At 45.0% G+C, this 72,089-nt stretch overlaps 2 protein-coding genes across 2 annotated transcripts; both read right to left on the minus strand.

The window, feature by feature from the left end:
• Positions 1-2,964: 2,964 nt before the first annotated feature.
• On the minus strand, positions 2,965-4,113 carry LOC131290766 (hydroxyacylglutathione hydrolase, mitochondrial). Its single transcript, XM_058319941.1, has 2 exons — positions 3,976-4,113; positions 2,965-3,895 (listed from the first exon to the last, which is right to left on the minus strand). The coding sequence occupies exons 1-2, from the start codon at positions 4,037-4,039 to the stop codon at positions 3,054-3,056; spliced, it is 906 nt and encodes a 301-aa protein (XP_058175924.1). The 5' UTR covers positions 4,040-4,113; the 3' UTR covers positions 2,965-3,053.
• Positions 4,114-9,160: 5,047 nt separating this feature from the next.
• On the minus strand, positions 9,161-40,663 carry LOC131291157 (serine-rich adhesin for platelets-like). Its single transcript, XM_058320347.1, has 10 exons — positions 39,095-40,663; positions 34,987-39,055; positions 15,724-15,860; positions 15,439-15,612; positions 13,311-13,465; positions 13,070-13,217; positions 12,809-12,988; positions 12,562-12,708; positions 11,085-11,230; positions 9,161-9,251 (listed from the first exon to the last, which is right to left on the minus strand). Exons 1-10 carry the CDS (start codon positions 40,661-40,663, stop codon positions 9,161-9,163), a joined length of 6,816 nt encoding a protein of 2,271 aa, XP_058176330.1.
• Between the last annotated feature and the right edge of the window lie 31,426 nt (positions 40,664-72,089).

Raw genomic sequence — 72,089 nt, forward strand, 5'->3', positions numbered from 1 at the left:
CAAGATGTTTTATTCATCTTTGAAGTTGTACAGTGCCTCATGAAAGACCCTTTATTGACAATATTCGATCCAAATTTAGAAGGTTTTTAAAAAGGTTTAATAAATGCATAAAGCAGTAACCAAACCGTCACAGTAGTAAGCAACCTGTCTCATTGTCGTGTGACTGAATAACCTGAAGGGCATGAAACAAAGTTCTGCAGTAATTGCATTCGAATGTCTTTAAGTTTTGTGCCTCGGTGTTTCTGTTGTTTACTTTGGTGTTGATTCCTAAGCTGAATAGCTCAAGATTTTAATTACAATAAGATTCTAAAAAATATGTCAACATGTTACAATACATTATCATTTCATTTGGCAATCAAAGTTTTTTACACTTCATTTGGAGTTTGTGTAATTATTGCATTATTTTGCCCATTTTCTAAAGATTTTTCAGTTACGCTCAAAATTTATCTTTTTTTTATCTTTTTCGAAATGTATTTACAGTGGTAGAATCAAACTTTCACCGATATATAACCTTTTTCAATCATTTTGTATTGTAATGATGTTGTATTTCGATTCATTTGAAACGAGACTTTAAACTAGAAAGTATTCGGTTTCTGAGGTCCGCTGCACGCCTCCCACGATTCGTGGGAAAGGTTTAACAATCATTGCGTGACCATATGGTGGTTGTCGAAAACGAAACCAGCAAAAACTGAGTGTCACCACCGTCCGAAACAAGAGCCACCATTGTCGAGACGCGCAGCGTACACGTATCGAATCGGTAAACGTTGGTGGTTAGAAATTTAATTAAAAGAAAACATCCTCGTCCACAGGATATGGCGAACCGTGGCGAAGCGCGTTTATGGTAGTAACAGGAGAGAGTTGACGCGTCGTAAACCGAAACAAGCCAATTTTTGTTCAATTTCACGCCTTCGGAGGGTTGTCCCGACTGCATCGAGTACATCGAAACGGTTAGGTGGTGTCAAATAGCGCTTCCTTTTCGTCGTCCTCGCCCAGTCTGGTCGTAAAACTGTACTCGAGTAATTGGTTCACGTTTCCGAACCAAACTTTCCAGAGAGTGAGATCTGAATGGCTCGGTGCTGGCTTACGCCGTACCCGGTTGTCCTTAACTAGGTGGTCCCCGACCTGCTTCATACAATGGATAGCGTTTCACAAATAGACGTGGCATGCAGAAGATTGGATAAAAACATGCCAAGTTCCCATGACTTCGAAAAGTTAACCACACTTTCATAATACGATCGATTGTGTCAGCGAAGGCCAAATATGAGTTGCGTCTATGAAGATGTCCAAAATTCCTGGAATTCGAGTATATCGATCAATGCCGATCGTTGTACCAAACGGATGAGCAAAGAGGAAGCCGTGTATTCAATGCTCGTCTGTTCGGCCGACAAAGGACGCTCGCTGGTCGGGTCTCCTGGAAATCGTTAATTCCAAAACGAAGAACATCAAATCTACCGCTGGAAATGGTGAGCAGAGGTGTCCAATGCCAATGCCTCCTGTACAGAATTTACCGACTCACAAGCTTATGCTTAAGCCGACGGGCAAAGGCACAGCAGAACGAGCGCTGCACGCCCGTGGTGGTCCACAAGATGGCTGAATCGTCTTCATACCACCCTGTCGAAATGGATGCAGCCGTAAAAAAAATCGATGCACTCACGGTGGAGACCGCAACCGCCGCAGGATCTGCACGAAGAGCACCCAAAAGAAGTGCAGAAGCCTAATCTACATGCTAAATTATGCTCGGTCCGTCTGACGCTACCGCCAGTGCGCTGGTGGTCTACCCGGGCGGCCACCCGGAGATGGACTGTGCCGCCGATCCTGCGTTAAATTATGCGCAATTCGGAGCGGGCTATTAGCAGGTTAATTACGACTTGAGCGTGCAACTCGCTGGCGGTGCTTCTGATGGGCAACGGGTTGGATTCTCAGAACGCGATGGTTTGCAATGCTGCGGCACATACCGGACCGCTTCTGAAAAGTTGGTAAATCAATTTTAATATCCTGACAGCCTGAACAGTTACTTTATTACTCAGGCAGGCGCGATCCGATATCGGAGGTCATGACAAAAATGCACTGCAGCCTTCGGTTCCGTGATGACCACAAAGGTGAAGAACGGATGAAGAACAGGATCATTCCTGAGTCGAGAAGGGATGAGCATTAATGCCGGTTTTGCGAAAAACGCTTCCAAGCCGGGTGGCAAATTAGATTCCGACAAAGCAGTAGTTCTAGAAATTGACCGCCGTCGGGAGGAGGAGGAGGGGGGCCAGGCCACCTAAGAATTGAGATCGACCAGAACCTGCAGGCCCGGGACCAGAACCACCTTAGCGGCTTTTCCTTTTACTTTCCTCGCCGGCGGACAGGTTTCCCAAGCAAGCGAGCGTTGGCAATCAGCTGAAACGAGTCTAGCGAGCGAACGGCAGCACCGAAAGCCGAAGCCGTTTAACGACTCCATAAAATCGCACGCTCAGGTTCACTCTGAGCGAGAAGATCACATAATTGAACCAACCATCTTCGTTCAACTCTTTCATCTGGCGGTAGAAAAATAACTGAACTGCAAAAAAGGTTCGAGATCAAGCAGAATTTTCAAGGGCAGCTTCCAATTCCCAGGCAGCACTACGTCGATTTAGCGCGGGATCGATATGGAGGCCATAAGCCAAAAAGGTTATTTCTTCACGAAGCGAAGAACCATCTCAAGGCCTGGGAGCGTATTTATGATTAATAATATCGTTTTAGACTCAACTGTACGAATTAGAAATCGCCGCTGCTTAACATTTATACTGCCGAGCCGTCCTATACACGTTCGTTCGTTCGAGCAACGATCTTCAGTTTCGCCGTCAAGGAAAACGGTAGGTGGAGGAGGCAAGGGGCGCAGGAAACCGGCTAAACTATCCCGGGTCATTTTTCGGAAGACAAATTGATGAGTATGAAATGGGATTTAGAGTGAATTCGTGTATTTTAAAAATGCTTACACCAACATCGAATTTCATCGACGTGCTTCCAATATGGCTACAATTAAAATGCACACATGGAAAATGTGTTGTTACGGTTCGGAAGGCGGGTTAAAATTTGTCCTTCGCGGCACGCAGGGCTTGCATCGTGTCGAGGGAGTTGGTCTTGCCGACGAACGCTTGCACCGTTGGCTCACGGGCGCGCATGAATACGTTGATGCGCTTCTCCTGTCCGATGGTGGATGGCACCAGCGCCCGGCGACCTTCGAGGTCGGCTGCCTGCGTTCGTTCGAGCAGTGCCCGGGTATCCTCGTTCGACGGCTCCACCATGTTGCAGAAGCGCAGGTTCTGCAGCGCGTACTCGTGGCCACAGTAGACGTGCGTATCGTCCGGCAGGCTGGACAGCTGGCCGATCAGTGCGTCGTGCATCTGCTGCGGGGTGCCCTCGAAAAAGCGACCGCAACCGGCCAGAAAAAGTGTGTCGCCGGTGAAGACGGCCCGGTCCTGGTCCGATTCGACATAGTAGCAAATGTGGGACGTGGTGTGGCACGGCGTCGACAGGCAGCGCACCCGCAGCTGCCCGATTTCGAACGTATCGTCCTGCTTGACCCGGTGCGATAGCCGGTCGATACGGGCGTCGTCACCGCCGTACACGCGCAGCTCGCCCCAGTCCGCGTTCTCCCGGAAGCGCTGGTACAGTGCCTCGTTGCCCCCGGCATGGTCCCAGTGGTGGTGCGTCGTGAGCACCTGGTTCAGTTGGACACCTTCCTCCTTTACCACCTCCAGCACACGGTCCGGCTCGACTGGGTCCACCACGGCGGCTCGGCGCGTCGCGTTGCACACCACCAGGTACATGAAGTTATCCTTCAGCGCCGGTATCTTCTTCACCGTCATGCTCGCCATCGCGGTTGTCTGTACGCTCTGCTGTCGGCGCTGCAAACTAAAACTGGCAACTGTACCGGGGGGAGGGAAACAATGGGCGAAAAAGTCTTAGCTCAAGACTCCAAAACCAATACGGCTGTGCGGTCCTCACCGGTAAAGTAGAGTGCTGTCAGGCGCTGGGAGAGACGGTGCGGGAGCAGATTGAGCAGTGACATGGGACGCAATCGAATCAGAAAACCCAATCACACCGATTAACTCACATTAGGGAGTGTATTAGATTTGCGGAGTTATACTTCCCACTTGCCGTAAAGCAGCTATTTGAAGGACAGAGTTGTTGTGAAGCTTATGTTGAACCGAACCTTTTCGTTTACTTCGCTGTAATGAGACGCACTGGTCGTCTTGACGGCTTGATTTGACCGCGGTACTGCTGTGTCACGATGAAAAAGACTGAATGCTGATAAGAGTATCACCACTTTTTCGTTTGGTACGATGAAACTTAAATAACACTGTTATCGAAAATTGCGAGCTGCCGATAACGCTCGTGAGGCAAACAAAAATAAAGGTAAACAAACCGATTTTGACAGTTTGACAGCCGGTGTGAGATGGGAGAGCGTTTTTATAGCTGCTCGGTGAGAGGGAGTTCGTGAGAAACAATACGCCACAGGCACATATGCGAAACCCGCGGTTTTCAAAACATTCCAATATTCAAACATATGTTTTTGACAGTTGCTTGATGAAGAAAAAAGGCTTCCTACATCACGTTTACCCCCCCCGGTGAGTCAACAAGTAGTGCAAACCATCCACATCAGGTGTATGTTCAGGGTTTTATACCGATTGACCTATACCTGGTGTACTAATTTAAATCAGGACCGTTGCGGGTTCACTTAATATTATAGATAAGCACCGGCAGCATTTCAAATAGCAGCATGCGCATATTGTACTGCAAGCTATATATTGCTGTTAACTCAAGATCAGCGCAAAACCATCCTTTGAACATTTTCACCGAACTGGTAATCCCATTACGTAACTGAAGCAACATAACACGGGATTCTCTCGGTCACTTTGAAAACATGTGGTGGTCACGAGAGAGCGCCTATGAGGTGAGTTGTGTGAGGTGAGCCGAGTGAGATGGATCACGGCAATTGTTATTTTAGAAAGAAGGTTGGCTCAAAATGAGTTTTATCAATTAATGTTTGAAATAGTATCTTCAATCGAGCGAGAAATTTATGCTGCTTGCTAAGAAATTAACCATCAGGCTAACGATTGCCTGTGTTGACAATACCCAACCCACGATGGGGTGAAGCGATGTAAAGATGTGATTTTTGTGTCTGTAAAATAGCTATGATTTCTAATACGTCTGGCAGAAGGATAGACTGATTATTGCCAATGAAGCTTGAGATGCTAGTTACTTAAAAAACGACATTGGCAGTATATCATTGGCAGTATACTAACCTTTGTAGCTTCATTAGTAAATACAAGATAGTTTACCATTCATTTTTTGTAAGTATTAATACTATTCTTACCTAACTCCTGTATTCACACAACAAACTATCAAACCGAAAGTTGATATTAATCAGAAAAACTCTTGATGTGTTTGAAGTAAAATATATCTATACCTTGGAGTTGTAATATATACCGTCAATATACCTTGTTTACGCAATGGCACGCACGCACAATAGTGATTTCACCTTTTCTCACTTCCTTCTCTCACTTGAGTTTACCTGGGAGAGCGAAGCCCTAAAATAGATTCTCGTCAAGTTCATACTCACCGATGCATTCCAAAATGCATTGGGGGGTGCATGCTCTCGGAGAAATGTGCACTGATTGAATGCACCTTGCAGCGGGAAAGCCAAGGGTATGCTGACTTGTGAATCAAGCGCGGGAAAGGGCAGAGATCACACCGAACAAATTTACAATTTTACCATGTGTCGTTTCCTTTTTTTTCGTTTGATTGCTCCAATTTGCGAACAACGGATAAAGGAAAAACTACAGAACACGACGAGTAAGGTTTTATAATGTGTGATTTTTCTTTATTTTAGCATGGGTTTACGTAAGTAGTATGCGTTACAACTGAACTTCATCCGCGTGGATTCGCTTTTCTCACATAAATTATTCGTGGGGATTCGCCATATCTGGCTGCTATTGGCTGTCGCGTGTTGGGTTTTCGTACGTCGTTGGCGCTCGGTCCAACTCATAAGCAGTTCAGTTAGTATATGCTAATAGACGTGTGACATATAAATAAAAAATAAGTTACGGGGCGTTGGTATATGCTTGCTTTTCTTAACAGACGTATTCCTTAACTGCTCCCCACCAGGGATACGAGGGTCGGGCGAGTCGAATGGTCGGTGCGGCGATGGTGTTGGTTGGTTGTAAAATTTTTTTTGTTTGTTTGCTTGTGTCCATTTGACAGTTTGCCTCAAAAGTCAGACTGCATCAGAGTCTAAAACGAATCACCTCTCGATCTCGAGGACTGCTCGATGAACGGATGGACGCAAAACTGGGGAAAGAAAATGCCTGCAGCCTTCCGCGGGCCGCGCATCCCAAACGTGTGTGTGTGTGTTTCCTCTTTCACTTGCTTGCCACCCACTAGCGCGCCATTCACCCGCCGCCATTCGCATCTCTGGCATTTTGAGCGATACAAAAAAATTCTCTCACACCGAAACCGTTTTGATTTTTCGCGAAAGCTCGATCACGCAACTGGAGGTGTGAAAATGTGTCGTTGTTGTTCCACAGTGATTATGACACGTGCGTGTGTATGTAAGTGTAGCTTCAGTGCGTTCCGATTTTCGCTCCATAGCAGTTTCGGCCGGTTCCAATGCAAAATCAAGACACAAATTGGTTCGCGTGACGCTTCCTCCGCTTCTTTTTTTGCTTCCACCTGCTTGCGTTCATGCTTTTCCTCACGTCAGCGCTTCCGCTCCTCTCCACCGCTCCTGCTCCTCGCTGAGCCTTTTCCGGCCTTCCGGCCGGCGGTACATTTGCTCCGTGTGGTTAGCTTCCTCTGCATCCCTATTACGTTCCTTCAAATCCAAAAACAAAACTTCTCTTTCTTTTCCTCTCTCTCTCGCTCTCTCTCCCTCTCCTTCTCACTGTTTCTACCGTCGTGTGTGGCGTCGGGGTGGCAGGCAAGCATCCCAGCCACCGCCACCGGTGCAGAGCAAGTCCATTCGACGGCACAATTCTTCTCTAAAGTAGTAGCTTCTTAACATCTAGTATCTTCACAACATACGAAAATCGGGTGGGGGGAAACGGGGGAGGGGGGGGGGGGGCGGGAAAATCTTTGGGAAAATATGCAGTTAGCAGTAACTGGTTTTCTTTTCGGTAGGTGGGCTGTTCTGTGGGGTAGGGTGGGGTGGAGGAGGGCTGGGAACGAGGGTGTCACGGAGGACAACGAATTTCGCCTTCCAACCCCAGGCTAGGGTGGTGGAGGGAGGTGGGGGGGGGGGGGGAGAGGGGGAGGTATTAGCGGGGTGGCTTTTTCAGCGGGCGGCGAATGCGAAAAACAAAACAAGCGGCCAAGCGTCCCGGCGCGTTCCCTTCTCTGCCGCGCGCCGCTGGGAAATTCGTTTCCACCGTTTTCGCCAAATTGTCTACAGCCTCTTTGTGTGTTTCTGTGTGCCTGTGTGTGTGCATGTTAGTGTGGTCGGGTGTTTGGGTGTGTTCCCTTCGCACTTGCGGTTCGGTTTCAAAGGTGCCGGTGGAGGTTATAGGTTGCTACAGCGTAGCTGGTAAAGGCGCGTGTTTTCGAAGCTGATTTTCTTAACACAAAATACAAATTACAAAAAAAAAAGGTAGAAAAAATAAGAGAAGACAAAGAGAAGGATTAATAAGTAGCCTGGGCACGGAGGACAGAATCCTGGTATCAAATACGAAGGACATACTAACGGGACGGGGCTGAGAGTGAACAACAAAAGGAAAGAAAACCAATGTGGATGGCCAAACACGAATGAAGGGAAACCCCAGAGAGCAACGATGGACGGTGGGCCGTTTTGGGGTGGAATCAGAGATCAACACACCAAAAACAACCGACACCCGTCGAACATTCTGTGATGGTCCGGAGTCGAGCAGTGAGTCAGTTCAGTTGAATGCTGGATGAACTTCTTCGAGGAAACAGGAAGAAACACACAAAGTAAATAGTCAAAATAGGTAATAGTCATCTATCAAGTTACAAGGAAGCTTTTCAGGTTGTTTTCCGATCATGGCGATGTGGTTGTGATAGACGTGCGTGGTCAGCGTCACTCAGAGTTTTGAAAATTCGGGATGAAGTTCCCAAGGAGAGATGTTCGATTGAAGCGGAAAGAAAATGAAAGTCGTTGGCATGGTAGGAAAAAGGAGTGATAAAATAACAAAGTTACGAATGAAAAATGCGAGGAGGCTAGGAAAAATACCAAAAATAAAAAGAAATAGATAAAGGGGAAGGAAGTGGGACAGTGGGATGGAAGTGGGATTTTTGTTTTGGCGGGAAGTCGTTCCGTCACCCTAAACGGTTTTTCGTTTCAGCTTTGCAGCGCTCAGTTTGTACTCAGTCCGGTCGTTTGGTGGGCATTCCTGGTCCGTTAGGGAGTTGAGGAGTTTCCCTCTTTTCCTCTCTTTCGTTCTCCCTTTCTCTTTCTAACTCGTTTGTTTGTTTGCAAGTTCAAATGCTGTCCATCAGTCAGAAGTTATTTAAAAATGAAAAGAGTCCAAAGGTTGCTCCCTTAAATGGAAAATCCCCCAATACTCGTGGGCAGCAAAAGTTGGTTCAAAAGCCGACTACTTTGATGGCCAAAACAAAAAAGAAAACATCGAACCAAAACCATCGGTTCTCTACCGCATCTGCTTCAGCCGGGTTTAGAATATTTTATTGAAATTACGTAAGATTAATTGCAGCAGGGTAAAAAAGGAAAAGTTGTTTGATCGAATTAAAAAATGTACTAAATCATTTCCTCGCTCCGCACTCTCTCTCTTTACTAAAAAAAAAAAATCGGTACAAAAAAGAAAAGAAAACGGCCCATCTGAAAAGACGATAACTTGATCGTCGATATACTAAACAAACATAACAAAAACAAAATATTACAGCTCCTAAGCAAAAGGCATCTTTCTTAAACACGAACAGGACTCCGCAAAACTCAATCACATGTCGGGACGCGAGTTTCCCGAGTTAAAACAAGACAAAAAAAAAATAATAAAACAAACAACTGTAGAATGGAAAAGTGCACTTCGCACCATCGCGGGACGATGGGCGCAAGCTTGCTCGTATACGTCTTGGTGCAGTTTCGTTTTGCTCCATTTGCTCGGACCCTTTTTCCCCGCGGAGAGCTTTTCCCCCGGGGTCTCCAGGGAAGCCGGGAAACTCATCAGAATATGTTGTACGTAACCTTAATATCACCGCACTGGGGACAGAAGTACATTTTCTTCTGCCTCTTCTTCTGCTTCTCGCGTATTTTCCTGCGCACGCGTGGCAGAAAGATGGTACAATTTTCAATACCAATAGAAAAAAAAAAACAAACCCCCATTTTCATACACGCACGCCGTTTTTCCCCCCCATTCGTCCCCGTGGGGAAGGGGGAAAAGGGGAAGGTGCGCAGTTTTGGGGGCGCAGGTTTGCGCGAACGGAAGCGAAGCGGGACGGGGTGGGTGGGTGGGGGAAGGAATTCCCGGTTGTGAGGGTGGAGGGGGGGGGGGGGTTGTGAAATCCAAATCGGTTGCATTTTTAATTCGTTTCCAGTTTCATTATCGGCGCCCCGGTACCGTTGTTGGCCGAAGGGTCGAGGGGGGGGGGGGGGGGGGGATTTCAGAGGAAGGTGGGTTTGGAGGGTTGGGGTGGTGTTTTTATTTTTTTTATTTTTGCAAAAGGTTTCATCGAAGGAATGTTTAGGTGGTGGAGGGTGGTTGGGGAGGTTGAGGGGGTGGTTTTTGAGGAAGGATGGCATAGAGAAAGAAGAGAGAAGAAAAATAAAGAAAAAGAAAAAAAGATACATTAACGTTAATGCTCCGCTTTCAGCCGCGCGCATATGTTTGCTTCTGCCGCGGAGAAGAATGTGTTTGGTTTGGTTTTGTTTTGGTTTTTCTTTTCAAATGGAAAGCTTAAGTGATGCTGTACGATCGTAAAAAAAAAACCAAGACTCGTTGGTGATAGGGGTTTTCCAATGTCCACTCTACCGACCGAACTCCGAGCCTGGGGGGCTGATCTGCAGCTGGTGAAGCCAATGGATGAGCAAACAAGTCATGAGAATGGGATCCCTCGTGGAGTTCCTTTCACTGCAGATGTGTGAGTTACGGAGCGGAACCGGAAATTGTTCATGATTGTAGAAAGGGGTTTACAAATGAAGTAGGACAAGATTCCTTGCGGAAGCGAAAAGAGGAAGTAGAGTGTTTAGTAGGTGATGAAAGGAATGGGCGGGATGGATAAAGGGTGGCGGTGGAAGTATACACACACAGGATACGGATTTGACCAAAACTAGTAGACAAACGTTCTTCACACACTCACAATGAGGGCGGACGGGGGAGGGTGGGGCAGGGGTGGGGTTCTTCTCCATTCGAGTTCTAAGGTGCGCAAATATAGGGGAAAACCACAAAACCAGCTCGAGATCGGGGGGGTCTGCACAACTCCCTACCAACGACGACAGTATGGCGCTAGTACCTATATGCATGAAGATGAGCCTATAATTACCGCCCTGAACAGTCGAGCGCTGCTGCGGGTGTGCTCTAGAGACCTGCTACCTGCTCGGGCGAGAGTCAACGCAGCGACAAAAAGCGATTGGATATAGCACGCACACACGCACACGCACACACAAATGACACAAATGGTGATCTATTCGCAGGTGGCGACCACAGCCGCGCAACGAAGGCGCCCCCCACGCAGCGTCAAGGACTAACAAACGGATGGGACAAGACAAGACGACAAGACAAGAGATAAGTTAAGGAGTGTGTATAGAGAAAACCACATAGAGATAGCAAATGCCTCACAAGTTCCAGACTTCTGGGTAGGATATAGGGTGGGGGAGGAGGGGGGGGGGGGGGGGGTTGAGGAGGACGACGACTAGGGAGCAGGTTCCTTAGTTCCGATGGAGAGCAACATTTCAGAATCAGATAAAGTAAAATTAAATACTATCGATAAATGTAAGTTTGTTACGCCTAGAGGGAAGGAGGAGGAGGAGGACGAGGAGGAACGAAAACATAGTTGGGGAGGGTGTGGGGGATAGCTAATGACGGAAGATAGTGGCGGCTTTTTTTGGTTTTTTTTGGGGGGGGTGGGTGAGAGAGCTTTGGGATATTCACGTTAGCGTATTGTTCGGGTTGGTGTAGGTGAAGCCCTCGAACTGGGCCTGGTCCATCGAGGCGAGGATGTTGCGATCGATGGGCGTCAGCCGCGCTCGCTCCCGAGTAAACTGCTTGTCGAAATACTGCGTATCGAGTGGATGCCGCTTTTATTTTGGGGGGAAGAAAAAAAGAGGGGAAAGAAAGAGAATACAGATAGATAGATAGTTTGAAGGGGGTTTGTGACACGAACAGGATCAAACAGCGGCGCAAAGGCAATTTTGGGGACTAGGCTAGGCACACGGGGTTTGTTGTTTACACACTTGGCAAGTGCAGAGCTCGTCGAAAACGTTCGGCACGACACCTCACTCGCGTGACAGCCGAACAAGGCTTCATTTGGGCACAGAATTGACAGATATGAGTGGTTTCATCAACGAGAATAAAGAGTCGCTAGACTCCTCTGAGCGGTCTCCAAAGTAGAGGAAGGCTTTACTCGTCGAGAAAGACTTGATATGCTTAGATTGACAATAATTAGAAGGTTTTGACATTTGCAGAATAAAGATGTAATAGAAATGCAACATATAGGTCTAGTTATAGTTCTAGATAAAGACACCTGTCCTAAGCAATGCAACGACCTCAATCCAACGTAGGAGGTCTGAATCTTATAAGGTGGCAGAATAAAGAAGTAGTAGAATAACAGCAACTGATATAGAAGTCAGTCGGGATCTGGATCTTGTAGGTCTAGATATAGTTCTAGATCAAGACACCTATCCCAAGCAGGTCGTCAGCAATGCAACGACCTCTATGCAACGTCTCCTCCATGGGAGGTCTGACACATATAGTGGTAGAATAAAGAAGTAGTTGAAGTGCAACGGAAATAGAAGTAAGTTGAGACCCGGATCATGAAGGTCTAGATCAAGACACCTATCCAAAGTAGGTCATTAGTATTCCGATGAGTTCAATGCAAAATCTCGCCCAATCATGGGAGTTCAAAATACATCAGCTAAAGCTAGTTTGCATTCGCAACTAAACTTTGATGGCTCACAATGCTAATCATTTAAATGGTGATCATGTACGCAATAGGTCCAACTCCTCAATACGTCAACTGCGTAAGATTTCAGCAGATTTGTCTGACAGAACCCAACGAACGCTATAGGCGATCCCAGTTTAGTTGTGTTTATCTGAGGATACCGTTGCCTTTGAGCACTTAGTTGAGGGGAGCTTGTTATCCAAAACATGCTGCTATCACCAGCTGTGTGTGCTGCGCCGCACGTCATGACGGGCATGTCCGTCTCCCGTCGACGGATGTTAATTGGCGTAGAATGTTCATGAACTTCAACTTGTTACTTCAGATATACCTCAAAACACAAACTCCCTCATTATTCGACAAAGTTCGCCCACAGTAGGGGAGGGTGTAAACAGTAGCCTACACTTGCCGACGATGTAAACTGCGAGCAGCGGGATGGCAAAAACAAAAAACAAAAGCAAAAGCACTTACCACTTGCGGCTTGAACGGTGGCTCGATGGCTCGTCTCTCCAGTTTGTCCCAGATAATACTATTGAAGAATGGGTGATACTTGATGTCGCTCTCCTCGTCCATGGTGTTGAGGACGCCCAGGCGTATCGAGGCGTCCTTTTCCAGCAGCTAGCGTACGGAAATAGGGATAGCAAAGTGAAAAAGGGTACGGATGAGAGCCACGCCGTTGTTGATCCTAGGGAAGGTGGCTAAGGGATGGTATATTTACCGATTGCAGCAACCGCAGCGCCTCCTTGGAGAGATAGTGCGGGAACCACGGAATTTCGTTGCAGATCGACCAGAACAGCTCGTCCTCGTCGCAGCCGCTGAACGGTGACTGGCCGACGAGCATCTCGTACACTAGCACTCCGAACGACCACCAGTCGACAGCTTGGTTGTATTTTTGACCCTACGCCGCCGGGGAAGAGGAGAGAATCCGGAGGATCAACAAGAGAACCAATGGACGGGAGGTTCTGGGCCTTGCTACTACCTTTATAATTTCAGGTGCCATGTAATCAGGTGTACCACAGAAGCTGTCCGCTAGCTTGTCCAGATAGATTTCCAGCTTGCACATGCCGAAATCTGCTATTCGCACGTGCCCGTCGTAGTCGAGCAGAACGTTGTCCAGCTTAAGATCACTGCACGATGATAGGAGCGGAACGGAAAAGAAACAACGATTGGTGATGGACAGCTCGCTAGTCAGTCAGTTCTCCAGGTACGACGGGTCTTACCGGTAGACGATGCCCTTTCGGTGCAAAAACTTCAAACCCGACACAATTTCGGCGGCGTAGAACCGGGCTCGCGCCTCCGGGAACCGGCCGCTCTGTTGTATGTGAAACATCAGATCACCACCGTTCAGGTACTCCATAACAAAAAACAAATGACTCTGCGATTTAGAGGAGGGCGAAGAAAAGAAAGTAGAGTGAAAAGGAACGAAATCAGAAAAAGGTATCGGTAAGGTCATCAATCGAAGCTCATCTATCGACGTTTATTTTAACTCTATGAAACGAGATATCAATCTCTGGAAGTGAGACACCGACCGCGTCGTTCGATGGAGGAGAAGATTTAGCGGCGAAAGAGGTGCACGCGACGTTGTGGAATACCATACGGATCCCCGACATCGGGGACCTCATCACTAGCGTCGCCAGAAAGGTTAGGACACCCGAGTTTGCTGATGGGATTCTATTTTTATTGCGACGTTTGCCACCCGACGAGGCTCGCACGAAGGATTATAAACCACGGCTTCAAAATGCCAATTTTATGGCGATCTTGTTTCCGTCTGCTTTCCACCTCGCTCTGCTCTTCTGTACGCGATCCTTTCGTTTTGCTGAAGCGAACATCATGCCTTGAGTGACACGAACCGTCCGATTAAAAAGTGGAAAGCGTGAGTGTGAGTGCTTAGTCGGCGCCGCGGCGAGCCTTAGATGTAAACATAACCTTTAATTTCCCGAGGGGCAGCGGGCAAATTTGCAAATGAATCAAGGATCAAAGCTCTCATAAACCGATAATGGTGCCGCCTTGGGACGCGGTTTAATGGGTGGCGGGACAAGTTTATGTGCCCTCTGCTTCCTAAGCTAGGCCCAAGGGTATATAGTCTGGTGGGTTTTCTCATCTGATTCGGGTACGAGTAAGATGAATTAATTGAGAGGAGTTTCTTCTAAAATTAGCTTAGCTGTTACGGAATTAATATTTTTTCAGAATCACAAGGTATAGTATACCTATTATTTTATAGTTATCTGATAAATCAAATAAACAAACATATTCAATTATTAAAAAAGAGAGTCTCGGCCAAGTAATAAATAAGAGCAGTGCATATGCTCATATGCTGCGAAACGCATATCAATTTACACTGTAACTGTTCCTTTACAAAACGTCAAGTTTTCCAAAAACTTGACTTCACAAATGAGAACTTATAAACTTTTCATAGTTTGATTTCGTTTTATGTCCCACTGGCTGTGCGAGTCTCGTTACTATAGATGTTACTTAACCCTTTCACGACCAACAGAAATATTTTTCCCATCTACAAAACTCGTTACTGTTTGTTGAACTATTATCAAAACGATACGTTTGAAACGAAACGTCAAAGAAAACATTTTGTCAAAGGCGGCAAATGTCTTTCTGAACAAATAAACAATACGAACAGTCGCTTCCACAAAATTGAAAGTAAATTATTAAATAATAATTTAAATAAATTAAAAAGAAAAGCGTCAAAAAGTAGTTATAAACTACACTATATAGTAACAGAAAATAAAAGAAAAATCTTCAAAAAGAACAAGTTAGTTGAAAAATAATAGGTCAACTGGACCGGTTCAAAGCGTTGTTTTACGCAAATATCCCATCAGACTAATCATATTGGATGCTTATAAAAGCCCTTGTTTTTGTTTACAGAAATGTTTGACACATTCCATGAAAGAAAATCGAAACCCCCCCCCCCCCAATGTTGTTGCATTTTATGGTTCGCATTATCGCATCACCAACCTGTTCTCGAACCATCCTGCCGTGCTCGAGAAAAAGTTAAAAAGGCGAAAAGGTGCATACGATGCACAACGCCCTACAACAAGCAGCCAAATATCGGTCAATGGGTTCGGGTACTGGTTTAAGAATAGAACCGCATCCCTTTTCCACGCATCCCGGATGGTTCCCGGTTCGGGGTTCTATTTCGGGTGGGGAACATTCCTGCCGGTAGCTGGTTGGCCCCCCCTGAAAGCCGGGGGGGGGGGGGGGGGGGGGTGGGAGGGCGGCTCTAAAAATAAAGTGCCCCGGTGGCTCCGAGTTCCCGGTGGGAGGGTGCGACTTCCTTGTTCCCGCGACGACGAGTCGGTTGATGAACCGTCGCCAAAGTGGAGTGGGTCAACTTACATCGGTTTGAAAGGTGCAGAAGAGGTGGCACAGGAACGGGTGCTTGGTACCGAGTGCCAGCACCTTGCGCTCGATCAGCGTGCAGTCGACGTCGTCGTCCTCCAGCACCACGTCCTTCTTCAGACACTTGATCGCGTAGTAGTAGTCGGAGTTTTTCAACTCAGCCAAAAATACCTTGTTTACCAAATAAAAATGTGTCAAATGAGATCAATTAAATTAAGATTTCCTATACACAAGAGAACAGGAAGCAAGACGATGCTGGAAACGTCTCACATTCTCACTTACCTTTCCAAAACTTCCCTTGCCTAAAACAGTCAAAAAGTGGAAGTCGTCAACGTTGTACTTCCTAAAGCGCGGAATCACCGTGGCCGGTGCTGTCAGTTTGCCCGTCTTCTGGAACTGGGCGTACGTATATGACGTTTCTAAAAGGGGGGAAAAGCGAGAGAAAGAGAAAGGGAGGAAATAACGTACATTAGAGGTTATTCGACTTTGGTGGGAAACTATCTAGATAAGGGCCGCCCCTCTGGAAAGGGATGTCTATAAAGCCGGAAGTCGAGCACGAATTGAACGAATCTGGCATCGGAAGAGGGGGGGGTTGAATTTCAAGCAGTGGTTTAAAGGAAGTGGTGTATTTTGGAACTTCCGAAAACTACTTCATAGCTAATATAACCCGTTGACATGCTTGTATGCTTGCTAAAGCAACCTTGTTTTTTTTTGAAGAGACAAAATGCTCAAAAGTTTGCTTCAACCTGGTGGAAAGTAAGGTAAGATTGGGAAATATGCACCATTTGCGTGAAAAAAGTCAATTTCTCTCTTATCCTCACGTAGCATATCGAAAATTTTCATCTCACCACGTCAAAAGTTATTAAATAAATCTATTTAAAACCTTTTTATGTTTTTCAATCATCTGTGATTTTAAGCTGAGGGGAAACATTTTATGAAATAATGATCAATTTGTGTCCTGTACCAAATGAAAATGACTTATTATCATATGATTCAATATAAGATGTCAAAAATTAAGAATTTATGAGTTATGGATGTAAAAATGTTTAACCTTGAGTTGATTCAGTTTCAGTGACAATTTTTGTAAGTTTGGAAAGCTTGATTGTTTAGTATAACATTAACCAACAAACATAATAGAAATATCGTGAATCAATTTCTCGTTTTACTACTTAAACAACGCATTGAGAGTTGATTGTAGACCTGCTTTATCCTGTTTTCTCAAAGTTACATTTTCAAATAAAGCTTTGAAATTCACAAAAACATGATGTGTCTAAAAGACACGCTAACGAAATCAATAATAATTCCATTAGGTAATATATTTTAAATTGCTTTGTGACATGCCGGTTCATTAAGCCTAACCGGTGCGTTTTGCCCCAGCTTCCCCACAAGGGGGGAACAAATCCATAAAAGTGTGTACCCAAGCAAACACTCACATGATTGCGTAGATCGTTAAATCGGTTGGTAAAACTACCCCTAATCACTTTGTCTAAGTGATGTCCTTAGCATAAACGTTACTGAACAGAACGGCATTGAAGCAATAAATTTAACGCGTGTAGGCGAGACTACCATCCCGCATCATGCACTATTCTCTAATATCCCTAATGAAATCGAGGGGAATAATTTCTAGTAATCTAACTATTAGAAAACATTCTAAGCTCGAACAAACCAGCGTCATCATGGAAGGTTATTAAGGATGCCATTTAAAGTAAAGTATAAAGCATCAAAGAAGTGAATAAACATCGGAGTTTGGATGTTGTTCAATTCCGAGCACATTTTTTGCAGTGTTTTCAAAATCAAAGGGTTTGATATGACGTTTGAATTAAAATAAACAAAACTAGAGAAATTAAACGACTTTCATGCAAAAACGGAAAACGCTAAAAACTTTCTGTTGAAAGAAAAATAAAGAGTAGCATTTCTTTTAAATTTAGAACAAATACAGTTGTCAAGTATCATTTAGCTTGAATCCGCCATGACCAAAACATTAAACCAACCACGTTTGATTGTTTATCGTGGACCACGTGACCAAAGATTATTTAAAGAAAGATGGCGACAAGTGGTAAAAACGCCTGGTACTTTATGTTGCTTTTGATGCTTGTTAAAATATATTCACGTTACACGATTGGTTTTGGCGACTATGGCTTAAATTTCGGCCAAGGACCGTAAGGCCGATTTACTCGACCGTCGGAATATTTTTTAAAAGTACTTAAAAGATGTAACTTTACAATAAAATTTACTTCATTCAATTAGCTTGGTTGACCTTTTTCTTACCACCGATGAAAATTTGTCTATTTTTTTAAATACAAACGTTAAATTCTTGAATTCTAAGAACGTAAAACCATTCATTAACACGTTGTCTACCGTGTCACCCAAAAGTGGGTCACAGCAGAAATCAGTTCTAAAAACTGTTTGACCTATAAAGGAATGGAAATGCAACATAAAAAAAACTATAGTAATATTAAAAACAAGTACTTTAGGAAGCTAAGTCTTTGTTTAGCCTATTAAAAAATCGTTGGTTTAATAATTGTTTTTAACAAATACTATCAAAAAAAAGATTGTACTAAAAAGGTGTGCCAAAAACGTGTTAAACCCGCCCTCTCCCATGAAACTTCCCGACCATTTTCCATTCCTCGCGAAAACCTATGCAGGTTGTGCCAAAACAAACGCTTCCAAAAGGCGCAGTTTGAAAGCAGTAGTTTGCTTTTTGTCGACACGATGTGGAGCGTTTAAATAAATTGTTTGAAAACTCTGGGCCACACATGGTGCACGCGTTGGGGACTTTTCCACAGCTGATTCAGAGGGTCAGTTTGATCCACCCCCCCTCCTCCACCCCTGTTCCCCACCTCGTAAAAATATTTTAACGCTTGGATGCTGTCAAAACAATGTATCGAAAATAGACGTTCGTCGCTTGACCAAACGTCATCAAACGTCATTTTGTTCCACAAAATCAAGCAAAAAAAATAAAACACTGTTTGTCCACTCCCTTTGATGTCCCCATTTACAAAGCGGTTGGTGGTGGGAGGAATCGCGATACCTTTCGTTCGTTGGGCTGGATTGGGATGACGTCTCTCGTTTCGTGGCAGTTTGTTTTGTTTGTGTTTTCGGTGTTGGGAGCGTTAGCGTGTGTTAATGTGGGGGCGCGGAGGAAGGGGGGAACAAAGGGTTGAGCACTTGATTAAAGAACAAAAAGAAAAAAATACTGAACAACACTACGACTAAGCACTTAGTAAGTAGCTGGTTATTGGCGTCGGATGACAGGTTATTCGTCGCGTCGCTGACAGGGAACGCAGCAGCAACATCGCTGCAGCCAACGCCAGAGGGCGACGCAGCGGGGAATGGCGTGGTAGAGCAGGGTGTCGAGGGCGGTGTGGCGCGGCTCGTCGACCACCCGCTGCGCCCGACGGCGCGCATCGTGCACGAGGGCCAGGGCGGCCAGGTTGTGCATGATGGCGAGACGCTCGGCGTCCAGGTGGACGTTCGGGGGAATGTCCTGCAGGGCGACCAGCTCCGCGTACCGGCCCCGATCGAACAGGTTGTCGTGGTCGCGCGCCAGCGGAATGTTATCGCCCGGTTCGCCGTCCGAGCCCGACTCGGTGGTCACCGACCACTCGTCGTCCTCCGGTGGTTCATCGGCCTCGTCGACCGTCTCCTCACCGTAGCCATCGTCCGGGCTCTGACAGGTCGGTTCCTGTTCCTGTTCCCGCTCGGGGTCCGGCGACGTTCCGGCTCCCTGCCAGACCTCCGTAAGCCACGGTGCGTCACACGTCCGGTGGCTTAACAGCGCGTGCAGCAGGCTACCCTCCGGGATGCGGATGGTGCGGTACGGGACGCAGCTCCCCTCAACCGTATGCCACCTGTCACCGGGACGCACACACCGGACCACCCGATCGAGCCCGTCACCAAGGACAAACACGACGAAGCCGCACTCAGGCTCCATCGCAGCTTCACACCACACCAAGCGTCACTCTCGCACACACACAAACACACACACCAGTGGTTCACTAGCGAACGAAAACAGGGCCCCCCAAAAAGCGCTTCAAGCAAGGAGCAGCAGCAGCAGCAGCGTTCTATCGGAGCCGGCGCTACAAACTAGATTAACCCGAACGGTTCTGATCCGTACAGCGAACCCGCCGTTGGCGGGCTCAAGCTTCTCGAACCAAGGCAAAAAGTTATGAGTGGATGTGGTGCTGCTTTTTTTTTATTATTATTTTGCTCGGTTCGCTGTTTTTTTTTTTGTGTGTTACCCTCACATTTTTAGTTCCTTTCCCGTGTTTGTCACTTGTCTCGCACGCTCCCCATCTTCCGTCTCATGGCGGCTGCGTGTTCCTTGCCTGGAGCCTCGCCTCGCCACACGGGCGGGGAAAATTGGCCCGTCGCACACGTAGTCGAAGGAGTGTTTGACGGGGGGTGCGGACTACCGTTTTTGCCCTTCACCATTAGGTGTGTGTGTGTGTTTGGGGGGTCGTGTGCGCGCGCGCTCGCTCGCTTTCTTGCCTGCTTGCTCGCGTGTGTTTATTCCCAAGCAGGGGGGTTGTGTCAGTGGAGAAGCGGAAGGAAATGGTAAACGGAGGGAGACGGGGGGGGGGGGGGGAAACGGTACGGTTTGAGTTTCCAGCCAATGGTGGAGTACCTTAGAGGGCGGGCACTGTGTTTGATAAGAGCCGCGTAAGAGAACAATTCGATTGGGGGGGGGGGGGGGGGGGGGGGGCTGGGAGGAATTTGCGGGTGGTTCACAGAAGATGGGGGGGGGGGGGATGCTGCGCACTTTGTGAGTGCACACAAACCCCATCCATTTTGCAAACTCCGTCAAATGCATGGCTGGAGCTGGAGACAAAATATTAAATCATGATGCGAAAAAGGGGGGGGGGGGGAGTGTGGTGGGAGAAAGTACACATCATCAAGTAACGAGCATGAATCCCTCCCCATTGTTTGTCCCCATCTAAGACGCATGGTTCGATGGCCGATGGCCTTCAGGATGGAAAGAAAGCCAGACGAACAAACATTCTTGTCGAAAGAATGCTGACAAATCATTTGCTCCATTTCAGGAAGGATGGTTTTCCATACGCAGCGTTATATGGAAACCGCATATTGATGACTAGTTCACGAAGTTTTTGGATTTTTTCTCACGAATTTATGTTTAAAATAAAACATAAATGTAGAAGAAATGAATGAAAATTGAAATTCGATTCAAATCAATCTTACAGCATTACACCAAGCTAGCGGAATGATGAAGTAGTGCATCAAAAAATCAAAACACGTCAAAAGAAAGTCAACAAGTATACCAACAAGTAACAGTGTATTTGAAAAATCTTCAAAATATTGATGTTTTAAGTTAAGAAGTGCATTTTGAAAACAGGGGTCGAAATGACCCCGAAATGACGAAAAAGTATTCGGGCAAGATTCCAAAGCAGTGAATTCTAGTGTCAAATATTGTACCTTATTTAAACTAATCATTTGAATGTTCCTTTTTTGAAAGATAATAAAATTCAGCGATAATCTTTAAAAATTAATATAATCAGAGTTTTCAAAAGAGAACACCCATTCACTTTTGAAGATTTTTAAATCCTGGAACTTAAACAGATGTTTTTTGTATCAGACTATGAAAAATACAGGATGGACAGGAAAATTTCGGTTAGTCATTAGCAAATGAGAGAAAGGCTATCAGCTGATATAAAAAAACCACTGTCAACTTAGTTTAACAAATCCAAGACAAGACAACACTAGTCTCAAGAAAAAGAAAATAAAATTACTTGAAAGTACAATTGTGCCACCTTCGCGGCACGCCGGAAGCGCTTGGAGCTTTTCCAGGGAGATTAATCTGTTCTACGAGCATCTTACAATATTTCTATCAGTAAAGGCATTTATGCTATGAAATAATGCTTTGAAACACCCATTGGTTTTGCAGCACTTGCGTGAAATCAAAATTCAAAAAACAGCCTTGGAAAGATGATAATGTATTGCATCTTTTTTCAAAAAGAATATGTGTGTCAAAACTGAAATGATTTACCAAATGCCTTTAGACCTCATTATATCTCTGATATTTGTAAAATTAATACTTTTCTTTGTTTTATGGCAACTTTATCCTATTTAAGTAAATCGCATATTTGGTAGAAATGGAATAAAATAAAATTTTACATGTCTACTGAATGTTAAGCTTTCGATAAAGATAGGATTCAGAAATTGGCACACAACTACAGCATTGTAAATTATGGTCGTGTTTTACACTACGGCTACAATTCAAAGCAATAAAAACCATGTTGTAAACTTCCAACAGTGTACGCGTTGACCCACTTCCAAGCAGTTATCCTTCGACTCGGCATGAAGCACCGATTATTACAAAGCATAAACTGTGATTGTTCTGATATACAATTACCGTCAACATAAAAAGTAAAGAAGTCATCACTTGCATTTAAATATATCAAACACCGTCTGTTAAAACCAAGGAAAGTGGTCTGCAACTTATAATTTTCATCATTTGATTATTTGCCCCTCAGTCAAATGTTGCTGGGTTCTCAGAAAATATATCTGAGTGTTACTGAAGTATGTAAAATGAATATCATAACTTCTGCGCGTTAAATCTAGCGTTTGTTAAAAAGAGCAAGTGAAAAGGATACTGAAAGTTGTTTCGGTTTCGGTTGCAAAAATTTGACAACATCGCGAGAAAGTGGAAGTCCACCTTCCGCCGTTGTCTTTGCCCGCCGGATGCAACTTCCTGTGCACACTGTGCAGGACGCGTTTGTTTTACCAGTGCCGCTTTTCGCGGTGTTTTACAAAAGCGCAGCGAGTGCATGTGTGTGCGGGGTTTTTCGCTTTGATCTTTGCTGGGCTTGGGAAAATGTTTTGCCAGTGCAGGTTTTTCTTTTTGTTTCAGCAAAAGGTGCTTTATGTTTTTCTAACGGGAAACTAAAGAAAACGAAAAATATATAATTTGGGTGCAGTCGAAAGTTTTTTCTTCCAAAGGGCTTCGGTGCACATGTGTGTGACCGGCTTCCCTTTTGGAGTCGAATCGGTGTCGGCTTCGAACATGGGCGCTGTATGGTACGTCGATGCGAGCGCCTTTTGCATTGCCAGCTGCTTAAATCGAGCCGACAAGAGATTATGCGTAGTCGTAAAATATTTTTCGCTTTACCTTCTCGGCGATGATGTCGAGTGTGTGTGTGCGTGTGTATATGTGTAGTTTTAGCACAACCTAGAAATGTTCGTCAACGGCAGTCACACCTTAATTCCCACGGTTGCATGTTTTCTGCAACCTGAAGAACTTTGACGAAAAGTAAAAACGACAATCTCGTCGTCAAATTAAAACACTTTGGTACAATTTAATTTATAACATTTTAACGCGTTTGTTTCTCCATTCGTTCGTCAAACACCGTAGTCCAGGAACCGTACGACAAATAGAGTGGAAAACTACTGACTCAGTAGACAATAATAAAAAAAAAAACAAACAAATAAAAAGCATTTTGATTTGTTCGCTGTTAGTGATGTGCGTAATTAGATAGAATGAGTGAGTGAGTGGAATCTCACTTTTGCATCCTCGCGGACAGTTTTTATAGCTCGTCTTTGATTTGCATCCGTTTCGGGGATTCGAAACCAAACAGAGTGAATAAAAGAGTTGCTAGTCGCCATAGAGATTTGAATCTGTCTAAGGAATTGAAACTCAATTAGGGATTCGAGTCCCGTAAAAGTGATTAAAGGAGTAAATAAAATAGAGACACAGTGTGTTAATGACGTTTTTGCAAAGAAAAAGTAGAACAAGGTATAAACAATTATTCGGCATGTATTTTCCGTTCTTATACATTGTTTTAAACTTCGTTAAGAACGGGAATCTCTGTGCATTCTTCCAATCTCTGTTTGAGATTCGAATCCTTGTTAGAGAATCAATCCTCTGTGACGACAAAAAACTTATTTTCACAAAAAGAACAATTCACAAAAAAGTAACTCAAAGATTCGATCCACCGTGATGACTCCTCAGGGCAAATTAAATTTCAAAAAGGAATTGTTATTCTCATTAGTGCTCGTTTAGCGATAAAGCTAGGTGAAAAGGAGTCATCCTTTATGAGTGAATTCATTTTATTGTTGAAAAGTTGTGCTTTTTTTGTTTACATTTCACCCGGGCAGCTGTACTTCTCCCAGCCCCCCCTGATCTATCGATTGAACAACAAGGTTTCGTGTAGGTCAGAAGTGATCCACGCGTTGTACAAATAACCCATAACCTTAGGCAATGAAAGTTTGCTCATCCGATCGTTTGCTTCATCCCAAAGCATGAGGATTTATTTTCTGCAAACTCACTGGAATGCCAGACTGCGATAAAAGCGCATCGGGTTTGGGATGGATAGGATTGGACATTCGATCAGCCAGCATTGGCACATATGGTCGTCGATAAAATTCAACGCTTGAGACTAAACAAAGAGCGAGTCGCAGGATATGTAAATCGATCGTTCCTCCGATCGATGTCCGATCGGGTGCAAAACCGTCCCGGCCGCGGATTGTTTGGACCCGGGGCTAGACGCCATTTGTTGCCCGTCGTCCTATTTCTACACCCGTCCACGGGTTGGTGGGGGGGGTTTACCAAACCCTCCTCCAACCACTGCCACCTACTTGTCGCCGCTCTCCCCCTCCCAAGCTGATCCCCAAGCCGCCATCTTCATGGCTGAGGGAAAACGTGTGTACAGGTGATTTTATTTATAAACGGAAACAAAACTCCCTATTTTTAGCCGCGTCCTCTGAGTGATTTTCGGCGGGTTTTGCCTTCGGTCCTGCCCCGGGACCGTTTGCCCCTTTCCCCTATACTCGCATCCATCCCCTTGAAGCGTGGGCATTTGTGAAGAAGGAAGCGACTTGGGGGCCCTCGGTAGTGTGTGTGTGTGTGTGTGTTTTTTGCGATCATAAAACCGTGTCCCCTTTGCCACCGAATGTTTCCCACCTCCACTGCGGGGGGAGGGAGCGTCAGTTACGTGTGGTTATTTACCTATTTTTCCCAAACCAACGACGCCGTGCCAAAGGGAAGGGTGTCGCTTCTCGCCGGCATTTTTCTTGGTGCTCCCTTGGCCCATCACGAGCTGATCATGTCGCGATATCATGTTCGCAAGCGAAAACAGAAAGAGAGAGAGAGAGGGACAGCAATACACGTTGGCGACGCATTTCAATCCCGTACGTTGGTTTTCGGTACGGGATTTCAAAAGTACGTTTCGTAAGGGCGAATTTTTTTGTTTTTGCTCAACAGTCCCCACGCTGTCTCCGGCCATGTTTGGAACACTCTGCTTGTCTTCGACCTTCGACGTGAACTCTCACAACAAGTCACACAACACAACAAGAAAATAGTTCAATTTTGGGGTCGATTTGAATTTCGTTCAGTTGGGTATAATTATTAAAGTTGGAGATAATTATCTTTAACCGACAACGACTCCTGCGCATCATTCGTTGCTTTGTGGCATCTTGCACAATCTGCCCATCTCTACTTTGGATACATTGTCCGACGGCCGACGGCTATAAATCAGCGCCAAACGCCACGGATCGGATCTGGTTAATAAATGCTAGGTGGACCATTTCGAACTCAAGGTGAATTCAGAAAAATTCAAGCTAGTAACAAGCAAAATGTGTATGATGCGATCCGGGTATCCGATGCTTTGCACCAAGTAGGCACGAAATGGAGCGTACAAAGGCCAGGGTAGGAGTTTGGCAAACATGGGTTGTACGCCCACCAGCACCGCTATACTTTATCAGGTTTCAGTTTAACGAATGTCTTGAGCGAAAAATTAATCCAAGATACCGAAAGAGAGTGATGAATCATGACAAGTATCCAACGAGACAAACTGTATATGTATTCAAGGTAGTAGTTTGTGGAACTTTCAACCAGGCTTGGCAGAAAACGATCGAATACAAATCTCTTAAAATATGAACCATTCTGCTCGTTAAACATAAACAAAGCAGAAGGCTCTCTTGTGGTTCCGAGTAAGATCTAACACTCGCTGAACAATGATTGTGCATCGTTTGCATTCTTCCGCACACGTTTTGATTTTTTGGGAATCAAAACTATTCTACCATTCACGTAAACAATTTCGTGAGGTTGAGGTTACTAAACAATCGTTTCGTTTGATAAGCATTTTAGTCGTTTTTAAGTCGGGAGAGATTTAGACACAATTTCGACCAAATCCGAATGCTGTCAGATGGTGAACACCTAAGATCAATCCATTGATGTTTTTTTTTTTATTTATAATCGAAGTGAAGACAGTTTTAACCGAGTTGATGATAAACAGCACCAGGAACAAGGCCAACGTTGGTCTGCTCTCAAAATAGTAGAATTTCACTTCAGTTGCACGATTCAAAGCATATTTGAGCAATTTGTCGAGCAAGCAAAGGCGTCCTTACGCATGACTGTGCAGTACTTGGCCTTTTTTGTAAATAGTGAAATTCTTCAATACGTTGAATGCGATACACGTTATGTTTTAAAGCCAGTAGAAAAGAAGTTCTAACATGTTGTTTCACCGTAAATAAGCATTTAATGAAACAAGAATGCTGATTATATTTGAAGCTAAGTGTTGGAAAATCATCGGTTTTATACGTTTTTATATACAATTTAACCAACGATTTTACTATAAGAAAGAAAGATTGTTGTTAAACAGATTGGCAGTAGAAGTGTTCATTGTTCGTGCGTCGAACATTTTTCAGTAAAATCGTATTTGATAAAATTTGTTCATAAAATAAATGCTCAGATTTGTTTTTAAACTAATAACAAATACATTAAGCTTCCCTAACGTTACTTGTTTACAACAGCCTACCACCATCTTTGCGCAATACTATTTGAGTTTCGTGGCAAGTTCCAAATTGCCTGTCATTCACTATTTAAAAAAAGGGATTAAAGGAGATTAAAGAGAAACCGAAAGAGTGGGATACCTTAAACGTTGATTTGATGTTTTCAAATTAATACTAAACCCTTTTGAATAAACTTTCTAAATAGTAAAATAACATAAAAATTGTTTTATTGCTAATTTGAAAATTTATCGTTGTTTTTTTTAATCATTTTCATGCTTATTTTCGTTGAATTTTGATCAACATTTATTGTACTGCTCTTTCCTTTTTGAAATTTGTACTTGAAATTAATCCTGTACCAAAATTATTTTAAAATTTCTTAGTTTTAGTTTTTTAAATTGTGAGCCTTTAGCTGGTAACGGATCGGAAAATTATTTGGATTCAAAGTAAATGAATTATAAGAGAAAGTCACTTGGTATTGAACAACAGGTTCAACAATTTTAATCTTCATTTTGAAACTTGAAAACTTGAATTGAGATAGGTTTTTTTTTATGAAGTACTAACATTTTACTACGGGCCGGATAGAATTATTTGGCGGGCCGGACTTTGCCGACCCCTGCTTTACACTAATATAGTAATGCGCTTATAGAATGGTAGGCTACAGTTTTTATAAAAGTGTGTCGATCGGGAAGCTTAGTCTCAAATCGTTGATTTAATAACGTGTTAAAGATAATTAGTAGCTTAGGTAATTGCATTCAATTTGTTATGCTATCAAGTGCTCGAAAACGTTCCTCGACGGCGGGCTTTAGGGTTTGATGCGGTGCATTAGTACTTTCGTAGCGTTTTACCTATTTCCTCCGCCTTGGCGGCCCCCCCACCCGGCCCACTGCCGTCGAGCGGGGGGGCAGGAGCCTCGATGCGGTACGCCGGGTTGGCGCTCGGTGGCATCTTCGACGGTGAGTCGCGCGCCTCGTGCGCTCCTGGAAAAACCGGGGCCGAATTTGGAAAGAAAGGAGAAGAAAATCCCCCACCGATGTAGTGCCGGTGTCTGTGTGTGTGTGGGTGTGATTTTCAGGGGTTCCGGTCCGCCCCGTCTGCCACCCGTGCGCCTGCCGTGTGCCGTTCCGACGAGAGAGGAAAAACGTCCGACCTAGCGACGAATGCCAACGAAAACCGAGACGCGACTCGTGCCCGCCTGGGGTGGGGTGGGGCGGGAAAACTGTCCGCTCGCGTCGAATAGCAATGATAATAATAATAATGAAAGTGATAGGGTGTGATGGGACTGCTGTTCCGATTTTCCCGCCGCTTGGCGTCGTTTATCTCGTCATTAGTGTCATCGTTCTATTCTCAACACTCACTTTGATACAGTAGGGGGAAGCTTCCTCTTTCCCACCCTCTTCCACTGGGTTTTCTTTTCTTCACACCTGCACCTCTCAGTCGCGCCCTCTCCTTTTCCTTCCATTTGCGCTAACACTTTCTCTTTTTCGCACCTTTTGCTGCGGCGTGCAAACGTAATACAGTTCTCACGAGACTGTACTACGCCATTACGCCAGGAAGGCGGCGATCTGGTCCCGAATCTGCACCAGATCTCCCTCCCTCTACCCCACCACCATTTTTACGTCTCATCGGTCGAGCCAAGTATTCACGTACGTACGTTGGCATCGGGTGCGCATTTCGCACAACCGAAACCGAACGAAGGAAAAACAAAACCATTCCGCATTCCACGGACGCAGCCACCGACCGAGGGGTGGTGCAGTGCGGGGAGGAGTGGGGGGGGGGGAGGGGGTGGGTTTTGTGGATGCATCTTGTTTTCATTTTTCTTTACGCCCTCAGTTTTCCCTCATGTGATCGCGTGGTTGGTGTGTTCACGTTCGTCTGGTGTGCTCACTAAAGGTTTTCCTCCAAATTTTCCTTCCCCCAGTTTCCAGGGGAAACCCAACACTAAGCTGGGAAAAATGCAGGAACTGAATTTGCACCGTTTTCCGATCGGTTAATGCTACTTCAAAAATATTAATCCGTGGAAAATTTGTGTCGCGGAAAGATTTGGGGATTTATCGAATTTTCATAATATATCCCCTTTCCCAAAACCCCGCACAGGGTGGGGGTTTTCTTTCTAGTTTTTTTCACTACACACTTTGCCGTTTCGTTGTGCGACTCGGTGGTTTCGTGTGTTTTGTTTTGCTTGCCCACAGTTCGGCAACTCCCCGACCTTTTTGGCACGATCTGCACACAAACACCAGCGTCAAACGACGCGGAAAGCGAAACCCGGGGCGAAAAAAAAAACAGGTCTCTTCCGGGGGTTTTCACTCTCCGGACGGGTGCTTGATTCGTTTGATTTTCCCCCCCAGCCAGCTAGAAACCTCGTTCGAAATGGATGTGTTCGCCAGACGGACGTATGTTCGTATTGATCCGCCGTTTATAGTTTTCGCCTTTCTGCTCCCAGCGAGTCCAACGAGGCAGGGTTAAATGGAAATGCAAGCACACGGACGCAGTTTTACGACGCACGTGAAGCACAATTTCCAGCCGGGCGTGTGTAAAAAGCCGCAACGTATCGGTGGCGGCACGAGATCGCAACTATTTCATTTACTTTACCTCCGACTGACCACTCAATATGCTAATGATAGTGGTGCCGGAGGGGGGTTTTAAACCCTTCTTAACCCCGTTTTTTTCTGTGGCGAACCGTTTTGCTAAAAGTAATTGCATTGGACGGTTTCGGTAAAAGAAAAAAATATATGAACGTGCATTTACCGTTTATTTTCCTCATCATTAACGGTCGGTCAATCGAATCGGTGAAATAACGTTGGTGGATTATCGGTTTACGGGACACTGCGGGGGTGGGGGAGGAGATTGCGACGACGGCGATCAAACCCGTAACTGATGCGTTCGTTTAATTATCTTTTACAGTAAGCGATACCGCTTGGAAAGGAACATGTTTTGGGAAACGTTATTCAATGTTTTTGAAAGTTTTGCAAAATACCGATCGATAACTGGAATAACTGTTTGGTACGATGTGTCTGACAATTATCTAATCGAAGAATAAATTGTATGCAAAAGTACTTTTCAAAACAACCGGTTTCTTCGTTATGAACTAAAAACTTAACAATATTGTTTCATCGGTGAACCGTTTTTTAAATGCTTTTGTCTTTGACGTCTTCGATGCGGTACAAATAATTACGGAGATAAAAAAAAACAGTTTTACAACTTTGTCAGTGCTTTGTCTTACGGAATTTAATAGGACGTCCGATTCGCAAGTGTTTCTGTTATTTTTAAAATTCTAAGTGAGTTAAGAATTTAATTATTTTTCCTAGATAAAAGCCTCAATTTTGGGTTGCAAGAAGAATTTAATTATTTTTCCTAGATAAACACTTCAATTTTGGGTTTTATTCAATCAAATCAACTAATTTTAATTTTATCGTACGACAAAATCGCACGCGAGATTTCATCTTCCAAATGCCATACAATATATCGTTTATTAAAATCGGAAAACTGACACCAGCATTAGTCCTTAGTACACTTAAAAAGAAACGGTTGTTTACGTGTACCCGTGTAAGCAGCGGTTTTACGAGTTGGTTCTGATTCTTTCATTACCATCAATGCTATTGTTTATCTCCTCACCGAGTGATAACATCAAACATCCACCAATGCAAGTTGTACAAAACATTATACTACTTCAAATCATTAAAAACTGGCAGTTTTTTTAATCTAATTTAACACTAGAGAAAATGTTTTCAACATCATTCCGTTCTTTTGTTTTCTCTTTTACGGTGATCAAACAAACACACCTGTTGCGAGATTTGACGTTTGCGTTAACGGTTTGGTCGAACGTTTTTGCGATCGCGACCGTCCATTACCACCAAAAATAATAATGTGCGAGCGTGTGTTTATTTTTCAACAGTTTTACAAAAACTCTCACTGCAGCCATCTGTGCGGATGTGTCCCCTACTCTCGGGGCAGGGCAGAGTGTGAGTTCAGTGATAATGTGGCCTTCGGTGACCTAAAAACCTGCACCGCGCACCATCATTGTCATTGAGCGTCGAATGGAAAGGTACGCTAGCGTTACGTTGTTCGTGTTTGGTGCAACGTAAAATGGCATTTTAAACTACTTCTAGGAATTACAAAACAACCTACTTCAAGAGATGAGTGCCGCGGAAGTGGAGATAATGGATGGCGCATCAGTTGGCAAAAACAAAAACCGATGAAAAGTACTCACACATCACTAGCACACCGGACCAAAGGTGACGATTGATGGAGCGCTAATATGTGGTACCATCGGTTCGTGACTTCTAGTCCGGATGGTTGGCTTGACTATTTTGGCCCGGACTACAAAAACAAACTCATTGACACACACACACACCGCTAGGGTTTGGCCGGCCAAACGGCCTATGGACAAGCGTCTGTCTATTTTTCTTTGGCGTAACAACCCGTACTCTTCAGCCATTCTAGACCTTTTCCCTTTGTCGGACTGACAAACCGGACTGGGACGTGCAGGAGAGGGTCGAAATTTGAACCCAGGCCAGCCGAGAGCATCGCTCATGGACCGTTTTTTCTTAAAAGCAACTTAAAATGGAAAGAATGATGTACGGTTCGGGACAAATGTGAAACTGTTTTGCCCGGCTTGAAGAACACACTTGTCGGAACGGACAACGGCTGTGAGTGAGAACCAAAGTGGCGGAATACTGAGGATTACATTGTGCACGGCGATTGGGTCACACCTTGTTCGAGGGACTGAGAATAAGAACGTGAGGAAAACAACTTCACGTTGGCATTCGGGTGGTCCTTCGGAGGTGGTTGAGGTCGAACGGTTGTGGCAGCAGTAGCAGCACGGGTGGCAGACACGGTACCGGACGCGGTGGACGAGGAACGATGACCCTACTACCTCGGCGCACGGACGAGAGTGCCTCGACAATCAGCTTCTGATTGACGCCGCACAGGTTGGCCGCCAGCTTCTCGCATTTCTTGTGACAGTTCACGTCGCAGTCTGCCGGGACGCAGATTGCACCAGGGCAGGAATGTGGTACCGTTGCCAGCGATGGGGGATATACGTGGCGTGAGGGGATGGAGGTGTGAAATAAGTATTTATAAATGTATATTTTGCATATGTAGATTGCATATGAATAAATTAAACCGAACCGCCAACCGTGAGGACCGTTTTCGTAGTTCACCGCGGGTGTAATTACGTTTCGCTCGTTTCTCATCTTACTCTTTATCGGCCGTTGCTCTCTAGATCTTCTGGCAACCAGATCTGCCCAACATCCCCAAATCCCCCTGGGTTTCCCCGAGCAGTAATATTTACCATAGCTACGACCTAAAATTTAGGTTTTCATTTTCTTTGCGTAATTTTACAGGATGAAACTGACATTTGCCGCCATGTTGGAATAAGACATATTTTAGGGAGTCTCTATAGTCATAGTATCTATCACTATGTCAATCGTTTTTTCGTTCGTACCCAACAAGCCAGCTGTCAACATATTATCTGTTTATACCAACACCTGTACGAAGAACAAAACACGAGCTGGTGTGCTTCAGCAAAAAAAAATGTTGGCGGTGGAAATAGATCCAGAATTAATTAGTCTAATTGCACACCAATTGGCCGGACCAATGTCGGGTTCATTATAAACATTAGGTGCGCATACCAACTGCCCCCGTGACTGTTCGTTCACGGACCGCAGAAAGATGCTGATATTTGGTTGCTTTGAGAGACTCAAACTTTGTGTTGAAAGATATTTTGAAAAAAGAACTTTTGTAATATAGAAGGGTACAGCGGAGGGGTTGCTGTGTCCTACCGCGCGACCTACGCGCTGTCTGTGCTGCAGTCGTCGTGGAAAAATGAAACCGAGCTAGCGAATAGCTTGCATCACTCGAGGCCCTTAGCTCAGCATTCCCTACTGCAGGTGGGAAGTGCCAAGACACGGAAAAACAATCGCAGCAGAATCCCCCGATTCGAAGTTCTGTGAGTTTGTTTGATGTTGCAACACTTGGCGATCAGTTGGCTGACACGAGTGGTGTATAGTAACACTCCAAGCGTGAAGTTATTTATCCAAATATATTGCATCAAAAGTAAAGTCTGCGTTTGGGTTGGAGTCAACATCCGACATTCTGGCCTTTGTAGACGGTGCCGTCTGCCTGGTTCGCCCGCTACCGTAATGAATGAACTCTTCGGAAGGTGGGCGAGAAGCTTAAGGGAAGCACCACGCGTTCCAGGGTGAACGCTCCTCCGCCTGTTTATTGGCCAACCTGCCAACCCACACCTCGGAAAACCTTTGATCTATCGTCCTAACCGTAATACAGGCGGTTTTCGCACCGGACTGCAAGAAAACAAGCACATTCCGGGGGGAAACAAACCAACAAACCACGGTTGGCATGGTCCAGGTGAAGCGCTGAGAAAACCACCGGATTGCACGCTTTCTCCTTGCGGAACTACGGCATGTGGGAGCTGAATGTGGTATGGAAGTAAATAAACTCTAGCTTGTACGCTATCCGGCGGCAGGGAAATTCCGAGTTCAAAGCCGCAAACCCTGCGGTTCCGTTCACACCCACGCCACAGATGTTGCAACGTCGGACGCGAGCGCCAGGCGCTGGTTTTCGTTGGCGTAATAATGGGCCGCCTCTTCTTTCGCACCTGATCAGGCGCTATGCTCTGGTGTTCGTTAGTTGCCGATGGCGGACGATGCTCTGGTTTGTTGCAATAGAGCTGACAGTTGAAATCGCTTCAGATCTACTATTTATGCCAACCACACTGGATCAGGTTACGTGAGATAACCAGTCTGACAAACGCGGGTCTAATTTTTCTATAGGAGACATAGTCCCGTGCCGGCTTTAGCCTTCGGAACCTTGCTCAACCCCGTTCAGGTGTGCCCTGCGATTCGTGCACGCGGTTTGGAAAGCAGAAAATCATCCGCACAACGTTCTCACGATCCTCTAAACCCAGGGTAGAATGTACCTTCACCCCTTTCCTGGCTAGAGAAAGCCGCAGAATAAAGATAACCGATATAGACATGACAGAGCGCGCTGGCTATTTTAATTAGTCTTAGCCGCCGTAATGAGAGCGCGAGACTGATGCTGGTGGTTTTGTTTTGCCCTCCCTTTTGCTGTGTGTTGGTACAGACCGTCCACACGGTTATAACTTCCTCGGCATGGTGAAGGTTTTTTTTCAATTCGCTTCTTCCGCTTCTCACGTCGAGTTTATCCGATTAGCCTTTACCTCACACAATCGACCGACATAAACAAGGTAACATGTACCCAAACTTTTGAGTGTTTAAATGAAGTTGGAACCGTATTCCGGCTGCAAAAATCACTAACCTAACCGGTCGGTTTTACGTCACCTGCCTGAGGGATAACAAACGGTCGGCCAAGGTTTATGGACACGCCGGACTCGTTCGCTGAAAGGCTACGGAACAGCGTAGTCGCAGGATGAATGGCAGATGTTCCCACCCAGTTCATCCGAGTATCGGAGACTCTCGTGCGGTCAACGAGCAGCGGTCTATTTTTATCACAATTTCGATCACGATCGGCACAGACATCCAGAAGTCGTTCGCTTCGCTTGCTCTCGTGCGCAGCGGCTGTAACACCTTTCATCGGCATGAAAATCTAGTTAGAGCCACGGTAGCGACTGCCGGTTTTTCAATTCCAATCCATCATGCTATATTAGATGAGAACGGTGGTTTCACATTGTTTGAAGACTCGCCGGGAACCTTCTTGATTTATAAACTTGTTTGTTTTCTCCACCTCCGCAAACTGGGTTAAAATGTATGACCTGGTTTGGCTGCTGGTTCGCTAACCGATTCTGAAGTACGAAGAATAGCAAACAAATAAACATCCCCCCCCCCCCCCCATCGCACGCGTCCAGCAAACCAAATCCAGGCTGACGAGATTGATGGTGCTACAATGTGCCTCGGAAGGGCGAAAAGTTCAGCGTAAGCCGATGTGTTCATCAATAACCAAAGTGTTTGGATCAACGCCGGCGCGTGGTGTAACGTGGTGACGATACAGCGATAATCCTCAGACCATTGGATCTCGCTGGCGAGAGTTCAGGGTCTCGCCGTTGCGTTCGTCCCCACAGGGTCAGTCCCCACGTAACGCACGGGAGCGTCACCCGAGCTGCCTGGCCACCTGTTGCCGCTCAATCAGGAAGCGTTGATCTCCCAACCAACCCGAAAGGGCTGACTCGACAACCGTGGCGCGACGTAACAATCCGCGTTGCGAGTGCCGACTCGCCGACGGAACTGAACAGCGGACGTCAGCGGTGACATTGAACTTGACATTAATTCGCCTAGCTGTGATTCGTGCCGGTGCTTCCGAGCAGTGCCGAGCAGGCGTCGTCTGCCAACTCTGCCGGCGGGTCAGCGCACGTACATTTATCGATCGACTTATCGACCCGACACCCATACGCTCGAGGCATGGCTCAGAGACGAGCTCGGATTAGCTCGGAGGATTATTTTTGGGCGTTGTTTGGGAAGGGCGAGGGAAACACGTACAGCACGGTTTGGCACATTGAAGCGGATGCAGCTTGGTAGCGTGGTAGCTTCCGCATGTGCCGGCAACAATCCGCTCGAGTGTGTGTATGTCGATGGCGAAAACGGATCTCCGATCGATTAAAGGTTAGCAGGTAGATAGCTCTGATCTAGCATCGGTGATGACAGACATGCGATCGAATGTTAGCAAAACATGCAGCTCCCTGAAGACTTCCATGAGTCATAGGAGCAGGGCTTCCTACAGGTGAATTATAGGCCAGATTGTGGGAGCTCAATTCGCTTTCGACTAGAGACGGCGACGCTAACGACTGAATCGGGGAAGTTCACTTACCTAACGCCTTCTTGGGGCTGATCGGTGCGGTACCGCCGCCATAGAAGCCGGAGTCGTGGCTGCTGGTGCTAGCGCTTCGTACGTCGTGTCCGGCACTCATCGAGCGTGCCCGCTCGTCCTCGTCGTCGACTGCGGCCAGCGCGTCCACAAGCGCCGCCGTGTTGTTGTTCTCGTCCTTGGAGGAGCCGCTCTTGCGGCTGCTGCTGCTGCAGCGTGGCTCGGCGTGTAGCGGGATCACCATCGGCGTGTCGTAGATGTCACCGAACGGGTCGGTCGCCGACTTGCCCGATCCGGCCTTGCCGGCCGCGCCCTGGTGGCGCCCTCGGCCACCACCCGACTTGCCCTTGGAGCCGCCTGTGCTCGAGTTGACGCTGCTGTCGGTGTTGATGTCGGACGTCGCGCCGTCCATGGTGGAGGCCGTCTCCGAGGACGTTTGATCGGTGGTGCTGCTGGTGGTGGTGGTGCTCTCATCCTCGCTGCCGCTGCCACCACTGCTGCCGCTGCTGCTGCTGGTCAGATCCGCCTTCCGGTTGTGCCGGTGCCCGTGCCGCTTCACCTTCCACAGGGGGCGCGGCCGGGCGACCAGCACGATCGGGCACTTCTCCTCCTTCGAGTAGCACTTGCGCATCTGGTCGAAGTTCAGCTTGACCCGCTTGGTCGGATCGAACGGCTTCTTTTTCTCCGGCTTGTCGTTCGCCATATCGTCTTCCTCCGATGACCAGTCGTCTTCTACGCCCGAGAACGATGTTTCCGATGCGCTGTCCTCACCGTCTTCGTCGTCACTGCTCGAGAGGTACACTTTCTTCTGCTGTTGCAGCTCCGGCTGCTGCTGCTGCTGCGGTTGTGATGCACCAGTTGCTGCTGCAACCACCTTTGTTTGTTTGCTAGCGTTGTTGTTTCTCTCGCGAGTGTTCACCGCAGACAGGTCGCTCAGGTTGTCTAGCGTACCGAATTTATTCTTCGTCAGCTTCCCACCATTGGCGATCGGCTGCTGCTTGGGCGTCGCCGACGCGATGGCTGCCGCGACCGGAAGCGCCTCCGACACGATCGCCGACTGACATTTTTGGCATTCCTTCACCTCCACCGTGAGCCCCTTCGCGCCCATGTTCAGCGTGATTTGGTTCAGCTTTGCTTGCATGCGCTCGAGATTCTGCTGCTGCTGTTGCTGCTGCTGCTCGGCGATTCTACGCTGTTCTTGTTCTTGCGCCTCCTTCCGCTGTTGGGCGAGCTGTTGCTCGGCTTTAGCCTTGGCCGCCAGAGGCTCTGCCGCTTTCGTTTTGACCGCTTTGACCACTTTCTTCACGATCACCTTCTTCACCGTCGGCTCTTCGGCCGGTTTCTTTACGACAGTGTCAGTGGCGCTCGAGGAAATCGCGAGGGTAGTTGTCGTCGAGGTGATCGAGGTGGCGGTGGTGGTGGTGGTGGTGGTGACAGTACTAGCGCCTGCCACACTCGTGGTTCGTGCGGTGGAGGCGTTCGATGCCTGCTTCGATTTTTCCTCGGCCAACTTTTTCTCGGCGGCGGCAGCGATGGTGGGTGCCACCGCCTTGATGAGCTCCTTCGGCGACAGCTTCTTGGTGTCGATCAGTGCTCCCGTGCCCGGATGCAGTGCCGGAAGTGGCAGTTTCCCTGTCGTTGCCGTCTGCAGCAAAGACTTGCCGTCTGCTGGTGTGGCTTTCTTAGCAACGGCGGGTTCCTTCAGAGGCAGCTCTTTCTTTGGAGTCACTGCCTGAGTTACCGCATCCTTCAGTGGCAGCTCTTTCTTTGGAGTCACTGCCTGTGTTACCGTAGCCGGCGCTTCGGATGATACAAACCCTGCAGACTTACTCTCGACAGCCGCCAGCTTTTGTGGCACTTTGAGTTTCGGAGCGCTGTCGCTTCCGACTGCTAGCTCATCTTTCACTGGAGTCGTTGTTTTGACCACCTTTTGGTCTATATCGACACTCTTGGTACTCGGGGTAGCTTTATCTTCGACAGTCTTTGTAGTCGTTTTGGGGAGGTTTTCCTCTACCTTTGGTTTTACTATCAAATCGGTTCCACCCACTCGCAATCCGCCATTGTCAGGTCCCGCCGTGAGAGTATCCTTTAATTGTGCGGGTGTGATTTTAGCATCAGATGTAACGGAGTTTACCTTTGTATCCGGTTTTGGTGTGGTACCTCCCAACGGCGCAGTCGACGCCGTAGTCTCTCCGCTTGGTTTAACCTTAGCCAGCGGTGTGTCTTTAGCTACCGATGGCCGATCTTTGGTGAGTACTGGTGACACTGGCCCTGCAACCGGTTGCTGCGTGGGTTGCGCCACAGTGCTACCGACTTGGAATGGCTTACTTTGAGCAGCGCCGGGCGAAGCAGGTGGCGACGGCACTGCCGCGGGCACCGGGAAGTTCGTCTTTTTCTGGATCGTCGGAGAGGTCACAGGTGAGGGTTGCTCCTCCTGCTCGCTGAACTGGCCCAACGTCATGGTCTGCGTGATGCGTTCGATTTGCTGCTTCCTCCGCGCAAACGATACCGTCTCACGGGTTCCGATTGCGCTCCAGAAGTCCTGCTCGTCGGTCGCGCTCTTGCTAAGTTCGGCCGGTTTTTTGCGCAACATCGGCTTACCGAGCGGTCCAAGTTTTGGAGCAGCTGTCACCCCCACCGAGCCTTCCTCGAGCCCACCTTGTTTTACCAGGGGAGATGGTTTTGGCACCTTCTGTTCGGCTGGCATGATATTGGTTTTTTGGGTTCTCAACTCGTCTTGGTTCACTGAGGTAGTGTTTAAACCTTTCAGTTTACCTTGTACATCCTTACCGAAGTTGAGTGGGTCTGGCTTAGGCTTTTGTTCTTGCACCTGCTCTGCAATCTTTTTAGTACCCTTTGGAGATTCCGATGCTTCCTTCTGTAGACTGGATGCTTTCGTTTCATCCACTTTTGGCACCAGGTTGACTTTCTGAATATCTGTATTCTTTGCTAACTGTTCTGGTTGTTCACCCAATGTTGGTTTAGCTCCCTTAGGCGCATTCTTCTCCACACTAGTCAGCTTTGCGAGGGTACCCAAACTTGAGTCTATAACCTTTTGAGTGACCTTGGGAGATTCTGTTGTATCCTTCTGTAGGCTTTGTGCTTTCGACTCATCCTCTTTTTGCACCACACTAACTTTCTGAATGTCTGTATTCTTCGGTTTTTGTTCTTGTTTATCACCCAATGTTGTCGTGACTCCTTTAGTATCATTCGATGTATTCTTCTCCTGGCTAGGTAGCTTCGGAAGGGCATCCAGATCTAATTTCTTTCCTTTTTCCTCCTTCACAAGAGTAGGTGATGGAGGTACCGATCCATTCTGCGCAACTGTTGAACATCCTTCCCCAGAGATCTTCTTTGCTGCAGTGGTATCTTCTAATGGTAACGTACTTGGCTTTATAGACTTTGGTACCGCAGGGGAGACACCAGGTTGCATATCTGGAACTTGCTCCAGTTCTCCAAGTTTTGCTCCGAGCTTGTTCTCCCTGTTACCCAAGAGGATAGTTTTCGGAGTGGTCATCGCTGGCTTGACTTCCGCCGGTTTGGTCGACTCCGCTTGGGAATTTGTGGGGATCGGTTGCGTTGGTACATTGCTGGCTTCCTGCTGTTTCGGTGCTGGTGTTTTCTGCTCCACCGACTGCTTCGATTCTCCACCTTCGTTCACTGTCTTTGGCTTTGCGGCCTCCACCACCCGCGCAACCGCTTCCTTCGTCGACAAAGACTCGCTGCATATGTCTGGCAAGTTTTCGACCGTCTTTTTACGAATGTATGTCTTGATGCCGACCTTAGACGTCGGCTTCGGTTGCTCCTTTGCCCCCCCTTTCTGCATGCCTGCTCCATCGGGCGCAATGTTTAGCTCCACTTTTGGGCCCGCTTGTTTGCTGGCGTCGCACGGACCAGCCATTGCGACGCCTGTCTTTGCCTCCCCGGATACTTCCGGCAACGTCGAAGCCTGCTTCGACCCCTCCGACCCCGGCAACCCGTTGGCCAGGACTGCTCGCTGCTCGACCGGCCGCTCGACGTTGGCCACCTGCACCGGTTGCTTCTCAGTGGTACGCAACACAGCGCTTTCCTTCTTCACCTTCTTGACCACTGTCGCGTCCACCACTAACACCTTCGTGCCGGTGCCAGTACCCTCGTCTTCTCCCTTCTCTTCCGAGCTGCTAGTTGGCGTCTTTTTCTTCTTCTTCGGAAGCTTAAAAACGGTGCACTCCTCGATCGACTCGACCTCGGCCACGATCTTTGGTGCGAGTGCGGGCGTCGCGTTCCTCACAACCACCACCGCGTCATGGTCTTGCTCCGTGGTCGCCTGATCGTTCGGCTCGGCGTCCAGCCGTGGCAACGGTTTTGTCTTGGTGCGCTTGATCTTTTTGAGTTTGCGTTTCTCCGCCACCTCGACGCCGGAGTCTTGCGCAATCTGCTGCTCGAGCGCCTCCTTCAGGCGCTCCTCGAGCGTGTCGGGTGTGACGGGGTCCGCCAGTCCGCCTAGGTCGGTCGTGTGTGCCGCCACCTGGGCGGCCTTCTTGAGCTCCTCCTGAAACTGTAGCAGCTCGTCCTCGATCAGCTGTGAGGCCCGGCGCCGCAGTTCGCCCGCGTTCAGATCGTCGTCCAGCTTGTCCGAGCTGATGTCGGCGCAGATCTCGTGGAAGCTCGGTATCTTGGCGGCACTCTTACGGCGCAGCGTTCCGCGACGCTTCAGCACCGGCGAGTGCTGCTGGGCCAGCGTCGTCACATCGAGCGGTGCGCACCCATCACCGTCTCGTATGAGGTGCTTCTCGAGCAGAAGCTCACCCGGCGACTTGCTCGGCTCGGTGCGCACCCTCGGTCGCAGGTACAGCTCATCGCGGAAGTTGTCCCGCCAGGAGGACGTACCGCCTGCCCCCGCCGAACGCACTGTTGGCGGTTCCAGCAGCAGCATCTCCTCGTCGAACGTTGGCTCGGAGGTGGTAGGTGAGCCGGTGCCCACACCACCACTGCGATCTCGGCCCTCGGTGCTGCCACGACTCCCGCGCGATCGGCTCCGGGCACGGATCGTGTTCAGCCGCACCACGGTGCGATTACGGTTGATCGTCGACCGGGCACGTCGCTGTTCGCTGCGCTCGCTGAGCTCTTGATCACGGGCAGACATTGGCATCGCCGACTCCCGCGGACTGCGCTCCGCTTCGACCGCCGGTGCCGTCGCCGTCAGGTTGATCGAGGAGTTGACGGATGGTGCGACGGACGGTGGACTGGCCGCAATGCTGGACCGGGAGGGCGAACCGGCGGTCGGAGACTCTCCACCGACGCTAGTGTGCCGGTAGGCAGCCAGCGACCGGGACACACCGGCATACTTCGCCGCCGACACGTCGATGTCGGCCGTGTTGATGGTGCGCCGCGGCTTCTGATAGCTCGGCGAGCTGTGGTGTCCATGGCTGCCGATGAACTTTGGCGAGCTGACGCGCCCTAGGGCGGCTATGCGTGTGCTCGTGAGCGGCGTCTCGGTGATCGGCGTCAGCTTCGGGACGTAGCCGCGTGTGAAGGAGGGCGCCGTCCGGGTGGCCACCCCGAGCGGGTTCGGGAAGGCCCGCGACACGCCGACGTAGGTCGGCGGGCTGTAGGTGGACGAGCCGACCGACACCATCGGGGTCGGGATGATCGGCGTGTTGCCGACGTAGTTGTGGTACAGCTCCGAGTACAGCGGCATCGTGCCGGACGCGCAACACGAAACGGTAAACCGAAAACAAACAAAACCCGCTGGACCGCTTTGGGCGCCTTAGGTGCACATCCTGCAGGTGCACAGGTTAGGTGGACCAACAAGTCGCGCAGACAACACGAGTGCCTTGGTCCGTAGTCGAGGTCAAACGGGACAGCTTCACGTTCCTGCCAGCTGCCACACGCTTGCTTTTGTTTGTTCGCTTCACGCAACTCACTCACACTTTGCACTCTCCCGATTGACCTTTGAACTGGTACGGTACACACTTTACCTTTTCGCAAACTGGTTTCCTCCGTTTCTCACTCTCTCTCTCTCTCTCTCTCTCTCTCCGCCTTTGAATCGATACCTGCCTCTCTCTCTCTCGCTCTTTTTCTCGTCTATCGCTTGGTGATGTTGCTCAACCGATCCTCTTCCCTGGTACTTGTTTTTTTTTTGTATGAAAAAATGGATTTTCGGTCGCTATCAGGTCCTTCTTTACTCCTTCCCCGGTTTTCGCCTCGTGAATTTCTCACAACCACACACCCACACACATACATTCACACATTCATGCACACTATCAAGCACACACACAGCGAGGACTAGGCCAAAGGCCAATGGGCATCGCTTCCGGTTGGCGGTTCCCTCCCACACACGCTTGGTTGATTGATTGGCCGAACAAGACCACAAGGGGGTAGTCAGAGGCGAGGACCTGCAAGGTGGTCACGCACAGAAACGGTGGCACCACCAAATTTGACACCAAAAACTGACAGCCACTACTTCCGGAATGTCCGAAATCCGTGAACAGCACACCAGGCGAGTGGACGCCGAGGAGGAAAGAGGAGGAGTAATTGAATGCCAAAAAAGATAAGCCAGATGGCAAAATAAAAAAAGAAAAATGGCGAAACCCCCAGATTTTGAACCGTCTACTGGCTGGATGGCGATGAATATGGCTTAGTCAGGACCACTTCTGTCAACGGACGCTCACAAACTGAGCCAGAGATGGTACCGCGAAACTGCCAAAATTTCCAACCAACCAGCCGCACAAACACACACCTTTGGTATTTTGGGGGAAAGAAGGTTTGACTCTGGCAGGTTTTTCTCGCGATCGAAACTGACTTACACACAGACACACACACACACACAAACGCGCGTGCTGGTGGCCGGCGCGATGAGCAACCGGTAGACAGTGGGGTAGGAGCGTGTACTTAACATCTTCCCTATTCCCTGGGGGCTACTACAAACTCTCTCAGACACACGCACACACAACACACATACACAGACACACACACACAGAGACAAGTGGATGCTATCCTGCAAAACACGGTGAGAGATGACAGAGCGGTGGCCGATTTTTTCGGCGACTCTGGGAAGCCAGCGTACGGCGCTGCGTCTCTCTGTGAGATTGCGCATTTTCCGAGCGTATGCCTCAAAATAGCATCGCCTATCTGTGGTGCCGTTCCATCTTCCCTGGTGCCCAGCGTGGGTGGGTGCGTGTGACGCGCTTCGGTGAGCTGCCCGAGACGTTCACCTCGCCTTGTTAGCTACCTCGTACCGTGTGCGTGGTGCTGGGACGTGCGACGTACGGCGAGGGGCGATGACGTCCCGAAAACAGCTGACTCGAACCTACCCGCGCACTGAGGATGCGTGGTGCGTGGCCTAGGGCATAAAGGCGTGAATCATCGATCACCACCGTGTGTCAGCTAGCCGTTCCGGTTCCACCGGTAAGAACTCATCTCCCCACATTCCTCCACCACACATTTGGCTGTCAGGTAGTATTGTTTGCGTTGGGAGGAGGGACTCAGCTACCGTGCGGCGATTCTGGGCTGTTTGGTGATGCAACCTGCCCTGGTCCTGGTCCAGTTCGTTGGCCCAAGCCACACTCCGCAGGTCTGCGGACCTCGACAACTCGCCACAGAATAGGCACCCCGCTCCGCGCCCCATCGCTGGCACGAAGTCGCGCTCTATTTTGACCGTCGGTGTAAATGAACCAGGCCTCAGCGTAAACCACGCTTACATCCACATACACCGTACTCCTCGCCGACAGGACATACAGCTGACATTTGGCAGATGATTTAAAGCAGTCGGCCGACGGGTTTTTTCGGGGCAATCCCGTATTCCAACCCCCCCCCTCGCCGCGACTCGCAAGCGCTGGTGACATCTTCCATCTATGTCTTATTTGAGGCGCACCAAAATAGAAACACCGACACCGGCTCACGGGGACTCACTCACGCAGGAGCTCGGCCGGGTAGTGTTCGGGCGGAAGGGCGGACGGGGGGTTTGGTTCGTGCAATGGCATGCAGAGGCGACGCCGTGCGCGTGCCTCCTGCGGGACCTGCGGTGGATACGCAAGGCAAGGGGATACGGTAAATACCTACGCGCACGGTCGGTCGGTGGCGCAATCGGCATTCGACGGCTTCCTTTGAAACTGCCGTAGGTGATCTCGCAACTCGGTGTGTTACCTAAATTTTCTGGCTGCATTCTGGAATGTCTACGCCAGTTGCGGCTGATGACCAGTAGAATTAATTTGACACTGTGGCTAAGTGGAATGTGAGTGCACGTGGAAACAAAACAAACCCAGATCAAAAAGGCCTCCGGACCTATTTGTCTAAACCAATCTCTGGAGGTACTATCCTTAGTGCTCGATTGTCAGTAAGGTGTACTATGCATGTCAGCCTAAGATTGGGTATAACTAAGCAAAGCCGTCTTCTTATGTGGCGCTGCAACCACTAAGCGGTCTTGGCCCTGACGAAGCATCATCCGGATCCGTTCACCGTACTGGTTCAATTCCGTATTCCGGTGTAGCTGGCTTCTTTCTGAACCATTCATCCATTTTAATTTAGGTCTACTACGCCTCGACTTCACGTCTGTGCTAACTATCGGAGCCTGGTGATCGTACAACTCCTTGAGTGTCTACCTCTGGAGCACGCCTTAAATTTGGACAGAACCTATATCTCGAGGGCTTATGCCTGTACTAGGAATGTCCTGTTTAGTTCCAGCTCGACATGATCTTATACTCGTAGATCAATCGACATCGTATCTGTAGATCAAGCAACATGATCTTATACTTGAGGTGCTCTGGTATTTGAGGTATATTGCATGTAGCCGCTTCGGCTTGTAGACAAAGTTACTCCAAATCAGGTGGCGATAGCAGCGATCATACACGGCGCGTTCTCCGTAGAGAATAGTGTCGCTACCAGAAGTTACCATCAAACTGTTGACAGAGCTGAGCCAATCATCCGAGATTTCAAAGGGTTATCGACACGCATCGGAAAATTCGGCTATCGATTGCCACTCGCGGACGGCACGCGCCCACTTCCTGCTGGCTGCAACTCGGATGCTGGCTGCGACATCTGTCCTCGACACCGGCGTGCCATCCTCGGCCTGTGCGCCGGAAGCATAACGTTCGCGCCTGAGAGCGAAATGTTTTGGCTGACTAGAGTGTTGGCTTGTTTGTTTGCTCGGTTGTTTGCTTGTTCGATCAGGTTTGTTTTGGTTTTTTGGGCGCGCGGCCGCGCTGCGACGCGAAATTATTGAAATGCGCTCGCGCAGAGCGCTTCGGTGGTATCGGTTACGGGCGTACGTCACCGCACGTCACCGACTTACAAGCCGACGATCAATCATGGCGGCTAACGAGGGCCGCAAGTTTCGCTAGTTTTACGGCAGACAAACCGAGAACCCCGCCCCCGTCCCCTAGTGGCGAACGACGGTGGTTGCATTTTCCGCGATGTTCCGGACCACCTAGAGCGTGAGCGTGGGATAAACCCGGCAATTGTCACACTTTCCCTTGTCGGTGGAAATTAATTTTCCACCAGAAGGTTTATTTTGGGGTTAAAAATACGAGCCCCCCCCCACCTCACTCCCCCCCACCAGACTATTTCCGTCCACGGTAACGCTCGAGAAACGCTGGTGAACACTGCCGAGAGTTTTCCTTTCCGTAGACAGGGACATAAAGAGCGGGAGAGAGCGAGCGCAAAAATTGGCACAGGAAAAAGAAAAACTCTAGACATATAAAATAATATTTGACGTAAGACTTTCACACCTCATTTGGCCGCTAATTGTTGCCTTTACATGTCGTACGTGCGATCAGTCTTCACCCTACGATAAATTCCGTATAAATCTTGAGGAAAATTCTGGTCAGACGCGCAGAATAGAGCAGTATCCGCGCAGTACTATAGTCTGCGACCACCCAGAGGTTCTCACTTTGGTTTGGGACTGAGAAAATCGGTAACCGCTCGCTCGGTGAGAAAATCGGAAAAACTTTGAGAGCACACCGTTGTTGGCGGAAACGGTCGCTCGTGGAGCTTCAGGCACCCGAAAAAGCGGCCTGAGTGAACCCTTCCCTCCTATCCCACCCCTCTGATACCAAGAGGATAAACGAAAAATCCACACGACTGCCATCTAGCGGCAACGCAGGTGAAACTACGAATCGGTCAGTGCGCTTCGAAGCAACGGTTGGCGAATTTCGGTTGGGGTTTTACTGTTTTCAAAATGTCCGGTTTTTTTTTGTGCCGAGGTGGAAGCGCGCCAGGATCGGCGAGCTTTCGGGTTTCGCTAATTGGCGCCGGCGGGTGTCCGGCTGTTTTGGAGCACCCCCGGGGGACGCGATCCGTTCAGCGCTTCCACCCCGGCACCAATGCACTTACCTTCGCATTTCAGCCCCTGGCGGAAGAAACCGTACAGCAGCGAACCGCAGTGGTCGCAGAACGTCGGCGACATAAAGGTGTACACCCTAAACCGGTGTGGTAAGTCTATTTTGAATCTTTCCCTTAAATACTGGGTTGTAGAGGGAAAGAGGCGGGAAAGAGAAGGGGTAAAACAATATGTTAGCGGAGGGTTTTTGCGAAACGGAACGATCCCTAACCCAAGTTCGAATTAAAATTTGGCCTGTTTCCCCAATTTTATGTTGATGACCTTTTTTTTTATTGTTTCGGGTTATAAATGCCTCATTCCCTTGATGCGCAATCGACGTGCCAACCCCAGGATGTTTTGATGACGTAAGCTACGGAACAGTGGCAGGCAAGGAAAGTCGGACGCCTAACAATCGAACGATCTTTCTACTTTGAGTTACGTTGTCTTCTTCCCAGAAGTTTGCTAACGACATGGACATTCACAGGGAACTTATTTTATATTTTCTCTATCGAAGTAGATACAAAGAAATGGTTGTTTTATTATTTGGTAACGTTATGGTTGGCATTTGCTTCTCGCTAGTATTTTGTTTAACCTACTCCGAAATTTGAGGTTATCGTGAGATAACGATACGATCTTGTCAGCTTTCCCGACGCTACCCGTCAAATTCTCCGTACAAATAGTAAACAATGTCTAGAAAAAATTGTGTTTTGCTTAATGAATCTTTTGGCGAGATTCATTCATCTGAAACTTTCACCTAAGATTTATTCAGATGGATTCATGAATCTTTTAGGATTTTCGAGTTCAAACCTTAACGGACCTTTCGAAACCTTAATGAGTCTTTATGAATTTTTCATGGATTTGTCACAAATCCTCAAGATTCTTCCATTGGCTTGGATCAAGCGACAAAAAAAAAACAAGGGGTCACTTAACCCAGTTTTGGCTCATCACTTTTCATAAGTTTCATGTTTTTTTTGGGATTCATGAATCTCTCATCGAAAGATTCACGAATCTCTAAATCGTATTGTTGAGTAGTGATTATGATAACGACCAAGTAAAGTGAACTAGCTCAGAGAGAATGAGATGGCTTGTAGACTCGATTCGTTGTTCACTAAGAATGATTTGGCTCGTTACCAATGATTCAATCGGGTTGAAGGAATTGTCACTATTGTTTCAGGCCTTGTTTAGTTTGTTAGATCATCCTACAAAACAGCAAAGGATTTTCCCGTTAATCCTGACACTTTGGGCTTCACTGAGTCACAACCATTGTTTGTGAATTGAATCAATTCACTCATTAACACGTTGCGTACCGCGTCACCCAAATATGGGTGACAGCAGTTTTAGTACAAACAAGTTTTTGACCCATAAATAAATGAAAATGCAACATAAAAATTATTATAATATTTTATATAAATTTTTGGGAAGCTAAGTTTTTGCTTGGCCTTCGAAAACAATCAGTTTAACAAATATTATAAACAAATTGTAATTTGAAAAATTGTACTAAAATATGTGCTAAAACGCTTGGTACGCAACGTGTTAAGCATAATCAACTAACTCACGCTGACTCAGTTTGCACTAATCGTTATCTGTTTAAGAGAGAAGATAAACTAAAGCGTATAGATTATCCGTTTTACAGCTATCCGGCTTGGACTGCCTGCCACTGTAAATGTTAGAGCTGTAGTTTGAATGGGTATCAGATACATTTGCATATCATAATAGCTAGTGTAGCGTACCCACCGCACGCTGACTATACTTACAATTGTACTTTCGGAATTAAAACTCGATTCAGAGCAGGTTCCCAACAGCTTATCGTGGCATTTCTTATGCACAGCCGTCTGGCACGCTGCAGAGGAAAGACAGAGGTACCTGATTAGGTTACATTTAAGGATAGTTGTATACGAAGTTTTGGGATAGCAAAGAAGTACGTCTGTGGACCATTCTAGTGGGTTGCGCCATACTTACTTTTGCACTGGTAGCCCTGCTTGCCGAAGCCCCAGAGGAACTCCTTGCAGAACGCGCAGAACGTCGGCTGGCGGAAGAATTTGGCGACGAACTTGTGCCCGTTGATCTCGTGCGTTCTGCAAGAGAAATATCTTGTTCTGGTGAAAAAGACGGAACGGGCGGAAACAACAGAAAAGGAACGATCAATGGGTACAACCCGGTGGCGCTCGAGAAAGAAGGGTCGAAGCAACGTACAGCAAGGGTGCTGGTGGAAGGGTAAGCAACAGGGGGGGGGGGGGGGGGGGGGAGGGTGGGGTGGGCGTACCTTTGGTGTTTGATGGCGCCCCGGCGCTTCGTGATGTCGCGGGCTTTCGTTTTCTGCACGAACTGGGCCTGTTGTTGCTGTTGCTGTTGTTGTTGCTGCTGTTGCTGTTGCTGTTGCTGTTGCTGCTGTTGCTGTTGCTGTTGTTGCTGTTGTTGTTGTTGCTGCTGCTGATGCTGGGACGTTTGCGAGGATGGGGTCGGCTGCCCCTGCTGTTGCTGCTGCTGCTGCTGCTGCTGAAGTTGAGAGTTGCTCAGACTGCCAGAGCCGGAACTCGAATGCTGGTGTGCCGGATGTTGATGGAAAGAGCTGAGCCCGCACGGTCCGAGCGCCTGCGAGGAGGACGGGCTGAGCGGTGACATTGGGGACACGGTTGCTATCGAGGAGGAGGACGAGGTGCGTACCAGCGGCTGGTGCTCGCTGTACGTCGAGTAGTAGCTCGAGGTTGTGGAGGACGAGGAGGACGATAGCACGGACTGGAGCGACAGCTGCTGCTGGTCGCGCGACAAGTAAGGCCTTTGAGATTGATTTCGGCTGCGTTGCTACGGAAGAAACATGTGCAAAAGGTTCGGACGTTACTTCTGAGTTCGTTTGAAGTTTTGCTTTCTAGAGGCTCAAACATATTTACACGGAAGACACAATGCTTCGCATCTCTTCATATTGTTTATTACCTAATAAGTGAGGAGTTAAAACTAAAGCGGACTCTGGGAATTTATAGAAGAGTGTAGAGGAACGAGAGCGAATATCAGAAACTTTTATTATTCAAATCATTAGGCAACTTATATTAGGCAACTAATATTAAAAGAGGAATGAAGAATTAAAAACCACTAGTGTCTTTTAAGCTTGATCATGGTGAGGGCAAAAGTATAAACAGAGTTGGTTAAAGTATAAGTAGTTTAAACGGTACGTTTCACCGGTTTGCTAGCCCCGTATAAGTATTGCAAGTTAAAAAAACACAAAACAAAGCAAACAAAGTATCACCTTCCAACCTGCAATTAAAGTTTACTGTAACGAATTAGAAAGATTTTCCTTCATAAATGTTTTATCAAGTCAACAATATTATACCAATATATAAAACCTTTTAAAATCCTTTTGTATTTTGTGGTTTTAAAACTGAAAACTCAACGTTGAGTACTTGTTTTTTCTCAAACTGTTAATTGATGAAAAACTCTGCTTTAGGTTTTATATGTGTTTGCTAGCAACGACAATCATAATATTGTGGCTGTTAATATAGTTCAATAGTTACATCAATAGAAGTTTCGCTTACCTCCGTAGGCGGATTGCTGCGGGAGCTGCGCGCGTTGCGCTGACTGTTGCTTTGCCCATTTCCGGCACGGCGTCGTCCATGGGCTCCAGTGAAGATCATCTTCCTGCGAACACTGCCCAGCCGGTAATGCCGACGTCGAACGTGGGCCCCCGGGGGAGAGGTGGGAAAGAGCTTTCAGGTAGCCAACCGATGTTCGCCGACCAAATACTCTTCGAACGAGACCTGAGGCAAACGTGCGTTAGGTCCGGATAATACTCTTAGTCCGAGCGTTTGTGCTTGAACGATTCTGGCAATCGTGGAATCACAACTGTCTGCATCGGTGAGGATGGCTACGTACAAGCTCTTACTTTACAACATTTGGAAAGAGATATCGGCGGTCCACAATACACTCTCAGTTACACACTTTTCACCTAGGTATCTTCAGCGTCGTTAGGCGGGCCATCTTATTCCCGTGTGCTCTAGCATGACGCCGTGTTCCTTTAGTTTTGTCACTGTTTTGCACGCTTACACACACCTCACCTTTCACTCGACCTGCTACTTGAGTCCGCGAATTACCTACTCTGCAATGGACACCAGAGGATATCACTAACTGCAACTGTCACTTTGAGACACTAAACGTAGTTGTCAGCCATTACTGTATGGCACTCGCGTCCTCTGACGCGACGTGCGCCACAACTGTGAGGACAAAAAAATTAGCATATGGAGTTATTTGGAGAAAACAATTACTTTTCCAACGAGGCTTACATCAATCCGATACGAAAAGCAACAAACAAATTGAGTGGTAAAAAGTATTGTAAGATTGAAACGACGGTAGCGACCCGTTGAGAGTTTACGAAGATACACTAGGACAAAGAGAAGTCTGGACGCTTGGGACTAGAATAGCTGTCCAGCTTCACGGTCTTTTTTAATGCTTTTAGCTTTGATAACAATGATTTTTTGATGTGTTGGGGTCATTTACATCCATGACGAACACTTCTTGTAACGTTGTTTTAGATTCACAGTAGTAGTAAACGGATCCGTTCCTCCATTTCTTTTTCTAAATTGTGCAGCTTTTTGGAGTTTTTACTAAATTTGGAAGTTTTATACTTTTTAACGAAGTCTGAACAACTAACTTGCTAATACTTGTCCCAATACTTATGCCTTGAATAGTTGTTCCATCTTTATGATGTTTTCGTGTATGTTTGGAAAATTAAAAAATGGAATCGTCCGAGTGCATCTAATGAAGACAATGAATCGAAAAAATGTGTCCCACTGTCCGACTTTCCATTTGGCCTTTGCCATTCTATTTTCATATTTTGTTTACCATTTTTCTTACTCATACTTCGTAGGAAGATATTCAAAAAAGAATGATGACCTAAAACTATTTTTAGTAATTTTAATCACTCACAAATTGACCGAAAAGCCGAACAACTCCAGGTGTCCGGATGTCCCTTTATCCTAGTGTACAGTAACGACGTTGGTTTGTTTTTGTTGCCCTTTTGTATGGGATTTCGAGCTGGCCGCGTCGAGCCTGGGTATGTGAACTCATCATGACCTCATCAATAGCTAGGATAACGCACTTCAGAAGCCCAGATTCCGGTTCTTCATGCCCGTTGCGAGGCCAACCAGCTGTTTATCTAACCTCTAACACTGCTCAACCCATACCATACACAACATGAAAGCGTAGCGTACTGCACAACCGTAGAAGATGACAAACGACGCTGTTTGGAGGGCTATTGAGGTTGGACTCCCGCCAGAAAAACACCCAAAAATGAACATTTACGACGGATGAGTGGACAATTAACAATCGAATCATTCAACTTCGGCTCAGTTGATGTTGTTTGATCCAGCGCGCGGGAAGTTGACGCAAAGAAGGTTTCACCAAACAAGCCAACGAAGGAGAAAACGAGAACAAGATAAGCTTGTTGGGAAGAAGAAGGTGGGTGTAACGAAATTGGATGGTGTGAATAAAACGTGTCCCGACACGGTGATAACGATTACGTTTAAATTACGTGCTCCTTCTCCGAATCGACACCGCGCCTCAAGACGGAGATCCTTTTCATCGTTGGATGTAATCTTCTCTTTATGTTGATAGGCTTCCTATTGGCTTGCGGTTTCGTCCATCCAAACAACCGGAGGTCCCATCGTTGGCTTTAATGTTGTTAAATTCCCTCACCGGTTCGTCAATCCCCCTTCGAACGCAAACGAAATCAGCTTCGGTGTCTTTTATGATAGATTTACGATCCCAACCCGTTCATAAATCGGTTCGGTTATTCGGCTCGAGTCCCCAAAAAACGATCCGACCGCTGATTGATGCGCGGGATCAGAGCATGTCCATGTCTACCCTCATAGGTGAGCTTCGTTTATTATCAAACACCACAAAGAATGCGAATGATGCGACTCGGTTGTGACCAGTTTTGGTTTTATTTTTAATGTTTCGGTCGACGGAAGACACATAAGCGGTATACCTGGGTCTTGGGTAGATGGATAGACTTACCGGGTTCAATCCACTCGCGACCGGTTTTACAAAAAGAACGAGTTTGAAGTGGAACACTACACATAAAATCAAATGCAAAAATCAAAAGCAAACCAACGTTTTTAACTTTCATATGGTCGGAGGTGTTTTGATTCTGTTTTCTACTTCAACTGCGCACAAGCATAATTTGGTACAAAAGTTTAAAAACTTTAAATAACTTTAAACTCCTTAAAAGTAGCAGTTTAGCCACTCTTGTAAGGTATTGTTTAAAGTACTTGTCATTATTATTCTTAAAATCATCAACTTTAGTCGCCTTTACTTTCTCCAAGCGAATGTTATAGATTTTTAAAACGTTTTACTCTTCCCATGTTTACTGCAACTTTTCTTATTTATTTTGTTTTTTTTTTCTTGTTACGGAATAAATAACTCTGAAACGTTTCATCGATCAAAACCGTCATCATTGGAAACCAGTGTCAATGTTTTATCGCTTCACGTTATGTGCCGTGACCGTGGAAAATGGAGTTCTAGGAGTTGGTTAGATAATCCGCCCATGACCGCTGGAATGGGTTTTTTTACCCCTGCGAGGCGGGTTGTTAAACCAGATCAGAAAAAGAAAACATTGGTAACAAAAAATGAAAACTATCCATGACTTTCGTTTGCGAAAAAGGTGCCAAGAAAAACCAAATCTCACAACTTCCTTCGGCCAAACAAGTGGAACATCTCGTTTTGATTGTACATTTTTCCAATGAATTGCGAATTCACTGTACTTAATTGCTTTGCAAAACATGTTATACCACTTTCGCTAAGGTTTTTGCACTTGCATTTTAATAAATTCCAACATTCGCACGCTTTCGTACTGATGCGGTGCAATGCAAATGCAATAAAACCGGAAACACCGAGCCTCTTATGCTCGTTCACTTTTATTGGTACTCGGTATGCGAAGTCTGGAACACGCTTAATGCTGTTTAATAGCGAAGGGCAACCCGATTCCGGCTGTTAAATCGAACCCGACGACGACGACGACGACAAGCGAGAGTGTTTTACTGACCAGCTTGATCAGATCAGGTGCTAAAACCGTTGTTGGACATGGCATGGAGCTTGTTAAGCCGAAGCATGGTGTAACGAATTTCAACAACCGACGCGCCCGATCTCTACGTACGATGAAGGTGTTGTACTAATAAAAGCATCCAACGAGTCATGCAATTTGTTTTTATATTTTTATTGTAATCATATGTGCAACCCTTCGGTTCGTCATTGCATTACCCTTGAACCATAATGGGAGGTTGGGTAGTTCACCCAAGGCTCTGCATACGGTTCCATCAATTACATTATGATGGGACTTTCCTTCTTTTTCCTTACTTGAACCTCATTTTTCCCTTTTTCGGTAATCAAACAACAGCTCGAACAGAACAACCAAAACGAAAGTACTCACTTTATGAAGCCAACGGTTTACGAAGTTTGTGCGCCTCGGTATGTAACTTCGCCTAATGATGCCCACCAAGTGTCCGACAATATGTAAATGTACGCCAGCGTTCGTTTTCATGTTTCAATAATGGTTTTAAAGGATTTTTCAAAACGCCTTTCCTGTTACACTATGTGTCTTCCTGCTCTGTTCGACGCGTCCTTTCCTATTTCCTTACATCCAACGTGCAGAAGAAGGGATTGAAACTCGGTACAGAGGAAAAAGCGGAACGGACGAAGCTCGAAAGGAAGGAGAAGGAAGGTTGAAAGTGGAAAACAGGCCCTAAAAAGTGCATGTTGTCTTGAGCGAATTGTATTATGTAAATACGACTACGTCGTACTGGTTGCAAAGGAAGCGGAGTTGAAAACCGATCATAATAATTTGTTTGAAAATTTCACGATTTAGTTTCCGCAAATGTATCATTTTTAGTGAAACAGTGAACATCACAAATGTCTGTGAGCACTCATTTAAAGTTTTAATCGAGAACGTTTAGTTAAGAACAAGAAAAACCTCTCGAAATGTATGAACAACAACTCTGTTGATTGATATGGTTGATAGTTGATTGATATTGTTCCCAAATACTATGTTTACTCTTTCTGCCGGTGTTATGAGATGTTTTCGTTGGTTTAGGAATTTGAAATTTTAAAATCAATTTTTTAATTCAACCGCTTAACGTTGTGTTTATTAGTTGGTTTGCACAGCACGAGTACTATGCAAATTAAACGCACAATAGAAACGGAAAGTAAAACTTATTTATCGCTACAAAGCGTATCAAAATTGTTCGATCAAATAAATAAGCGTAGAAATACAAGTTCATTATATGCAAAGGAGAGTTAAATGATGGTTATAAGAGCCTTGTGATGAAAGAAGGCAACACAACAAACAATTACCATTTAATTATTTTTGTCTGGAAAGAATAATGTCATGAATTTGATAGAATACAACATCACTGATAACACACACCAATTGATTGGAGACGAAATAAAGTTATTCAAATTAATGATTAAGTTTTAAATTTGTTTGGTACCTGATAACTTTTCCAAATATTCACAAATAAATAAAAGTTTAGTTTGTTGGGAACATTTACGTTAAAAAAACCATTTATGTTTGATTACTGAACAGAAACCATTATGAAAAGGTTTATGCTTTACCAAACAGGAAAAACATCCATTGACATTGTATTTTAAACATGGTAAGTAGAGTGGTGGAAATGTTCTCGTCCATGCTCGACTTGCAAGCGTGGTTTAGGTTGTAAATAGTGGGTTGATTGTTGTGGGAGAATAAATGAACTTGCAACTGTTTTTGCGCCGTACAGCTATATAAATACACTCGGAAACGGGAAAGTCGAATCGGTTTCTCACATGAAGGCAGGAGTGTTAATTGATTGGCCCACTTAGTAGTGCGAAAAGTCGGCCCCTGGACACTCACGCAGGATCGACGGGGTTTCAGACACATACACACACACACACAAAAATTACACTACACACGCGTGGAAACGCACGTTCTGCTTCGTGGTTGATGGTTGTTCGTTGCGTTTTGAAGTGGTTGATTTATGGCGGGCCCGTAAGGGGCGAAGGGCTTGAAAAAGGGATTGACTGCGGGCTACCTGGGCTGGTGGGAAAACTTCCTAGGCGGGCACAACCGCACCGGGCCGCGTGACACCAAGCACTGACACTGGAGCACGCGGCTCCGAGCTGCCGGACTACGGGACAAAGAACTTTCGGGATTGGAAAATGATCAAGGGTTCCGGGCCTGTCGATGCAATTACTGATAGTTTGGATGCTGGGGGAGGGGAGGGAGGAGAGCACGCGCAAGCGCACCCATGCGTGTATGGGTGTGCGTCCCGTACGTGTGTCGTTTTTATACAACTTCCCAACGGCTATCGTTTGCAGATTGCGATGATTCGAATTCCGATCGTCCCGCGGATGAATTGTTTATTTCGGTGGGCCGCGGGTTTTTGGCGAGCTTTCCGCACGGATTTCCATCATATTACCTCCACCCCCACCAACCGCCCGTTCAACCGGTTTCGGCCGAACCGGGCTGGATATCAAAACAAACCCCCTGTTGCGCCAATGCCAAGGTGAGGGTCGTAAAATTGCACCCCCATCGTGTGGTTACGCCTTCCGTTCGCACCCAACCCCCCCCCCCCCCCCCCCCCCCCACAACCCCCCGGAACGAAGGAAAACTAGTGGTCTTCCAGCGCATTCGATAGTGGTTCGGTCGGTTTCAGGTTTGCTGCACTCGACTCTTTTGGGGCTAATGGTGTTCGGCCGTTTTAAAAGGGTTTGCAACGAATGATTTATTTGCCGTTGAAGGACGCTTGAAGCAGCCGAATAATGCACGAGTAACACCCCTCCCGGTATTGCGCAAATAAAAACTATTTAAATGTTTTGAGGGGGGGAGAGCCGAGAAAACGTGTCGAAGAAATACGAGCGTTATCGAAATCGCTTGGGAATGGAATAATTTCAACAGAGGTTATATCCTCGCATGTATTGTACCACCTTTTAATGACATCACCCTGGAACTAATGTACTAAAACCAGCTTTTGTCACTAGTCTTCGTTTTTCTATGAACCTTTTTCATGTATATATCCCTACTTGATTCCCAAACGATACCCTTCCTAATTTAATGTTTTAAACAATTTCAATCAATTCATTTCACCTTTTAAAATTGATTAAATTTGTTTAGGTTCTCTTGGAAGGGCAAGTGAATAAAAAAAAGGTACGATAGTCTTTGAATTATTCTTATAAACAAAAGGGGATCCGGTACAAAAATAAATGTTAACAAACAAAACAACAAAACGTTTGTAACAAAACAACAGACAAAAAAATCAATTATGACTCATATTTACATTGGGTGCAGAATGGAAAAGGTTTTGGTTTCCCCATCAAGGAATATCAATAGTTGAAAACATCGATGAGTTGATGGAAAACATGTAAATCAAAGTAGCTATTACTGATAATCTAGGTATTTATCGATAACTGCAACAAATTTGTTTTTGGATCTAATAAAACTAATAAGTTTTGTTTGATAAATAAGGATGTAATAAAAATAATAAATAAAATTCTTTCCAACATAGCAATTTGTTTTTTAGAGTTGCAAAAAACATTTCTCTAGATTTGTTCATGTAGTCTACTTTGTATTAAAATTGTGGCAACACAAAAAAATGTGTATCAAACAAAAGTAATTTAACTTTTAACTTCGTTCGTAACTATCCCACATTTTGGACCATTTTGCACCACAATTTTGAATTACTCCAATCTAAGTGTTTTAATAATAAACGTATATCGTTTTACTATGTTTTGTTAGCAGAAGAAAGCGCTGAAATTCGATCCGTTTGTTTATCTTGAACGGGTTGCTGGAAATAAAAACTTTTCCGCTTATTGATAGCATTTTGTCTCACATTACCTTTTCCTTTAAAGAAATTTTCTTACGATGAAGGTTTTTCCAAACTCTTGTTCGATATTGACTGGTTCCTTTATGATCTGCTTTTACGACTTTTCTTTCTATAGAAAATAATTTTGTCTGGTTTCTATTTCTAAGCATCATCTTATTCGAAATACGTTTGATTGTACAGTTTAAATGAGTCCTTTCTTCAGTCTTACCATCGTGTCCCATTTGACATGTTTGAACGCTAACGAACATTTCTTCATTTCCCAACATTAAGTGGTTAGCCTTGTGGTGACGCACTTTTACATCGTTAAAATAATTCTTACGGAATGTGATGGTAGAATCGGTGCGTTTAAACAATAGGGTGTTTTGTTTTTGAAAGAAAGAAATCTCGTGTGCATCGCTTTTGGTAAGAGACTTTGGAGAAGTTGCTCTTTCCCTTCCATCAACAATTAATAACAAGAGGAATGTGGGTTGGGCAATGATCGTTACATAAACAAACGCGTTCGTACGTGCTTAAAACACGCAGTTTCTTTGAGGACTCTATGAGAGGAAAGTGTGAGACATGGTATTTGCTGTGACTACCATTAGCTGTATCGTTAGAAAAACCAGATTTGATGATTTGACAAATAGACCTGACTCCATACGATCGACAATTGGTACCATTCATGGGGCCATGAGCTCGTGGTTCGGTGTCATAGGAGTGTTACTTCCTGCGACAAACGCGCAGTCGATGCTGGCGCCGTTTGGACCGGATAGAAAATCACGTACGAGGAGTGACTCCAGGGAAGCAAGGGGGTGGGGGGGGGATTGGTGGTGTGTAACGAGGCACCATCTAGGCAGACCACGGGTATCCATAAACATGACGAATTTATTGCAACGCCCGTAAATGTCTGCTGCCTATTAGGAAGAGCTCTTCATTTTCCCACTTTTCCGATCGGTGGTGGCGATGGCGGGGTGGGGAGGCCGTGCAGTAGTGTTTTATTTATTCCATAACCCTGCTGCCACCTGCCCCTTCCGCGACTCGCCCTCGTCGACAGGGGTTTTGCAAACGGCATATGGCTTAATATTTTGCGTCGCAAGTGTGAATGGAAATTGGAGCATGGACATGGATAGTGACTATTTTCAGGGATTTGAAGCTGACGGCACAATCCACGACATGGCGACAGCTCGAACCCCTTTTTCCTAGTGGTCTCAAAAACCGGAACTATAAATTATTAGTGCATCTCAGACGAGACGGCTTACAGTCCAGGCTCTTTGGCTTAGGAGTTAAACTAATTCTGTGGCGACAGGCTGAGAAAAGCCGTTAATCACAAAAGAGTTTGCCAAACCATTCCTTGAAGCGTGTCATCACTCAATCTGACGCTTCTCTCCACTACACATTTCTTGAGCTTAGGATGCGCGTGTCCGGAAGCATTCCAGCATGCTGCATAGCCCTTATTGCAAACGTAAATCATCGTTCTCGCCGTTTTTTGCACTATTTTTGAGGCCACAAATAGGCAGCGGGCCAACTCCGACGCCCAAACAATGCGACCTGCACCCCGGAAGGCGACAACCCAAACCCAACTGGCCAAACGCAAACAATCGTTAACCGATGGTTTTTCGTTTTGGAATGCAGTTGCTAGCTTTATGCGCCTGGCGTTGGCGCAAAACACAGCCGTAAAGACGTCGTACGAGGGTGCACCGGGTCCAGGATCGTCGGGCACTTGGACCGCAGGCAGCGGGTTCAACTTATGTGTGTGTGTGTGTGTGCGGTTTGTCCGAATTGCGCCGCGGCCCACTCGATCGGGGCCGACTTTATTGCGGCGGGTTTGGCTCGGGATTAATCAAACATATGTGCATGTGCAGCTTGGGCCCCGAACGGTGCATCGTGTTTATTTATTCTGCACATCGAAAAACTCGTTAAAGTATCATATAAAGGAAAATACGCGCCGTTCCAACCGAGAGAGCCGGCTCGGTTTTAGGAATGCGCAATCCATCCCATCGATTTTTTCCCAAGCGAGCTCGACCGATTTATCTTGCGGTGAGCGATAATTCATCGAGTAGCGCAAACATTCGCTAGCAAACGCGAATTGCGCTTGCAGGCCGCTGCAAATGGTATTAAATCATTTGCTGGTATCTAGAATAAATATACTTTGGTTTTGTTGCATTTGAATTAAGGTAAACTGTAATCAAATCAAATGAGTGTTTGTAGAGGTGGATTGAGGGGCGTTCTAGGGGCCCAAAGTGGTTAGACGTAAAATAGCACAAAAATATGAAATACATTAACCACTCAATTTTTCATTTTAAAATTTAATAAATTTCAATTTAGTTAAAACCATATTTTTTTTATAACGAATCAAATTGTAATTGAAATAAAAAAAATTTTAAATAAAAAAATAAAGTAAAAAAAAATATAAAATATATAGAATAATATTTATTTTACTTCTAAATGGATTTTTTTGTCAATTTAAAGTTAACAATTTTCTAGTTTTTGAAAAAGAAACAAGTAAATAATGTTAATAATGTCAACTTACTATGTTTGGAAATTGGCAGGACATTGCTTTTGCTAATCCATTATCCTCAAATTAGTCTGAGAATTATCCTCGTGTTTTATGAAATCTTTACACTGAGCCCTCTGTAATGTTTGATCATTCCCACTTTTTATATTCTTCATTTACTTTCATTCAAAAGTAAATTCACAAACTCATCACGTATTTGATCAAAACAAGTTGTTTGTTTTCAAAATTATAAGAAAAATCCAGCAAACCTTTCATTTTTTGAACTGTAATTGAAGCCTTGTTTTGGTTTGCAAAATCGATTTATAGTTTTAGAAATTTTTGACACTTTGAATTTAACTGTTAAAAACTGTGCCAACAGCAAGAAGAAATCATGTAAAGTTGCAACAAACAATAAAAAAAATGTGCTATCCTTTGGATTTAAAGGGAATTAAATTAAAAATTGTGTCACAACCAACTTGTTTGCTGCACATTGATTCGGCTCTTTTTTGTCAATGTAAAGTAAATTCTGGAGATGCTTTGTTAACCAAACTGCCAAAAAATATTTGTTTGTTGTTATTTGCCACACATGGAAACACTTTCATCCTTCGTTGGGAATAGTCGGCTTACGGCTTTTCCCCTTGTGTAGGACTTTCTCTTGCATCTAACAACTTGACGAATGTTTCCTGCGTGCAAAGGGTTCGCATATGAAAGAAGAAGGTTAAAAATGCGTCGATGCACTTCATGTTCAACGTCACATAATTTTAGAAAAACGTCGGACACTTTCTACTTCACATTAATTTTCCCAGCGCACCAATACGGCTTGCGTGACACTCCAGCGGCGTGAAGTGTGTGTGATCGTAGGCTCGACCTAAAACAATTAGTGTCCGAGGTACACTTGAACGTGTGAAGAACGAAACACAAAACGCTAGAGCACTTTGTCGAACGACCTGACGCTGCAAGCTGGGAAAAGTGAAACCTTCAATCGGTTTCCTAATGATGACTTTTCCGAGATCATAACAGTTTTGAATACAACTACTTTTCCCAAAAAAAGGACACAAAACCGAAAAGCGGGTTCGCAAATGACACGGACGCTCTTTTTCGGCGCCGTTCCAAAGCGAACGGTTCGTTTTCTTCTCCGTTTTCTTGTTCGTTGACCAAATGGACGAAAAGGGGGAAAAAACAGACTGCACAAAACGGTTCACGGACATATGGTTTTTGTGCGCGAAGCAATGTCAGAAGATAAAACCGAGGTGCTTTCGTCGCCCGATCAACGCCACTTCCATCGGCGGGTTGATTTCGAAAACAGATTTCTTACTGCCCGTCTGATCCTTTCTTAACGAACGCAACGAGTCAACTTGAGCGCGTTTTTATTGCGATCATCTCTTGCCGGTGCAGTCGGGCTTACGTCAACGGGCGTCGCTTCCGCTGCATCTCGGTTCCGCTCGATGCAGATGCGGTGCATGTGTTTTGCATGGAGCCCAAAACCGTTTCGTTTATGACTCAGAAGGGGGTAGGAGCGGCGAGCGGCGTAAGCCTTCTTTTACAACACTTCTGACAGATTGCTTGTGCAAGCAGCGTAATTCAATAACGTGAACTAAGAGTCATAATGAACGCAGCTTAATTTTGGCAAATTTGTGGCTGGCGGATTTCATAAATTAAATTACGATCCCGAACCGTATCCGAACCCATTCCGAGGGCCCGAGGTGGTAGATATATGTTTCAGATAATGTTTAAGTGTTCCGTAGCTTTAGTTTTTCAGAGTCTTATAACTAAAAAAAACATCGTTACCGAACTTCAAATACAAAACTCCATACCAGGGTCGTAGATTTCAATGGTACGAAAATATATTTGCTAAACGAAACAATTAAAATTATGTCCATGAGTGTTCATGTTGTTCACCTTCTCACTTGATTTGCATAAAACGTAAGGAAAGTACAAATTAGGATTGCAACGAGAGGAAATGGGTTGATAAAATACTTAAAAACATAAAATAATGAACATTTCATAAAAAAATATACAAAACATACAAAACATTAAAAGTGTTTGCTCAAAATGGCGAACAAATATAGTCAAATGTGTATTCATTTGGAGAGCAACTAATAAAATCAAAAGTCCACAATAATCTACAGAAGGGGTCGGCATACATTTTCAAAAAAGGGTCAGATGATAAAAAGGAAACCGAAATCGCGGGACGGATACCTTAAAAGATGATTTAATGATTTCAAAGTAGTAGAAATGGAGTATTAACTTTCTAAATAGTAACGTAACTTTTTCCTCATAAAAAGTAGTAAACGATAAAATACTTGAAATTTTATCGTTAAACTTTCTTAAACATTTTATTACTTATTTTCATTGAATTTTGAGTTTTGTACATAACCTTTTACTTTAATACTTTCAGGTAAATTTGAAGAAACAAACAAATTGGTACACACGCTTAATACAATTAGTGTAGCAATTGTAAAAACATGTTATTTTAAAACTGATTTTTCACATTCCTCGTTCATTGGATATTGCATCGTACAAGTGAGACATGCACTTACTTCTTTTTGTTCATTTTTCTTTTCTGGTGCAATGATTTATGTAATTTATTCTTTTATTTGAAAGCAATTTGTGTAAAACAATTTCCGCACGGGATGTGCCATAATGGGGCTCGTTTTGTTCGTAAAATGGAAAGTGGATGCTTGTTGGCCAGAGTTGGCCGGCTTTCGAACATCAGCCCCGCAAGGCGTCTGCGCATTCTCATTGTCCTGCGTAAGGAAAACGAAACGCATCTCCGTGCGCGGATTGCAGCGAATCGGACGTAAGGACATTCGGTGCTATAAATGGATTTATGCTTACACTCCGTTTCGCCAGCGCAGTGCAATGGCTGCCGTTGGTTCCAACCGAGAACAGTGGTAAAACCAAAGGATTATCCGCCCCGCCAGACGAGCTGCGTCGTAAATATTCCACCGAGGGAACACGGGTTTTTACATAATTCCGCTTCTAACATGATTCACAGCAATCCGTTCTTGAATTTTTTTTGAGCGGGATTTATGAGGCCAAATAAATTCGGAATTATCAAAATTTAATTGCATTACTCGATGCCCGGTTGAGGATAAGTTTTTAATCTGCTTAAAACATGCCTTTACGGTAGGGAGTCGTTCTAAATATTCGTACTAAGTACCGCAACCTTCTCGTTTTTTTTAAGCTGTTCCTGTTTTCAGTGTGAAAAAGAAAACGTTTGGCAGCTTTTGACAGAAATTCATAGCTTCATCATTTCTTTTTAGCAAAAAATTCAGAGCAACCATTGTTGAAGAGATTATATACCCGCCATCGGTAATTCTGAGCTTCGTTAGTTCTCCGCACAGTTAAAAATTCGGTATGAAAGAAATTGGATTTCTTGCGAAACAAAACTGATTAGTCGGAGATGTTTAAAGGTTACCCGTAACAGTAAAAAAGGTGAAATCGCGTTTCCATTTTTATAATCTTTAAGCTAATTGTATTGCCAGGTTGCCAGAAATGGAATGCGAGAAAGAATGAGGGAGAGTGTTGAGATAGAGCCTATTTTTCGGAAAAATATAAAATCTTTAATGCGACTCTGTCCTTCGCTGCGTCGTGTTAGTTTTAATTAAAATCCCTAAGAACCATCAGTCTGCTAAGCGAATGAGATTCCAGAGCTTTTGGCATATTCACTGTGGGAAAAGAACGACCCAATTTGTGAAACTCTTGAAAACTCTTTAGTTCGCCTCCAGGATTAATCCTTTCGACTCGAAACATCATGCGAGGGAATGTTGTGTACCCTTGGACCAACGGTTGGACTATTCTGCTTAGTTGGTGTGCTTGTGAAGCCCATTTTTTAACGACTCCACGGAAGGATGTCGGACAACTGGAAATCGATCAGCGTTTATGACATCTTAGGATCTTCCAACCCCGCTCTTGGCACCCGGTTTATGGTGTGTTTCGAATATCAGGCTGCGTCCCGCGGATTTTTTTTGCGTTTCTGACACGACGCATGATTTATAATGGACCGATTTTATGAGAAGATCAACAGCGTCTGAGCTCCTTTTCAAAGAAAAGACGTCGAACGCAAACCATTTCGTTGTTTGAAGTGACGCCTCTGATGCCTACGAATTTCTTCAGTTTGTCTGTGCCTGTGTGCGATAATTTATTCGCACCCAATCTGTAAAGACTGCGCCGTCAAAATAGTTAACTCAACCTTGTGCCTTGAGAATGGGCGATTTATAAACGTTCAAGTCTTAAAAGTTTGGTTTTCTATATTTATTCACTATGAAAGTGTCCATCTAAAGTTTTTTTTATAAGTTTTATTTATTTATCATAATTTTTTTCATATATATTTTTGCGCGGCTTTTGATTAGAATTTTCAAAAATACTCCAAATGAAAAAGCAAACGATAATCCAATTTATTCCATCGGTTTGCTCCGGTAGAGGAGCTGGTATGAAAATGAAACCTAACTGCCCTAATAAACCACCCGTGGAAGTTGCCACAACAGCATAAAACTAGTTTCAACGTCATAAATAAAAAAAAAGAGGAAAAGATCAAATCAAATCGAATCAAATCACATCCTAAAGCGCGGAACACCTCGGGTTACTTCATCATCCTGGGGTTGAGCTTGAATGCGCACTCTTTCGTGCTATCTGTATGGGTAGGTAGACGGTGGTAGGAGGGTAGAGTTTCATTGACCAGGTGGCGTTGAACCCATCAACGAGGCACATAAAGTTGATGACCATTTGCAACCGATTTGCATAAAATTGAGCTGCGATGGTGGATAGGATGGTGGACAGAGCTATGTTTAAACTGAAGTTGAACTTATTTCTACTTCAAGTAGACGGTCAAGTAGAGGAAACCAAGTTTGAAAAACACATTTTTTGATATTTTAAATAGACTAGATATGTCTGGAATTTAATGTCCTGTTTTGTGGAGAGAATCTTTGTTTTACTCTCATGAAGTTTATGGAATTGATTTAGTAGATACGACTCTAGTTTTTGCTGAATACTTCTTCTTCTCAATAAGAATTTTATCTAAGCAAGCTTTGCTATTTACTTATGCTACTGTTTTACTACTTTGCTATTTACTTATTTTTAACAACAGTTTTTGTTCAATGCAGTCAGTTCAGTTGTATTTTGACCTTTTTTTCTGTCTGGTGCAGCAGTAAATGTTGCAATGGATCTGATTTTACGTCCACAGCGTATCTAGTCTTGTGAAGATCAAATCAGTTAAACTTTCGCTTCTGTTTTGTTTTATTGCATGTATAGTTTTTTAGTATATGATTTGTGGTTTGTAAATATGACTGGTTTTTCTTGTATACCATCTTCATAATATTTTAGTTTTAGTCTATTTCTTCAAACTAAGTTAAATTTTATACACTTTTACAATATCGGGATTGCGCCATCTGGCTTAGCCTTTCCAATATTACTATTCGCAGCTTGCAATTTCATTTGGTTGAACGAATAAGGTTCGAATTACACTCGTTACCACCTATCTTGGTTTCTAAACCACCCATGATTGAAAAAGCGCCACAATATCTATGGCTAACGCATCAAAGTTTGTTCCTAACTCATCAGCTGTTCTTGTTGTCTCGTTTTCATCTGGGTTTTTCTACCCCATCTAAAAATTTATCTAGAATGAATGTAAGCATGAAGATTTATATTTTTACAAAAGTTTGTAAGTCTCCAACAAAAAGGAAATTACTATACGACAGCAAATGTAAACAAACAGAACAAGTGATGTACATAGCAAAAAGTACTCGGAAAAATGGTAAAATAGATATGCTTATCGGGGCAAGCTAGTGTTGAAGCATACATGACACTAGTGCTTATTGTGACATTCACAATGACTCTTTTTATTTTCATGTTTTCGGCAAGAGATAAAAACTGGTCGGTTAGAGACAGAAGCTGATAAGTTACTTTAGAATCTGGCATCTTAAAAACAACACTATGGTTTCCCATTTTGTGGAGAGTGTCTGACGGTTTCGTATAATCGTCGCGATCAATTGAAAACAGAGGGACTCTGGGAAACTTTCCATAACTGTTAGAATCGTTTTTCATTGCCTGACAAATTGAATTGTCATATGTCGACATGTGGCTTGCTAATTATAATTTGCAGCATTGCTAATTATAAATGCATTCGTGCATGAACGACAACAGAGCCCTTTCCGTGCCGAGCAATATCGTGGGAAAGCGTTCGGTAAACATTTGGTTTTGCTTTGGCCACGCAGAATAATGCACCATGGAGATGCCCGTTTTCGTCACAAGTACGTCTGAAAAACAAGTTATACTACATCCTCACGGTGACAACAACGGGATCCAACGGATATCGAAACATGTGCAGCATAAGTGAAAAAGGGAAAACCAAACACGACTGCAATGCTAATAAAAACGAGCACATCCGGCATTTTCGCGATCTGCCTGTCTCTGGTGCCAACGCGAAACTTTTTACTGTTTTTCGTCTCCTCTCTTGCGTTTATGCATTCGCGGAATCCAGCCACCCGGCGGTAATGCTTCTATTTTTACCAATGCATGCCGCTTGCTGGCATATGAGATGCATTTTGCCCTTCCTCCTATGCTGGAGGGGTTTTTCTTTTACTTCTCTTCACAACTCTCCTTTTTTCCGCTTCTGGCCACAACGGTTGTGCTATTGGCGAAAATTAAAGACAGACAAGCCCGAAAACCACCGTTTGTTGAGACCGCTTTCTGGCGCGGCGACATGTTGCTATATGCCTTTTTTTCTTTTTGTACGTTTGCCGGCTGCTACGCCTTATCTCAGTTTGGCCGTGCTCAAACCGTCCTATGTTTTTCGCGAAATTTGGCAACGAAAATTCGTTGTAGTTCTCCGTTTTTATGGCTTTCCCGAAGGGAGTCGACCGTTATCCGTCTCCAAGAAGGACCGCAGCCAATTTGGACCAAACGCCCTTTCTGCCGTCTTTCTGCCGTCATTTGGCGTCGACTGAATCTTCCTCCGTTGTATGTTTCCATGTTATAAAACTTTGTGTTGCCTTTTCGAAAACCTTTATTTCGTTTCTGATCTGCATTTTTGTGTAATCTTTAATGAACAACTGATTTGAAATTCTGAGCGGGGAGATGTAAATCAGTGCAAATATGTACGTCTTTTGACAACAAAATTTGCCCTTCCAGGCAAGACGAATGCACAAGTAATGCTGAACTAATTATTTCCACAGAAAAACATAGAGTGAAAAACGAAAGACAACGATTGTTTTTCGCCGGCAACAGTGGTGTGATGGATACAGTGGAAAAGATCATCGGGATGTTTCCAAAGCGAAGAAAAAGGAAAGTGAAAACCAAGATGGACACAGAACCAGCGGATGCGAAAGTCATCAAAAAAAGGACTGGGAGCAATTTTGCGATGCATATGTTTTTCTTTTTTTCCTGGTAGCCAAAGGACAAAACAGAGAACAGTTGGATGCAGATGCATCCCTTCACAAGAGTGGGCCTTTGAAGTGGTGCGCAAACGTGCTGCTTGTATTGTGTTAACGTCTCCGTGCACTGTTGTATTCCACATGTATCAATATTGAAATTAAGAGGCAAAAAATACAAATGCTAAGTCAATAGTTTATCTATATTAGATATGTTTGATGTTTCGAATGCATTAGTCAAATATTTTTCAATCATTCCTTCGCCTTTTTCCGTTCCCATTCCGTTTTTGATCTACTGATGCCCTGCGTTGGGATTGGTTCTTTTAATATAGCGATCAGCTATGACGTTGCTGTTGTTGATTTAAAGAACATGTGTTTGGTTGGAAAAATAATTCTTTCATTTCAAGACTGCTACATGAACCCTGGATACATCAAAAGCCATATCTAGGTTATCTTGAATTCACAAAACTCCTTTCAGTTCCATACCTCTTTTTATTTATTTTTGTTTAGATTTGTCTTTACTTTTATTGTAAAAACTGGGTTTGCCACTCAAGGCGTCAAGGCATATTTGGAAGAAGATTCGAGATAAACTTTTTTTTAGTATTTGAGTTTAGCTGCTGAAATCAGTTATATTAAATTGCTTGCAACTCATTTGTACACCGTTAGTACTGAACGGAATATGAAATAAATATTTTTCTACGAATAATATAAATGTAAAAAAAATGATGCCGTTAGAAAAGGTTATTTCAAAACCAACGGGAATGCTTAGATTGATTTCGAAAAAATAACAGTAAAACTTACAGTTAGGTTTTCTATACGAAGTGTAATAATTGTGTACGAGAAAGGTGGTTTGAAATACGTGAAAACGTTCATATACATGACCTTCTTACATTTGAGTTCTTTTATCGCACAGCTCAACAGATGCCAGTGATTCCGGGGAAAGGAAATGTGAAAGGAATTTTACTCTTCTACATATTCTCACCACAAATGCGCACAGGCGGATCTATCTGTTCCGGTATATAAAGTTGAACTTGTTTGTTTTATAAGAGCATGTAATCGGTCATACATGTTTGCAGTATTGTCATGTAGTTGTTATGTTTTACAGTAAAAATAACATTCAAAACATTATTCTTTTATTCTTGGCAACTGGCAACAGTTTTTAACGAATGTGGATCAATTGACCTACATGTGAAATATCAGGAGAAGAATTTAAAGTGATGCTGCAGTTTTAAGCCGCTTTGATTTGTTTTATAATTTCCGACCGGATTTCGTTTCGGATTCGATTTCCAATTAATTTTATATTCCCCCAATTGATGTGATGGGTAATTTACTTTTCCTTTTCCACTATTTGCATGTTATTGTATATTCACCTAAGCAATCTCAATAAGTTGAAAAAAAAACCCAAGTATACGGATCTTGCTGTTCATTATGGTCTCCAAATCCTGAATACGGCATAATTTTCTATTGAAAACTACTCATTTTAACTTTTATCGTTCTCATTTCTTCTTATTTTTTCTTTCAAATCTATTTTCTTTTTAATACGGATCGTTTGTGTAACGTGCAAATAACTAACATTGATATTTTTTTAATGATCGTACAATGTATTTGAAATTTGGAGAGCGCTCCAATTATCAAATACTATTATCTAGTTGGTTGGTTTAGACATTTCAAACGGAACGGCGAATTAGATCGAAACAATACAAAAGAAAACATATTCTACCGAGGCTTTAAAGGTGAAGATTAACAACGAAAAAGCAATATCAAAGTATACCAAAATAAGTGTGATCTCGTTCGCTGTTCTTATCCAAAAGTAAAACAACTGTCTAACTGTAAATGATACCGGTGGTTTCCTGGGTTTTCAGCCCGGGGCCCTCTGGGGCTTAATTTCCTTCTTTGGCTGACTAATGTTTTTTTTTGTTTTCATTTACATTCGAACCAATAGCTTCATTAAAGCCAACAAGTTAATCCCACCAACTTTTGCAAAAGCACGATCCTCCATAAAATGACTCGGATTGGAAATCGAGGTAGGATAGCTTATCAATTTTGCAATTTTGCAATTACTTATTATCGTAGGGCAGTAGAATTGCATCAAACCGGCGAATGAGTAGGTGATGCAACGAAGGAAAAGATTTTCATTGGACACGCTTCAAAGACGGTGCCGGTTCCGCAATCGGTTCTTCACGGCTTCAGCACGTTCGTGCCGGTTTCATGGATGCCTTTCCAAGAACTATCCCGTGCTAGGCCACCCTTTAGAGTAAAAGGTCCGCCCTGTTTGTCCCGTGAAAAATCTGGACAGATTTCGTAATACACCGTGGTTGTCGAGGGGGGTCGAAAATGATAGGTTCCCTCCCAGGAAAAAAAGCATTCGAATGAAATGCAATAATAATTCAAATTGTTCGCCTCTTGGCCATCGTTTCTTGATGGCCTTATAAGGTCTCCCCCAGCGTCTTCTTCCTAAGCACGTTTCGATTTGGCTTCGGTCATCGAAAGGCCGAAAGGGTCGCGTTTGAGATCCTCTTTCCTTTTCCTAGCCCATCGATGATGATGAAGACGAACAAAGACGAAGATCTCTCGCGGGCGGCTGGTGGGACGGGGGTCGTGGAAGTGGTCGTTAAATTATTAACGAAAAACATGTGTGTTCGCGCCGCCAGGCAAACTCCCAAGCTGCCCCGGTCTGAGCTTCGGTTCCGGCATTAAACAAATCCCTTTCCTAATTACACCGTTCATGTTTTATAACACCAGGCCGAGGAGAGGCCGCGTCTCGGGGACTCGAGTGGTATTGGGTATCGTTAAAAAGTGGTGCCTCCAGTGGAAACCCCTCACGCTCGTACCCCAAACAACCTTGGTTCGAGTGCACGACGTGCAGGAGGAACAATTGCACACTCTAAACGTTGGGTTCGAACGTTCGTTCGTTCAGAATAGTCACATAAATTTTAATTTTGTCAACCCAGCATTGGTTCAATCGTCATATGAAAACGCATGACAAACAGTTACGAAAACACGTCCATCGACGGAACGATACCCGGGACGTTGGTGACGTTGGTACCAATTATCACCCTTAGTGAGTTAATTATTGAATTGAGAACTAAAAAAGCTGGATCCAACAAGTGTTCAACCGTTCAACTCCAGTTTTCCAATGATAGGGTTTACGGCAAACGACAAACGTGACATATTCCTCATTAGCGAGGCTTGGAGCAGCGTCATCATTTGATTATTTTATAGCTTACATTGCCCAGTCTCCAGTGAAATCGTAAATCATACATCTGATTTTATATGGCGTGGTGGAGGGAGGGTGATGGAGCTGGAGTGCACTTCGTTTTCATTTGTTATTACTCCCTTTTTTATTGCTCGGTACAGCCCTGACCTGTTACGTATCCTACATCGAATGTACAATTGATTGTAAAAATTTTGGATAAACGCATTATGTTTTGATAAATTTTAAAATTCACTAAATTCGATTCACTTTTTTATGATAACTGATAATAATGATCAACTTCCAATTTAAAAACAAACAGCAATCAAGTAGTCATAAGGAACCAAGCATTTTTTCTAATAAAAAAGATGGCCATATTAGTTTAAACGTTGTTGTGGTTTTTGTTGAGAATGCTACATGAAACAATATTAAAAATATAAAAGAAACATACGTACCAAGACAGTGCACTTTTGAATTCACAAATTTTAAGTATATGAAACACATGATAAAAGTGTTCTATAACCAGCTTAAGGTATCTTTGAAGAATCAAAATTTTAGAGATGGTTTGATATTTCAAGAATTTTTAATAGCATCCTCGCGAATTTTCATCTCAATCCGTTTTTTGATCTACTAACGCGCATCATGTTGAATGTTTGGGTTTGGGTTTGCTTTGACCCTTTCATAATGAGAAGGCTACTTATTTTCGCATTTTAATTTGTAATCTTGAACCAATGACAAACATTGCAACTAATTTTTTAAATACGGCTTGGGACCTGTAGAGGTGTTTCTAAATGTAGTAATTACTTTTATGACACGTTTTGTTTTGAGCTGTTGTTTTACGACTCGAACTAATCATGAAACACAATTCTGTTCTACTTTCTGCTATCTCACATTTGTAGATGTGTTCCTCTATCTTTGGTGGAAATTTGCAGACGCTTCCAAAACGGTTTCGTTTTACGACTTCCAGTTTGTTCGCTCAACCGTTACTGCAAGAATTTTCGGTGGTTTTCCCTGCTTGCCACTCTTCCAAGGTCAAATGCTCTCGTGTTCAGTTTTTCTTCCCTTTCTTTGTTAAATCGCCTGTTCTGGATCTCCTGTATATTTTTCTACTTCCTTTCATTATTTTCCACTTTTTTGCCGTTCCTTTCCTACGTCGTAATCTGTCAATTAGTTTTGTTTATTGGTGTCCTTTGATGTGTGCCATTATGTTCAGTAATGGTCAGCAATTCGGGAGCTTCTTATATTTAGTAATTTGATCTTTTAAGTGATGGTACTCATTTGGAATCATTTAGCTTAGTAGATATTTTTCAAAGATTTGTTTGAGATAGAAACAATATGTAAAATTTCCCACATCATCCACTGACGCAGCACGGGGCAAGTCTCTACGGCATTGCAGATTCAAGGTCTCCAGACGCTCGTTGCGTTGGTCGAGCACGAGTCTGATGCTTCTGAGGAAGGGCCGCATCAGTTGGGGATCGTTTTGCATCTCCAACGTGATGGTTGGTGAAACTGCAGAAAATTGCAGTCTCGTTGCTCGAGGTTACGCATCCCGTTGGTCTTCGGGGAAAAAATAGGTAGGTCGCATATCGAAGTGCACCTCCCGGCGAGCCCTACATATTAAATTCCCCAGCCGGTCATTTCCTGCTTGGAGAACGTCTCTCGAGATCGGGCGACAACGGTGCTATCGCCACGTTTCTTTTGCTCCAATGTTTTACTCCGTAATCCTGCTTGACGCTCATTCTATACAAGCCTACCCTGAGATGGCTTTTCCCACTTCGGGCTTAGGTGTAGCAATAAAATGAGACATTTTTTCATAATGTGCATATGCACGGAAAACAAAACCTTTGCACTTTGTGCGTCTAAGTAGCCGAACGCAGCTTCTTCAAAATTGTTTTACTTTCGTCAGAGTTTTTGGCAAACCTTCTAGCCAATATTGATATGAAAGATTAAATAGGTTGCTTCAGCATCAGTAATCGTCACAATACGAAGTGGCGTGAGAAAACATAGTTTGAAATGTTTACAAAATAAATACGGCCTTAACCCCTTATGTTGGTAAATGCGTCCAAAAAGGAGTTATTCGAGTTGGTGATGTCTCTGCCCATCAAACGTTATGGTTATGATAAACAAACAGTCGGTTTGGTCGGCCTGAAGATGAAATATGGTTTTCGCATACGAGCAGCACCGTCAACGAGGTTCCAGCTGCAAACGCATTCTTCCAGCACATGGGCACGCATTTTATTACCCGTCATGTACGAGCGATCTCCAACGGGGGACGACGCTGACAATTGTTTTACGACCGCAAACGCGACGGCCTTAACCCTTGGGTTTTGTTTTTTGTTTTTTTGTTTGAGCATGTTTTACTGAATGGTTTTATGATTTCACGTCGGGCAAAAATGATCGGTTCTTGATTCCGGCAAAGGCAAAGACGCTATGGTTGTGGACGTAAGGAATGGGAGATAGCAAGCAACAGCGAATATTCGCGAGATCTTCTCGTAAATTTCGTACGGAACCAAGAACATCCTAAAAGCTGAAAGAGCCTAATCTGTAAAAAAAAAGTATTTTCGTATGAAATGAAAATGAAATAAAAACGAATATGAAAATGAATATGAAAATGAAATGAAATGAATTGAAATAAATCCTGTTTTTATTCTTCAATGGTCGCACTCGTTAGGACGAGTCCTAATAGTTCTATCAAAGGAACAATTTATCAGGAACGAGCAGAGCCTTTATTCTCCTATATCTTTCTGCCAGGGCCATGTTTACAACGTTGTCGTATGTCGCCCCTAATGGGCTAATTTAGAAATGTTTTCAACATTATCATATGATTGCTTGTTGTTTTTAACAATTATGTCACTTGTTTCTCTTAATTCCTTCTTGTTTATCGGTGGGAATAATTTTTATTAATTTTACTGTTGTATTTTTCTAATTAAGA

Source organism: Anopheles ziemanni, chromosome X, assembly GCF_943734765.1.
Source record: "Anopheles ziemanni chromosome X, idAnoZiCoDA_A2_x.2, whole genome shotgun sequence".
NCBI classification, from domain to species: domain Eukaryota; kingdom Metazoa; phylum Arthropoda; class Insecta; order Diptera; family Culicidae; genus Anopheles; species Anopheles ziemanni.

Bases quoted from the DNA above. Each gene is read 5' to 3' on its own strand.
- LOC131290766 (XM_058319941.1), bottom strand. From the start codon at position 4,039: ATGTCACTGCTCAATCTGCTCCCGCACCGTCTCTCCCAGCGCCTGACA. The intron at 3,896-3,975 runs GTGAGGACCGCA...CCCCCGGTACAG, and splicing joins GACAGCACTCTACTTTACCG to TTGCCAGTTTTAGTTTGCAG.
- LOC131291157 (XM_058320347.1), bottom strand. From the start codon at position 40,663: ATGCCGCTGTACTCGGAGCTGTACCACAACTACGTCGGCAACACGCCG. The intron at 39,056-39,094 runs GTGTTAGTGGTG...AAGAAGGTGAAG, and splicing joins GTACTGGCACCGGCACGAAG to AAGGAAAGCGCTGTGTTGCG. The intron at 9,252-11,084 runs GTGAATATCCCA...ACGCGTGCGCAG, and splicing joins AACCCGAACAATACGCTAAC to GAAAATACGCGAGAAGCAGA.